The sequence below is a fragment of the Euprymna scolopes genome, chromosome 10 (genome assembly GCF_053919585.1).
Source record: "Euprymna scolopes isolate OS-2025 chromosome 10, ASM5391958v1, whole genome shotgun sequence".
Lineage (NCBI taxonomy): Eukaryota > Metazoa > Mollusca > Cephalopoda > Sepiida > Sepiolidae > Euprymna > Euprymna scolopes.
Genome location: NC_136491.1, coordinates 1549 through 73637, shown reverse-complemented (window position 1 = coordinate 73637; position 72089 = coordinate 1549). Strand labels below are relative to the sequence as shown.

Below are 72089 nucleotides of genomic sequence, written 5' to 3'. Positions count from 1 at the left end.
AGCCTTACGCTCAACAGCGTCAACATTCACAGCCTCGTTAGAAACTTTCTTTAACCTAGCCCTAACTACTTGACCTTCATACCGCTCGCTAGCCAAGCGGTTGAGATCTTGTTTAGCTAGTGCTAACTCTAGGGGGTCCCCCCCTCCACCGCCCGGGTCAGCTTATCCTCTAAACGCTTCTTTGCCTTAGCCTTATCTATCGCGAGGCGTTGGCTATACTGGACAGAGAAGCGCCTAATTTTGGCCTTGAGACTAACCCACCACTTACTCCCTGTAACCGCCCTTACTAAAGCCCGCTGAATTAGCTCAGTGACCTTCAACCGGTAGTCCTCCAGCTCCAACAAGGTGCTGTTGAACTTCCAGTATCCGGCCAGTTTAGGCCTAGCACTTAAGCTCAAACGGGCCATAACAAGTTTATGGTCCGAGTGTCCTAGCAAGTGGAACGTGGGGCAAGATAGGAAGTCTACATCGCCTCTTCTAACTAACATCCGATCCAAGTAAGTGCTTGGATGGGAAGGCACTACAGGATGCCACATCCACATCTCCCGCCCCGGATGATCCAGACGAAATCTGTCGACGAGATCGCACGAGGCCATCAGGTCAGACAGACTGCTGTCACACCACGCCGACCCGCTAGTCCCCCCGACCTTATCTATTTTGGGATCAAGGATTGCATTCCAATCCCCCATTAAAACTAACCGTTCCGGATCCACTAAGAAGCCCTCCAACCGTCGAAAAAAGGTTGCCCTCTCTACAGCAGCATTGGGAGCATAAACAGCAACAATCCGAAAAACACTACAATTAACAGCAACATCAACAACAAGCGCCCGCCCGTCCTCGCCTGCGTGAACAACATTCACCGACGCTGACAGGGTGCGACTCACTAGCAAGGAGATTCCACGACTATAGGTATTGCCATATGCTGAGTAGACATCGTAATCGTTTACCAGCACCTGACAATCCCCGTCACAAACAAAGTGGGTCTCCTGGATAGCGGCAATATCTACCTTGAGGGACACCAAGTCTCTCACAATGCGCGAGGCCTTGCTTCGACACCTAATGCCCCTCACATTCAATGTAGCCAAGTTCAAAGACATGATCACTTCCCTCAAGCACTGTCACAGACGGGTCTGAAATCCTGGGCAGTGAGGACATGGCAGGCCTGGCCAAGGCTGCCGGTAAGTAAATCCGATGAAGGTGATCCATCCTTGGCCACGCCCCCCACGTCCAGGGGGAAGGTTAGTTTGAGTGCCCTGTATAGCGATGGGTGTACATACATGGGGATTCTACCCTCACATTTAAAGAAAATGTTGGTCAGTGAAGGATGGTCCCTATCCACCAGCTGCTGGCCTGGGATCGCATTCTTCGCTGCCTTAATCATTGCCCACATTCCTCCAGTCCTAGCGTCCTTGTCGACCCTAACGAAAGTGGTCAACAAGGGAGCGTCCTTGAATTTAGTGGGGTCTGTTACTAGGTCTCCACCGACTTTTTCAAAGTTTTTAAGTTTATTGTACCGGACCTTCTGTTGTCCTTTAAGGTCCGGAGCCGGTTGGAGAGGGTCTGTTTCACAAATCCTGCTTCCTGGCAGGAAGGGGAGCTTTTTGGTCCGTTCAGTGCGGACTTTGGGAGTGGGGGAGGGGACCTCTTTTGGTTGATGGGGAGGCTGAGCGCTTGGGGAGGGGGTAGCCTGCTCGTTTTCTTCTTTTTGGCTCCTGTCACGGGATGAGGGGCGGGAAGAGTTTCTTGGGGCCTTTATAGGAGAGGGGGAAGGTTGTTCGGGTTGCTGGGGTGTTGGGATCACAGGGGGCTCATCCTGTGTTGTTGTTGCGAGGGAGTCCTTCTCAGTCTCAGTGGGGGTAGGAGGGTTTGTGCGTGTCTTGCGGCTTTTCCTCCTCCTGGCCCTCCTGATCTCTGTTGCGCTCAGGGCCATAGAGACTGTTGTTGTCTCTTCCTCTGCCTCTGACGCGGCCTCCTCCTCAGATTCTGGTAGTTTCCTCTTGTTTGAGGAGGAGGGTGTCTGTGTGTCCATTTTCTCCGTCTCGCTCTTCGGTTGTTCTTGGTCTTGGGTGACTGTCTGCAAGGATGGCTGTTTGTTGATCTTGCCTTTCTTTACGACCGTCACCCAGCCTGTCGGTGCCTCTGGAGGATTTGCGGCCGGCGCGGTAGCAGCGGCTTGATTTGTTGTCACGCTTGTTCCTGCCGCTTTTGTGGGCTTCTTCCCTCCATTCCTCTTTGGACAGTCCTTCGCCATATGCCCTTGTTGTGTGCACAGCCAGCAATGAGGCCTCCTCCCTTCCACTATAAGGGAGAGTGTCCACTCTCCGAACTTGAGTGTGGCTGGGATGGCGTAGAATCCAGCCTTGTCCAGGACCATCTGTACTTTGTAGTCCCCGGTCATGATGTTTCTTAATCCGCGGACCGGGGTGACTTCCTCTACGTCTCCATACTGGCTTAGGATAGCCCCCAGTTGTTTGGCCTTCATATAGCAGGGGACGTTTAGAGCAGAAACATTTGCTCTCCTCTTGTTCATATAGATGGGTTGGAGCTTTATGTTCCTGCTCTGATGGCAGGTCCTGAACAGCCTGACTGCGTCTTCGGAGGTGGGGAGCAGAACATCCCACTGTGCGTAACTCCTTCTACAGATGTAGTTGGCGGGAATGTTCTGCTCCAGCAACACGTTCATCATGGTGTCCTTGTTGACGCCCGTCAGACCCCTTGTCTTGGTGTCTGAAGTTATCAGCGAGAGCACTCTTTTCTACAGAACTTCCACTTGACCCGGGAAGGGTTGGATGTTGTTCCCCTGGGTATACTCCTTGTAAGTGGAGTCGAAGAGTGCTCTGTAGTCTTCGGGCGTCAACTTCCCTTGCTGCTCTTTGGGGCCCCATGCCGGTCCTCCATCCTGGTGGGTGTCAGCTGAACTCGGGTTGGGGGGCGTAGCTGGTGTTGTGGGGCTCTCCATTGTCATGGGCATTTTTGGTTTCGGAACGGGGCCGTTACCAGGCAAAGTAGGCCATTGTGTCTTTGGCGTTGTTTCGTCCTGGCTTGGTTTGCTCTCCGGGCCGCTCCCCTTTCTTATTTTCTTCCTTTGCTGGGTGGCTGTCCCCTTGGGGGATGAAGGTGTCTCCCCTTCTGGTGCCGTGTTCCCAGCTGGAGCCTTGGTGGGTACTGTCAAGGGTGTCTCTCCTTCCAACTTGCTTTTGTTACCACTGGCCGGAGAGTCACCCCTTTTCCGTATTTGGTCCTCTTGGGGAGTGTTGGGGGGCCAATCACTGTCTTCCCTGCCGAATAGTGAGCAGATGGAGGCTATTACGTCTTCATCCAGCGCCTCGGTTTGGTCCGCGGTGCTGTTTTCCTCCTTTTCTGTTGGGGAGTCGCCCTTTGGGGGAGCGGGGGATGGGTTCCCCGGTCTTCCTCCCTTGGTTCTGCCGTCCTGGGGTGCAGCTGGTTGGCTGGGTTCTGCACTTTCCCCAGCTAGTGACTTAACGGCAGCTTTTTCCGCTGGGTTGCCCTCGTGGGGAGCGGTTGCAGGTGCTTTTCGGGGGGTCGCCGCGGGCTGCGGCCCTACCCTCCCGCTTTCTTCCAAGGTCGCCGCGCGCCGGGGCCCTACCTTGTTTCCTGGCGCCGTCTCGCCGAGAGATGCATCAGCTCCCTCACATAGGGAGTCGTTAGCAGTTGAGATGCTGCGCATTTGGGGTGACGTACCCCTCCTGCCTGGCATCGTGGCGGTTGCACTGGCCGCTGGCGCGGACCAAAGTGTAGTGGGGGAAAAGAAAACCCAGGGGAATGGAGGGGGGGGAGGAGGAGGAGCGGACTTTGAAGAAATTAGAGTTTTTGACTTCCCCTCACGGGGATGTCGGGTTAGCAGCTCAGATCCCCCCGTGAGGGGGGGAAAGCAGAGAAGAAAGACGCAGTGGGTGCTAGCGGGTCAGAGTGCCGCGTCGCAATTAAGAGAGAGAGGGGATAGGCATCCCTGCCCACAGAGGGGAGCAGAAACGAAGCACCCGCCCTACCCCACGTCACCCTACCCACTAACTTACCCCAATGGAAGCGAGAAAGAGAACCCTGTCTGCTCGATCCACTGGGAGAGCAGCGAAGATAGACAAAGTTTGGGCCTGGCAGGTCAGAGTGCTGCTCAGGCAATTAAGTGTGGAGAAATTAGACAATCCCCTGTCTCTAGAGGGAAGAGACCGGAACGAAGAAAAAACGCATGCAAAAAACAACAAAAGCAGGTCTCAACTACCAGCTAGTGGTGCTGGTCCCGAGATTCCAGTCTCCCAAAAAAGGGGATCGGTTTCCGGGTCCAAGCTCCCACAAATGTGGAGTCGGTCCTTTAGGTCCTGACTCCCCAAAGGAGGGTGTCGGTCCTTACTAACGAAGGTTAGTATGAAAACACCTTAACCTAGCCCGAAAGCCCGGTGGCGGAAAGTTTAGTAACTGAGAGAACAGATGGTATTTATTTGCTCCCCCACTGAGCAAATTAGGCACAAGGCCGTTTTTAATGTGAGGTAAAAATCAGCTCCCCTAAAAGTAGGCAAAAAGGGGGCACTCTGGTTACCAAAAATAATAATTGTCCCAGTATAGAGGGTTTCCCCTCCATTGACTGGTACAAATTATCTTAAGTGCAGCATCTGCCGGAACAGATGGTGTTTATTTGCTCTCCCACCGAGCAAATTAGGCACAAGGCCGATTTTTAATGTGAGGAGTGAAGGGAGGGGGAAGGGAAAAAGGGGACCAGCTCCCGAGAGGTGGGAAATGGGAGCTGGTTAATGGTCAGGCATGTGGGGTTGCACCCCCACATCTGGTCTTTGCTAGTCATAGCTAGTCATAGCTTGCAGTATCTGCCGGAACAGATGGTATTTATTTGCTCCCCCACTGAGCAAATTAGGCACAAGGCCGTTTTTAATGTGAGGTAAAAACCAGCTCCCCTAAAAGTAGGCAAAAAGGGGGCACTCTGGTTACCAAAAATAATAATTGTCCCAGTATAGAGGGTTTCCCCTCCATTGACTGGTACAAATTATCTTAAGTGCAGCATCTGCCGGAACAGATGGTATTTATTTGCTCCCCCACTGAGCAAATTAGGCACAAGGCCGTTTTTAATGTGAGGTAAAAACCAGCTCCCCTAAAAGTAGGCAAAAAGGGGGCACTCTGGTTACCAAAAATAATAATTGTCCCAGTATAGAGGGTTTCCCCTCCATTGACTGGTACAAATTGTCTTAAGTGCAGCATCTGCCGGAACAGATGGTATTTATTTGCTCCCCCACTGAGCAAATTAGGCACAAGGCCGTTTTTAATGTGAGGTAAAAACCAGCTCCCCTTAAAGTAGGCAAAAAGGGGGCACTCTGGTTACCAAAAATAATAATTGTCCCAGTATAGAGGGTTTCCCCTCCATTGACTGGTACAAATTATCTTAAGTGTAGTATCTGCCGGAACAGATGGTATTTATTTGCTCCCCCACTGAGCAAATTAGGCAAAAGGCCGATTTTTAATGTGAGGAATGAAGGGAAATGGGGACCAACTCCCCGGGGAGTAGGGGAGTTGGATAATGACAATTGGTATGAAGGGTTGCCCCTACATTGACCAAGGTCTTATATGTGAGGTTGCCCACACATATGGTCTTTGCTTGCAGTATCTGCCGGAACAGATGGTATTTATTTGCTCCCCCACCGAGCAAATTAGGCACAAGGCCAATTTTTAATGTGAGGAGTGAAGGGAGGGGGAAGGGAAAAAGGGGACCAGCTCCCGAGAGGTGGGAAATGGGAGCTGGTTAATAGTCAGGCATGTGGGGTTGCCCCCACATCTGGTCTTTGCTAGTCATAGCTAGTCCTAGCTAGTCATAGCTTGCAGTATCTGCCGGAACAGATACTACACTTTGATCTTGTTTATATATTTTATTGAGAAAGAAAAAATTGAACATAAAAAACGTACAAAAAATTCAATTCAACAAAATTAGGCACAAGGCCCTACAAGAAATTGGGAGGGGGAGGGTACAGGGTCTTTTTGACTACGTAACAGATGAGACTTTGAAGTCTTACTCTTGACTGGCAACATTTACCAAAATACCTCAATCACTCTGTGGATCCTAATCTAACTAATAACCCCAGCGTTCAATGTAAAATTTAACTATGTACAATTTGTATATTCATTTCTGTATGTTGTGTGTGCATTTTTTTTTTTTTTTTTTTTTTTGTGTGTGTGTGTGTGTGTGTGTGTGTGTGTAAGAAAATAAAGTTCGATTTCATTAGAAAGAGTTCTTGAATTAATTGGCATAAAATGTTCGTGGAGTGGGAAAAAACTAATGAAAATGTTCATTTCAAAAAAAAAAAAAAAAAAAAAAAAAAAAAAGGAAAAAACTACTAATGTGTTGTTAGTAAGACCCCCCTGTACTATTCTATGTGGCTAGATCCCCCACTGTTTTCCGGGGAACCGAAAACAAGCAGAGCATCCCTAATGGGGTTTGGGGAAGTCGCCTTAATGGAGGTGGGAGAAAATAAAGCAACGGATGGAGGGGGTAGGAAGGTGACCTCTGAGTAGGGAGATGACCGGGGGCATCAGAAAATAAAGATGAGGAGCAGGGGGTTTGGGCAGACTCGGAGGTTCTCTAATACCAAAAAATAAAATCAGGAACAGGATCTCATTTGTACCACCAGTCAAGAGTTACTTTACTGAACTTATAATGCTAACCTAGGCGGGATGGGTTCCGTAGGACCCAGCACCGCCCATGCCATGCCTAAGGAGGGAACACGTATTGAAACTTGGCTCCTCGACGGATGCACAAACTAGTGCTGTGCACCCACCTCTTGTCAAATTCCACTCTAGGCAACCTCTTCCAATCGCATCTGATCTTTACTTTAAGCAAATGTTTAAAGTAAACGATCAGATCCCGATCAGGAACAGATGTCCCTTCGTGGACCAACTTGAGGCGCGCGATCCAAATGGTCATGCGCGCTACTGCTAGGATCGCCAGGAAAACCAAACTTTCCTCCCTGGGGAACGGCGGCTCCATGTTGTACACAAAAGTTCCTACGTCGAGATCGAGCAGACACTCGGCATCGATGCGAGCTGTTACCCCCTCGACGTACCTTAATAGGGGCTGTATCCGGCTGCAACTAAAAAACGCGTGCTCGATTGTTTCGGGCTCGCGTTCGTCACAGCACGGACAGAAGCGGCTGGTATGTTCTTTATACCGGAAAAGTACGTCGAAGAGGGGCAGCGCATTTCGGACCAGTCGCCAAGTCAGGGAGAATTCCGAGTTATTCAGAATCTCCCGTCCCGGCGCCCAACGCCATTGAGAACGGACAACCTCCATCGACCATCCCATCCGCCTACAAAGTGGATCCTTCGCGGTCCCCTCCACTAAATCCCGATACAGTTTCTTCCTTGGCTGATCGAGGACATTGGTCCCCGGCAAAGCTCTAAGAGTGGTTCGGCATTCGGAGAAGAACTTGGACTCCCCCTTTGGTCTACGACGACCTTCTACTGAAGGGTTGGGTTTGAGGTTGGGAAACGAGTTCTCAACCACAGGGACCCAAGGAGCGTCTCCTTCAAGCGAACGAACCAGGAAAGCCAATCTCTCGGCGTTTCTATGACACAAGAGACTGGGCTGACCCAGGCCTCCCTCGCTCGGATTTTGAACACAGACCTCTCTGCAGACATAATGCTTACCCTCGTTCCACAAAAGTGAATCGAGGCGCCCTTGTAAGCGGGTTAGTCGTTCTGCAGGGAGAGGAAGTACAGACAAACGGTAAAGGATGAGCGGAAAGACGTATGTAGCACACGCCTCCGCCCGACCCTTCAAGGACAATTTCCTTCCAATCCAAGTCTTTACTGACGATTTGACCTTAGACTGTACTTCCGACCAATTCTTTTCCAGCTGAAGTCCCGGTCCAAACCAGACACCGAGAATGCGGACCAGTCCATCGGTCCAGCTGAAAATACCTGGAAGCGAGTTTACCCCGGTCCAGGCCCCCAACCGCAGGCCAACAGACTTGCTACGGTTGAAGATGGCCCCTGTTACTTCTTCGTATCGAGCGAGCGCCTCGACCACCGCTTGAACGTCCGTGAGGCAAGACACGAACACGGTGACGTCATCGGCGAACGCGGAAACCCTGGCTCGTGTGCCTCCAGGGAGAGCTATTCCGCGCAGGACTGGTGTAGCCGCCTCGTCCCTTAACTTGCGAAGGAGGGGTTCCAACGCCAGGACATACAACAGAGGCGACAGCGGACAACCCTGTCGCACCGACCGAGAGACAGCAAATGACTCCGACAGCTTACCGTTGATCTGCACCGCTACCGTCGGCCTGTCATACAGAACAAAGATCCACTTGCGGAAGTCCGGATTAAATCCGGCGGCCTCTAGCACAGATCCTAGGAACCGATGGTCGACCCTATCGAATGCCTTGGACTGATCCAAACTGATCAGCGCGGCTTCGGCGTCGTCTTCTGTCCCCTCTATGATCGAGCGTATCAAGTGCAAATTGTCTTGAATCGATCTCCCCTTCACAGCATAAGTCTGGTCCGGTTCGATCAAGTCAGTGATGACAACCTGCAAGCGATTCGCAAGAATCTTTGCCAAAATCTTTAACTCTGTGTTTAGCAGAGTCAAGGGCCTAAAATCATCAAAGTTTTCCCTCCCATTATACCGTTGACCTTTCCTCAGCAATGTGATCACACCCTTGGTCACCTGTCCAGGGATGGAACCCTGGGCAAACCAATGGTTGAACATATCCTTCAGAATAGGGACCAACATGGGCGACAGCCTCAAGTAAAACTCGTAGGGTAAACCATCAAACCCCGGGGATTTGTTATAGCCGACCTGCTTCAACGCAGTAATGACCTCATGTTCAGTAATAAGACCATCACAGCTAGCCGCCCAAGCCGCCGTGAGGCGGGGCGAGTCAGCCAAATAGCTGCCAAACTCATCAACCCTGAGTCCGGGTAGTTGGGTGAAGCGCACCGATAGATGCTCCCGAAACCCCTCGCAGATCTCCCGAGTCGATACTAAGGGGTGTCCTTCCAGGTTATGTACTTTACGAATGTACCCATCCGAACCGCGCCTTAAAGCAGCCTTACGCTCAACAGCGTCAACATTCACAGCCTCGTTAGAAACTTTCTTTAACCTAGCCCTAACTACTTGACCTTCATACCGCTCGCTAGCCAAGCGGTTGAGATCTTGTTTAGCTAGTGCTAACTCTAGGGGGTCCCCCCCTCCACCGCCCGGGTCAGCTTATCCTCTAAACGCTTCTTTGCCTTAGCCTTATCTATCGCGAGGCGTTGGCTATACTGGACACAGAAGCGCCTAATTTTGGCCTTGAGACTAACCCACCACTTACTCCCTGTAACCGCCCCCACTAAAGCCCGCTGAATTAGCTCAGTGACCTTCAACCGGTAGTCCTCCAGTTCCAACAAGGTGCTGTTGAACTTCCAGTATCCGGCCAGTTTAGGCCTAGCACTTAAGCTCAAACGGGCCATAACAAGTTTATGGTCCGAGTGTCCTAGCAAGTGGAACGTGGGGCAAGATAGGAAGTCTACATCGCCTCTTCTAACTAACATCCGATCCAAGTAAGTGCTTGGATGGGAAGGCACTACAGGATGCCACGTCCACATCTCCCGCCCCGGATGATCCAGACGAAATCTGTCGACGAGATCGCACGAGGCCATCAGGTCAGACAGACTGCTGTCACACCACGCCGACCCGCTAGTCCCCCCGACCTTATCTATTTTGGGATCAAGGATTGCATTCCAATCCCCCATTAAAACTAACCGTTCCGGATCCACTAAGAAGCCCTCCAACCGTCGAAAAAAGGTTGCCCTCTCTACAGCAGCATTGGGAGCATAAACAGCAACAATCCGAAAAACACTACAATTAACAGCAACATCAACAACAAGCGCCCGCCCGTCCTCGCCTGCGTGAACAACATTCACCGACGCTGACAGGGTGCGACTCACTAGCAAGGAGATTCCACGACTATAGGTATTGCCATATGCTGAGTAGACATCGTAATCGTTTACCAGCACCTGACAATCCCCGTCACAAACAAAGTGGGTCTCCTGGATAGCGGCAATATCTACCTTGAGGGACACCAAGTCTCTCACAACGCGCGAGGCCTTGCTTCGACACCTGATGCCCCTCACATTCAATGTAGCCAAGTTCAAAGACATGATCACTTACCTCAAGCACTGTCACAGACGGGTCTGAAATCCTGGGCAGTGAGGACATGGCAGGCCTGGCCAAGGCTGCCGGTAAGTAAATCCGATGAAGGTGATCCATCCTTGGCCACGCCCCCCACGTCCAGGGGGAAGGTTAGTTTGAGTGCCCTGTATAGCGATGGGTGTACATACATGGGGATTCTACCCTCACATTTAAAGAAAATGTTGGTCAGTGAAGGATGGTCCCTATCCACCAGCTGCTGGCCTGGGATCGCATTCTTCGCTGCCTTAATCATTGCCCACATTCCTCCAGTCCTAGCGTCCTTGTCGACCCTAACGAAAGTGGTCAACAAGGGAGCGTCCTTGAATTTAGTGGGGTCTGTTACTAGGTCTCCACCGACTTTTTCAAAGTTTTTAAGTTTATTGTACCGGACCTTCTGTTGTCCTTTAAGGTCCGGAGCCGGTTGGAGAGGGTCTGTTTCACAAATCCTGCTTCCTGGCAGGAAGGGGAGCTTTTTGGTCCGTTCAGTGCGGACTTTGGGAGTGGGGGAGGGGACCTCTTTTGGTTGATGGGGAGGCTGAGCGCTTGGGGAGGGGGTAGCCTGCTCGTTTTCTTCTTTTTGGCTCCTGTCACGGGATGAGGGGCGGGAAGAGTTTCTTGGGGCCTTTATAGGAGAGGGGGAAGGTTGTTCGGGTTGCTGGGGTGTTGGGATCACAGGGGGCTCATCCTGTGTTGTTGTTGCGAGGGAGTCCTTCTCAGTCTCAGTGGGGGTAGGAGGGTTTGCGCGTGTCTTGCGGCTTTTCCTCCTCCTGGCCCTCCTGATCTCTGTTGCGCTCAGGGCCATAGAGACTGTTGTTGTCTCTTCCTCTGCCTCTGACGCGGCCTCCTCCTCAGATTCTGGTAGTTTCCTCTTGTTTGAGGAGGAGGGTGTCTGTGTGTCCATTTTCTCCGTCTCGCTCTTCGGTTGTTCTTGGTCTTGGGTGACTGTCTGCAAGGATGGCTGTTTGTTGATCTTGCCTTTCTTTACGACCGTCACCCAGCCTGTCGGTGCCTCCGGAGGATTTGCGGCCGGCGCGGGAGCAGCGGCTTGATTTGTTGTCACGCTTGTTCCCGCCGCTTTTGTGGGCTTCTTCCCTCCATTCCTCTTCGGACAGTCCTTCGCCATATGCCCTTGTTGTGTGCACAGCCAGCAATGGGGCCTCCTCCCTTCCACTATAAGGGAGAGTGTCCACTCTCCGAACTTGAGTGTGGCTGGGATGGCGTAGAATCCAGCCTTGTCCAGGACCATCTGTACTTTGTAGTCCCCGGTCATGATGTTTCTTAATCCGCGGACCGGGGTGACTTCCTCTACGTCCCCATACTGGCTTAGGATAGCCCCCAGTTGTTTGGCCTTCATATAGCAGGGGACGTTTAGAGCAGAAACATTTGCTCTCCTCTTGTTCATATAGATGGGTTGGAGCTTTATGTTCCTGCTCTGATGGCAGGTCCTGGACAGCCTGACTGCGTCTTCGGAGGTGGGGAGCAGAACATCCCACTGTGCGTAACTCCTTCTACAGATGTAGTTGGCGGGAATGTTCTGTTCCAGCAACACGTTCATCATGGTGTCCTTGTTGACGCCCGTCAGACCCCTTGTCTTGGTGTCTGAAGTTATCAGCGAGAGCACTCTTTTCTCCAGAACTTCCACTTGACCCGGGAGGGGTTGGATGTTGTTCCCCTGGGTATACTCCTTGTAAGTGGAGTCGAAGAGTGCTCTGTAGTCTTCGGGCGTCAACTTCCCTTGCTGCTCTTTGGGGCCCCATGCCGGTCCTCCATCCTGGTGGGTGTCAGCTGGACTCGGGTTGGGGGGCGTAGCTGGTGTTGTGGGGCTCTCCCCTGTTATGGGCCTTTTTGGTTTCGGAACTGGCCCGTTACCAGGCAAAGTAGGCCATTGTGTTTTAGGCGTTGTTTCGTCCTGGCTTGGTTTGCTTTCCGGGCCGCTCCCCTTTCTTATTTTCTTCCTTTGCTGGGTGGCTGTCCCCTTGGGGGATGGAGGTGTCTCCCCTTCTGGTGCCGTGTTCCCAGCTGGAGCCTTGGTGGGTACTGTCAAGGGTGTCTCTCCTTCCAGCTTGCTTTTGTTACCACTGGCCGGAGAGTCACCCTTTTTCCGTATTTGGTCCTCTTGGGGAGTGTTGGGGGGCCAATCACTGTCTTCCCCGCCGAATAGTGAGCAGATGGAGGCTATTACATCTTCATCCAGCGCCTCGGTTTGGTCCGCGGTGCTGTTTTCCTCCTTTTCTGTTGGGGAGTCGCCCTTTGGGGGAGCGGGGGATGGGTTCCCCGGTCTTCCTCCCTTGGTTCTGCCGTCCTGGGGTGCAGCTGGTTGGCTGGGTTCTGCACTTTCCCCAGCTATTGACTTAGCGGCAGCTTTTTCCGCTGGGTTGCCCTCGTGGGGAGCGGTTGCAGGTGCTTTTCGGGGGGTCGCCGCGGGCTGCGGCCCTACCCTCCCGCTTTCTTCCAAGGTCGCCGCGCGCCGGGGCCCTACCTTGTTTCCTGGCGCCGTCTCGCCGGGAGATGCATCAGCTCCCTCACATAGGGAGTCGTTAGCAGTTGAGATGCTGCGCATTTGGGGTGACGTACCCCTCCTGCCTGGCATCGTGGCGGTTGCACTGGCCGCTGGCGCGGACCAAAGTGTAGTGGGGGAAAAGAAAACCCAGGGGAATGGAGGGGGAGGAGGGGGAGGAGCGGACTTTGAAGAAATTAGAGTTTTTGACTTCCCCTCACGGGGATGTCGGGTTAGCAGCTCAGATCCCCCCGCGAGGGGGGAGAGCAGAGAAGAAAGACGCAGTGGGTGCTAGCGGGTCAGAGTGCCGCGTCGCAATTAAGAGAGAGAGGGGATAGGCATCCCTGCCCACAGAGGGGAGCAGAAACGAAGCACCCGCCCTACCCCACGTCACCCTACCCACTAACTTACCCCAACGGAAGCGAGAAAGAGAACCCTGTCTGCTCGATCCACTGGGAGAGCAGCGAAGATAGACAAAGTTTGGGCCTGGCAGATCAGAGTGCTGCTCAGGCAATTAAGTGTTGAGAAATTAGACCATCCCAGTCTCGAGAAGTGAGACCGAAACGAAGAAAAAACAACATGCAAAAACAACAAATGAAAAAAGAAGGTCTCAACTACCAGCGATAGTGGTGTTGGTCCCGAGATTCCAGTCTCCCAAAAGAGGGGATCGGTTTCCGGGTCCAAGCTCCCACAAATGTGGAGTCGGTCCTCTAGGTCCTGACTCCCCAAAGGAGGGGGTCGGTCCTTGCTAACAAAAGTTAGTAAGAAAAAACACCTTAACCTAGCCCGAAAGCCCGGTGGTGGGTCAAGTTTAGTAACTGAGAGAACAGATACTACACTTTGATCTTGTTTATATATTTTATTGAGAAAGAAAAAATTGAACATAAAAAACGTACAAAAAATTCAATTCAACAAAATTAGGCACAAGGCCCTACAAGAAATTGGGAGGGGGAGGGTACAGGGTCTTTTTGACTACGTAACAGATGAGACTTTGAAGTCTTACTCTTGACTGGCAACATTTACCAAAATACCTCAATCACTCTGTGGATCCTAATCTAACTAGTTACCCCAGCGTTCAATGTAAAATTTAACTATGTACAATTTGTATATTCATTTCTGTATGTTGTGTGTGCATTTTTTTTTTTTTTTTTTTTTTTTTTTTTTTTTTTTTTGTGTGTGTGTGTGTGTAAGAAAATAAAGTTCGATTTCATTAGAAAGAGTTCTTGAATTAATTGGCATAAAATGTTCGTGGAGTGGGAAAAAACTAATGAAAATGTTCATTTCAAAAAAAAAAAAAAAAAAAAAAAAAAAAAAAAAGGAAAAAACTACTAATGTGTTGTTAGTAAGACCCCCCTGTACTATTCTATGTGGCTAGATCCCCCACTGTTTTCCGGGGAACCGAAAACAAGCAGAGCATCCCTAATGGGGTTTGGGGAAGTCGCCTTAATGGAGGTGGGAGAAAATAAAGCAACGGATGGAGGGGGTAGGAAGGTGACCTCTGAGTAGGGGGATGACCGGGGGCATCAGAGAATAAAGATGAGGAGCAGGGGGGTTGGGCAGACTCAGAGGTTCTCTAATACCAAAAAATAAAATCAGGAACAGGATCTCATTTGTACCACCAGTCAAGAGTTACTTTACTGAACTTATAATGCTAACCTAGGCGGGATGGGTACCGTAGGACCCAGCACCGCCCATGCCATGCCTAAGGAGGGAACACGTATTGAAACTTGGCTCCTCGACGGATGCACAAACTAGTGCTGTGCACCCACCTCTTGTCAAATTCCACTCTAGGCAACCTCTTCCAATCGCATCTGATCTTTACTTTAAGCAAATGTTTAAAGTAAACGATCAGATCCCGATCAGGAACAGATGTCCCTTCGTGGACCAACTTGAGGCGCGCGATCCAAATGGTCATGCGCGCTACTGCTAGGATCGCCAGGAAAACCAAACTTTCCTCCCTGGGGAACGGCGGCTCCATGTTGTACACAAAAGTTCCTACGTCGAGATCGAGCAGACACTCGGCATCGATGCGAGCTGTTACCCCCTCGACGTACCTTAATAGGGGCTGTATCCGGCTGCAACTAAAAAACGCGTGCTCGATTGTTTCGGGCTCGCGTTCGTCACAGCACGGACAGAAGCGACTGGTATGTTCTTTATACCGGAAAAGTACGTCGAAGAGGGGCAGCGCATTTCGGACCAGTCGCCAAGTCAGGGAGAATTCCGAGTTATTCAGAACCTCCCGTCCCGGGGCCCAACACCATTGAGAACAGACAACCTCCATCGACCATCCCATCCGCCTACAAAGTGGATCCTTCGCGGTCCCCTCCACTAAATCCCGATACAGTTTCTTCCTTGGCTGATCGAGGACATTGGTCCCCGGCAAAGCTCTAAGAGCGGTTCGGCATTCGGAGAAGAACTTGGACTCCCCCTTCGGTCTACGACGACCTTCTACCGAAGGGTTGGGTTTGAGATTGGGAAACGAGTTCTCAACCACAGGGACCCAAGGAGCGTCTCCTTCAAGCGAATGACCCAGGAAAGCCAATCTCTCAGCGTTTCTATGACACAAGAGACTGGGCTGACCCAGGCCTCCCTCGCTCGGACTTTGAACACAGACCTCTCTGCAGACATAATGCTTACCCTCATTCCACAAAAGTGAATCGAGGCGCCCTTGTAAGCGGGTTAGTCGTTCTGCAGGGAGAGGAAGTACAGACAAACGGTAAAGGATGAGCGGAAAGACGTATGTAGCACACGCCTCCGCCCGACCCTTCAAGGACAATTTCCTTCCAATCCAAGTCTTTACTGACGATTTGACCTTAGACTGTACTTCCGACCAATTCTTTTCCAGCTGAAGTCCCGGTCCAAACCAGACACCGAGAATGCGGACCGGTCCATCGGTCCAGCTGAAAATACCTGGAAGCGAGTTTACCCCGGTCCAGGCCCCCAACCGCAGGCCAACAGACTTGCTACGGTTGAAGATGGCCCCTGTTACTTCTTCGTATCGAGCGAGCGCCTCGACCACCGCTTGAACGTCCGTGAGGCAAGACACGAACACGGTGACGTCATCGGCGAACGCGGAAACCCTGGCTCGTGTGCCTCCAGGGAGAGCTATTCCGCGCAGGACTGGTGTAGCCGCCTCGTCCCTTAACTTGCGAAGGAGGGGTTCCAATGCCAGGACATACAACAGAGGCGACAGCGGACAACCCTGTCGCACCGACCGAGAGACAGCGAATGACTCCGACAGCTTACCGTTGATCTGCACCGCTACCGTCGGCCTGTCATACAGAACAAAGATCCACTTGCGGAAGCCCGGATTAAATCCGGCGGCCTCTAGCACAGATCCTAGGAACCGATGGTCGACCCTATCGAATGCCTTGGACTGATCCAAACTGATCAGCGTGGCTTCGGCGTCGTCTTCTGTCCCCTCTATGATCGAGCGTATCAAGTGCAAATTGTCTTGAATCGATCTCCCCTTCATAGCATAAGTCTGGTCCGGTTCGATCAAGTCAGTGATGACAACCTGCAAGCGATTCGCAAGAATCTTTGCCAAAATCTTTAACTCTGTGTTTAGCAGAGTCAAGGGCCTAAAATCATCAAAGTTTTCCCTCCCACCATGCCGTTGACCTTTCCTCAGCAATGTGATCACACCCTTGGTCACCTGTCCAGGGATGGAACCCTGGGCAAACCAATGGTTGAACATATCCTTCAGAATAGGGACCAACATGGGCGACAGCCTCAAGTAAAACTCGTAGGGTAAACCATCAAGCCCCGGGGATTTGTTATAGCCGACCTGCTTCAACGCAGTAATGACCTCATGTTCAGTAATAAGACCATCACAGCTAGCCGCCCGAGCCGCCGTGAGGCGGGGCGAGTCAGCCAAATAGCTGCCAAACTCATCAACCCTGAGTCCGGGTAGTTGGGTGAAGCGCACCGATAGATGCTCCCGAAACCCCTCGCAGATCTCCCGAGTCGATACTAAGGGGTGTCCTTCCAGGTTATGTACTTTACGAATGTACCCATCCGTACCGCGCCTTAAAGCAGCCTTACGCTCAACAGCGTCAACATTCACAGCCTCGTTAGAAACTTTGTTTAACCTAGCCCTAACTACTTGACCTTCATACCGCTCGCTAGCCAAGCGGTTGAGATCTTGTTTAGCTAGTGCTAACTCTAGGGGGTCTCCCCCCTCCACCGCCCGGGTCAGCTTATCCTCTAAACGCTTCTTTGCCTTAGCCTTATCTATCGCGAGGCGTTGGCTATACTGGACACAGAAGCGCCTAATTTTGGCCTTGAGACTAACCCACCACTTACTCCCTGTAACCGCCCCCACTAAAGCCCGCTGAATTAGCTCAGTGACCTTCAACCGGTAGTCCTCCAGCTCCAACAAGGTGCTGTTGAACTTCCAGTATCCGGCCAGTTTAGGCCTAGCGCTTAAGCTCAAACGGGCCATAACAAGTTTATGGTCCGAGTGTCCTAGCAAGTGGAACGTGGGGCAAGATAGGAAGTCTACATCGCCTCTTCTAACTAACATCCGATCCAAGTAAGTGCTTGGATGGGAAGGCACTACAGGATGCCACGTCCACATCTCCCGCCCCGGATGATCCAGACGAAATCTGTCGACGAGATCGCACGAGGCCATCAGGTCAGACAGACTGCTGTCACACCACGCCGACCCGCTAGTCCCCCCGACCTTATCTATTTTGGGATCAAGGATTGCATTCCAATCCCCCATTAAAACTAACCGTTCCGGATCCACTAAGAAGCCCTCCAACCGTCGAAAAAAGGTTGCCCTCTCTACAGCAGCATTGGGAGCATAAACAGCAACAATCCGAAAAACACTACAATTAACAGCAACATCAACAACAAGCGCCCGCCCGTCCTCGCCTGCGTGAACAACATTCACCGACGCTGACAGGGTGCGACTCACTAGCAAGGAGATTCCACGACTATAGGTATTGCCATATGCTGAGTAGACATCGTAATCGTTTACCAGCACCTGACAATCCCCGTCACAAACAAAGTGGGTCTCCTGGATAGCGGCAATATCTACCTTGAGGGACACCAAGTCTCTCACAACGCGCGAGGCCTTGCTTCGACACCTGATGCCCCTCACATTCAATGTAGCCAAGTTCAAAGACATGATCACTTACCTCAAGCACTGTCACAGACGGGTCTGAAATCCTGGGCAGTGAGGACATGGCAGGCCTGGCCAAGGCTGCCGGTAAGTAAATCCGATGAAGGTGATCCATCCTTGGCCACGCCCCCCACGTCCAGGGGGAAGGTTAGTTTGAGTGCCCTGTATAGCGATGGGTGTACATACATGGGGATTCTACCCTCACATTTAAAGAAAATGTTGGTCAGTGAAGGATGGTCCCTATCCACCAGCTGCTGGCCTGGGATCGCATTCTTCGCTGCCTTAATCATTGCCCACATTCCTCCAGTCCTAGCGTCCTTGTCGACCCTAACGAAAGTGGTCAACAAGGGAGCGTCCTTGAATTTAGTGGGGTCTGTTACTAGGTCTCCACCGACTTTTTCAAAGTTTTTAAGTTTATTGTACCGGACCTTCTGTTGTCCTTTAAGGTCCGGAGCCGGTTGGAGAGGGTCTGTTTCACAAATCCTGCTTCCTGGCAGGAAGGGGAGCTTTTTGGTCCGTTCAGTGCGGACTTTGGGAGTGGGGGAGGGGACCTCTTTTGGTTGATGGGGAGGCTGAGCGCTTGGGGAGGGGGTAGCCTGCTCGTTTTCTTCTTTTTGGCTCCTGTCACGGGATGAGGGGCGGGAAGAGTTTCTTGGGGCCTTTATAGGAGAGGGGGAAGGTTGTTCGGGTTGCTGGGGTGTTGGGCTCATCCTGTGTTGTTGTTGCGAGGGAGTCCTTCTCAGTCTCAGTGGGGGTAGGAGGGTTTGCGCGTGTCTTGCGGCTTTTCCTCCTCCTGGCCCTCCTGATCTCTGTTGCGCTCAGGGCCATAGAGACTGTTGTTGTCTCTTCCTCTGCCTCTGACGCGGCCTCCTCCTCAGATTCTGGTAGTTTCCTCTTGTTTGAGGAGGAGGGTGTCTGTGTGTCCATTTTCTCCGTCTCGCTCTTCGGTTGTTCTTGGTCTTGGGTGACTGTCTGCAAGGATGGCTGTTTGTTGATCTTGCCTTTCTTTACGACCGTCACCCAGCCTGTCGGTGCCTCTGGAGGATTTGCGGCCGGCGCGGGAGCAGCGGCTTGATTTGTTGTCACGCTTGTTCCCGCCGCTTTTGTGGGCTTCTTCCCTCCATTCCGCTTCGGACAGTCCTTCGCCATATGCCCTTGTTGTGTGCACAGCCAGCAATGAGGCCTCCTCCCTTCCACTATAAGGGAGAGTGTCCACTCTCCGAACTTGAGTGTGGCTGGGATGGCGTAGAATCCAGCCTTGTCCAGGACCATCTGTACTTTGTAGTCCCCGGTCATGATGTTTCTTAATCCGCGGACCGGGGTGACTTCCTCTACGTCCCCATACTGGCTTAGGATAGCCCCCAGTTGTTTGGCCTCCATATAGCAGGGGACGTTTAGAGCAGAAACATTTGCTCTCCTCTTGTTCATATAGATGGGTTGGAGCTTTATGTTCCTGCTCTGATGGCAGGTCCTGGACAGCCTGACTGCGTCTTTGGAGGTGGGGAGCAGAACATCCCACTGTGCGTAACTCCTTCTACAGATGTAGTTGGCGGGAATGTTCTGCTCCAGCAACACGTTCATCATGGTGTCCTTGTTGACCCCCGTCAGACCCCTTGTCTTGGTGTCTGAAGTTATCAGCGAGAGCACTCTTTTCTCCAGAACTTCCACTTGACCCGGGAGGGGTTGGATGTTGTTCCCCTGGGTATACTCCTTGTAAGTGGAGTCGAAGAGTGCTCTGTAGTCTTCGGGCGTCAACTTCCCTTGCTGCTCTTTGGGGCCCCATGCCGGTCCTCCATCCTGGTGGGTGTCAGCTGGACTCGGGTTGGGGGGGCGTAGCTGGTGTTGTGGGGCTCTCTCTTGTTATGGGCATTTTTGGTTTCGGAGCTGGGCCGTTACCAGGCAAAGTAGGCCATTGTGTCTTTGGCGTTGTTTCGTCCTGGCTTGGTTTGCTTTCCGGGCCGCTCCCCTTTCTTATTTTCTTCCTTTGCTGGGTGGCTGTCCCCTTGGGGGATGGAGGTGTCTCCCCTTCTGGTGCCGTGTTCCCAGCTGGAGCCTTGGTGGGTACTGTCAAGGGTGTCTCTCCTTCCAGCTTGCTTTTGTTACCACTGGCCGGAGAGTCACCCCTTTTCCGTATTTGGTCCTCTTGGGGAGTGTTGGGGGGCCAATCACTGTCTTCCCCCCCGAATAGTGAGCAGATGGAGGCTATTACATCTTCGTCCAGCGCCTCGGTTTGGTCCGCGGTGCTGTTTTCCTCCTTTTCTGTTGGGGAGTCGCCCTTTGGGGGAGCGGGGGATGGGTTCCCCGGTCTTCCTCCCTTGGTTCTGCCATCCTGGGGTGCAGCTGGTTGGCTGGGTTCTGCACTTTCCCCAGCTTGTGACTTAACGGCAGCTTTTTCCGCTGGGTTGCCCTCGTGGGGAGCGGTTGCAGGTGCTTTTCGGGGGGTCGCCGCGGGCTGCGGCCCTACCCTCCCGCTTTCTTCCAAGGTCGCCGCGCGCCGGGGCCCTACCTTGTTTCCTGGCGCCGTCTCGCCGGGAGATGCATCAGCTCCCTCACATAGGGAGTCGTTCGCAGTTGAGATGTTGCGCATTTGGGGTGACGTACCCCTCCTGCCTGGCATCGTGGCGGTTTCACTGGCCGCTGGCGCGGACCAAAGTGTAGTGGGGGAAAAGAAAACCCAGGGGAATGGAGGGGGAGGAGGGGGAGGAGCGGACTTTGAAGAAATTAGAGTTTTTGACTTCCCCTCACGGGGATGTCGGGTTAGCAGCTCAGATCCCCCCGCGAGGGGGGAGAGCAGAAAAGAAAGACGCAGTGGGTGCTAGCGGGTCAGAGTGCCGCGTCGCAATTAAGAGAGAGAGGGGATAGGCATCCCTGCCCACAGAGGGGAGCAGAAACGAAGTACCCGCCCTACCCCACGTCACCCTACCCACTAACTTACCCCAACGGAAGCGAGAAAGAGAACCCTGTCTGCTCGATCCACTGGGAGAGCAGCGAAGATAGACAAAGTTTGGGCCTGGCAGGTCAGAGTGCTGCTCAGGCAATTAAGTGTGGAGAAATTAGACCATCCCCTGTCTCTAGAGGGAAGAGACCGGAACGAAGAAAAAACGCATGCAAAAAACAACAAAAGCAGGTCTCAACTACCAGCTAGTGGTGCTGGTCCCGAGATTCCAGTCTCCCAAAAAAGGGGATCGGTTTCCGGGTCCAAGCTCCCACAAATGTGGAGTCGGTCCTTTAGGTCCTGACTCCCCAAAGGAGGGGGTCGGTCCTTGCTAACCAAGGTTAGTATGAAAACACCTTAACCTAGCCCGAAAGCCCGGTGGCGGAAAGTTTAGTAACTGAGAGAACAGATACTACACTTTGATCTTGTTTATATATTTTATTGAGAAAGAAAAAATTGAACATAAAAAACGTACAAAAAATTCAATTCAACAAAATTAGGCACAAGGCCCTACAAGAAATTGGGAGGGGGAGGGTACAGGGTCTTTTTGACTACGTAACAGATGAGACTTTGAAGTCTTACTCTTGACTGGCAACATTTACCAAAATACCTCAATCACTCTGTGGATCCTAATCTAACTAATAACCCCAGCGTTCAATGTAAAATTTAACTATGTACAATTTGTATATTCATTTCTGTATGTTGTGTGTGCATTTTTTTTTTTTTTTTTTTTTTTTTTTTGTGTGTGTGTATGTGTAAGAAAATAAAGTTCGATTTCATTAGAAAGAGTTCTTGAATTAATTGGCATAAAATGTTCGTGGAGTGGGAAAAAACTAATGAAAATGTTCATTTCAAAAAAAAAGGAAAAAACTACTAATGTGTTGTTAGTAAGACCCCCCTGTACTATTCTATGTGGCTAGATCCCCCACTGTTTTCCGGGGAACCGAAAACAAGCAGAGCATCCCTAATGGGGTTTGGGGAAGTCGCCTTAATGGAGGTGGGAGAAAATAAAGCAACGGATGGAGGGGGTAGGAAGGTGACCTCTGAGTAGGGGGATGACCGGGGGCATCAGAGAATAAAGATGAGGAGCAGGGGGGTTGGGCAGACTCAGAGGTTCTCTAATACCAAAAAATAAAATCAGGAACAGGATCTCATTTGTACCACCAGTCAAGAGTTACTTTACTGAACTTATAATGCTAACCTAGGCGGGATGGGTACCGTAGGACCCAGCACCGCCCATGCCATGCCTAAGGAGGGAACACGTATTGAAACTTGGCTCCTCGACGGATGCACAAACTAGTGCTGTGCACCCACCTCTTGTCAAATTCCACTCTAGGCAACCTCTTCCAATCGCATCTGATCTTTACTTTAAGCAAATGTTTAAAGTAAACGATCAGATCCCGATCAGGAACAGATGTCCCTTCGTGGACCAACTTGAGGCGCGCGATCCAAATGGTCATGCGCGCTACTGCTAGGATCGCCAGGAAAACCAAACTTTCCTCCCTGGGGAACGGCGGCTCCATGTTGTACACAAAAGTTCCTACGTCGAGATCGAGCAGACACTCGGCATCGATGCGAGCTGTTACCCCCTCGACGTACCTTAATAGGGGCTGTATCCGGCTGCAACTAAAAAACGCGTGCTCGATTGTTTCGGGCTCGCGTTCGTCACAGCACGGACAGAAGCGACTGGTATGTTCTTTATACCGGAAAAGTACGTCGAAGAGGGGCAGCGCATTTCGGACCAGTCGCCAAGTACGGGAGAATTCCGAGTTATTCAGAACCTCCCGTCCCGGGGCCCAACACCATTGAGAACAGACAACCTCCATCGACCATCCCATCCGCCTACAAAGTGGATCCTTCGCGGTCCCCTCCACTAAATCCCGATACAGTTTCTTCCTTGGCTGATCGAGGACATTGGTCCCCGGCAAAGTTCTAAGAGCGGTTCGGCATTCGGAGAAGAACTTGGACTCCCCCTTCGGTCTACGACGACCTTCTACCGGAGGGTTGGGTTTGAGATTGGGAAACGAGTTCTCAACCACAGGGACCCAAGGAGCGTCTCCTTCAAGCGAACGACCCAGGAAAGCCAATCTCTCGGCGTTTCTATGACACAAGAGACTGGGCTGACCCAGGCCTCCCTCGCTCGGATTTTGAACACAGACCTCTCTGCAGACATAATGCTTACCCTCGTTCCACAAAAGTGAATCGAGGCGCCCTTGTAAGCGGGTTAGTCGTTCTGCAGGGAGAGGAAGTACAGACAAACGGTAAAGGATGAGCGGAAAGACGTATGTAGCACACGCCTCCGCCCGACCCTTCAAGGACAATTTCCTTCCAATCCAAGTCTTTACTGACGATTTGACCTTAGACTGTACTTCCAACCAATACTTTTCCAGCTGAAGTCCCGGTCCAAACCAGACACCGAGAATGCGGACCGGTCCATCGGTCCAGCTGAAAATACCTGGAAGCGAGTTTACCCCGGTCCAGGCCCCCAACCGCAGGCCAACAGACTCGCTACGGTTGAAGATGGCCCCTGTTACTTCTTCGTATCGAGCGAGCGCCTCGACCACCGCTTGAACGTCCGTGAGGCAAGACACGAACACGGTGACGTCATCGGCGAACGCGGAAACCCAGGCTCGTGTGCCTCCAGGGAGAGCTATTCCGCGCAGGACTGGTGTAGCCGCCTCGTCCCTTAACTTGCAAAGGAGGGGTTCCAACGCCAGGACATACAACAGAGGCGACAGCGGACAACCCTGTCGCACCGACCGAGAGACAGCGAATGACTCCGACAGCTTACCGTTGATCTGCACTGCTACCGTCGGCCTGTCATACAGAACAAAGATCCACTTGCGGAAGTCCGGATTAAATCCGGCGGCCTCTAGCACAGATCCTAGGAACCGATGGTCGACCCTATCGAATGCCTTGGACTGATCCAAACTGATCAGCGCGGCTTCGGCGTCGTCTTCTTTCCCCTCTATGATCGAGCGTATCAAGTGCAAATTGTCTTGAATCGATCTCCCCTTCACAGCATAAGTCTGGTCCGGTTCGATCAAGTCAGTGATGACAACCTGCAAGCGATTCGCAAGAATCTTTGCCAAAATCTTTAACTCTGTGTTTAGCAGAGTCAAGGGCCTAAAATCATCAAAGTTTTCCCTCCCACCATGCCGTTGACCTTTCCTCAGCAATTTGATCACACCCTTGGTCACCTGTCCAGGGATGGAACCCTGGGCAAACCAATGGTTGAACATATCCTTCAGAATAGGGACCAACATGGGCGACAGCCTCAAGTAAAACTCGTAGGGTAAACCATCAAGCCCCGGGGATTTGTTATAGCCGACCTGCTTCAACGCAGTAATGACCTCATGTTCAGTAATAAGACCATCACAGCTAGCCGCCCGAGCCGCCGTGAGGCGGGGCGAGTCAGCCAAATAGCTGCCAAACTCATCAACCCTGAGTCCGGGTAGTTGGGTGAAGCGCACCGATAGAATCTTGACCAAAAGGCCAAGAATGTACTACTTTTGATGTAATTAGCAATAATGTACTACTTTTGATGTAATTAGCAATAATGTTTCATATCATTTTCTTGAAAAAAATATTTCTTTAAATTTAAACAATTTTTTCAAGACATTGAAAATAAACTGCATTCTTCTAAAGGTTATCTAGCGAATTTTCGCAAAGTTTCACTTTTATTTTGTTTATTTTACGCAGATAAAATAAATTTAAATCTTCTTTTAATGTTATCATGATCTATAGAGGTTAGTTTTACTAATAGTTTAAAAGGAATGAATATTTATCAACGGTATCAGCAATGAAAAATTAATATAATAAAATATTAAAAGAATCAGTTTTGGAATCGGAAATTAGGCACAAATTTTTCCAATTCTGATACCGATTCTGATACTCCGAAAACTACCGATTTTTCCGATTCCCGATTCCGATTAAGCGGTACAACACTAATATATATATATATATATATATATATATATATATATAAAATAAAAAGGATTAAGGACTATCCACTTAGCTAGTGTTACCTTTTCAGATTAAATATGTTTTTAACTCATTTCAAAGTGTTTTTTAACATGTTTTATTAACTGTTTGCTCGTATATATATATATATATATATATATATATATATGTAACGGGATCCCAGGCAGTGCCAGGTATCCTGTTCAGCTAGATGAAGATGGGAGAGGATGAGGTATGGCCAGGGGGGGGGGGTCATGCTGACACTTGGTCGAGGAAAAACAGATGTTTATGAGATTTCTGTCCATCAGAGAAGAAATAGTATCTTTTTCAATGAAAAGAAAGTATAAAATCTGATAATAGGATACGTGGAACAAGGGATTGTTTTTCTAGTTGGATTTGGTAAAAATGAATTTTAACTACTAATTGAGTGAGACAGATACAATGACTTGGGTTCAAAAGGTCTGCTTTGGTGTCTGGGAGATGTTGTCATTTGGGTTCACCTGTTGTATTTAACTACCAGGCCACCAAGCCAGTGATAAGTTAGTTGGACAGATAAATAAATAAATTGAACCCAGGGAGAGATATGGTCATGAAAGAGGAAGAAGAGGGTCACAAGAAAATAGAAAATGAAAAGAATGAAATAAGGGGATAGAGAAAGGAGTTCACGAGAGAAGAAAAATAATAAGATAATGGGATAGAGAAAAAAAGAGGTTCAGAAAAAAGAAAAGAAAAGTAATCTTCAATATGACAGAGGGGAGAAGAGGCCAGTTTTATAAAAACGATTGGCTTTTTAGAATTAGAGTCCTTTTACTGGCTGGCATCAAGGTGTCCACATCGCTCTCACCCCGCCTGGGGGGAGAGGGAGGCCAAGCCCTCATAAGAGCTAAGTTGAAAAGCTCTTGTTCTTAGCTGGGAAATTAATTAGAAGAACTTAAGTTATACAACCTGCATCATGAAGCTCGGATCAAAGAACTCGAGTTTAAACATGTGTAGAACGATTTATGAATAATTATTTTGTTGGTTTTTACGAAGATGAACCAGAGTTTTTCTTTCTTTCTCAATTGCTGGCCTGAATGAAGATACAGTTTATTTCAGGTATGCCCTGAAGCCAGATGATGAAAGAGATAGACTGGATCCAGCATGAAGCCAGAGTGATGGCCGAAATCGACAATGTTGCCACACGGACTTAGGGTCATGCACATTTCGCGTGCCCTGAGCAGCAGAAAGATATTTTCCCGTGACCAGTGAAAGTCTGATCACCCTTGAGGGGTCCACCACTAGACAAGTAAGAATGTTGCCCTGCTGGGTTGCATCTATGGTCCTGCGAGCCGGGAGCGATGAACACGGCCAGAAGTACATCACAATTATTCTTCCATGAACCAGGTTAGTGACGGATGCGGCCTGGCCCTCGGACAAGAGAGGGCGTTAGGGTTATATATAGTGATTTCTTTAGCCTTTTAATATGCTCGAGAGAACTAACAATTGTATGTACTTTTTAAGAATATTTTAATTATTTTAAACTATGTTTAGAATAATTTTATTCATGTACATATGCAGCTGTGAACACTGTAATAAAAATAAATAAAAACAATTAGCATTAATGCAATAGACAATGAGCAAAACATGTATTATATTGTACAAAAGTAACATACAAACAAATAAAATAAAACAAAGAAAGAGGACGAGATAGACATAACAGCAACACAGGACACATGCGATAGAATTGTGACTGCTGTACTGACCAATATATGTATAAAGATTTTGGATTCTTATTTCTTTGCCACTAAGAAAAAACTGCTACTACATTGAAATGATCGAACGATGGACGGATGAAGAAACGAAGCGATCTGTACTCTCAGGTGTCTAATCTCAAAAGGGATCTGAATCCCTTCTGTTATATCACTTCACCCAAGGCATTGACTGAATTACGACTCGAAATTATGTTCATCTATTGTATTTTTCTTTCTAAGCTATATACAAAACAAATGAATAAGTCATAGTGATTTGATGTGGTTAGAAGATTTAGCTGAAAACGAGATATGAATTTTTGTACCATGTGGAGAAAATGGGCATTCGGGATTATGGATATCCTTTTATTATTGCATTTTAACCTTTAACAAAGCACAGTCTACTTTGACGTCGGGGACAACTATTTGGGATCTAATTTGCAGTGATACTATTATAACACTTTTTTTATTTATTTTACTTCAGTAAGTATCAAGAGATCAAGGGGTTCCCTCCTGGAGCTAACACTTGATTCTGTTATGATTTAAATTTATATCCGAGGGCTCTTTTAAGAATAGATGCTGTTCCCTTTATGGCTGCTATTTGTATTTCGTTACAGCTTGGTCTTCCAGGGTTTGTTTCTAAGTATTCATGAAGATTCTTTTTTATTAACCCAGTTGCTCCTATCACAACCGGTATAATGTTTATTTCTTTCAGAGACCATGTCGTTTTTAGATCATTGTTTAGGTACTTATATTTTGTTATTTTTTCCCGTTCAGCTCTGTTAAGGCCAAAATCATTTGGGACTGTAACATCGATAATGAGCGCAGTTCTTTCAGGCTTGTTCCATATTACAATATCTGGCTTGATGGCCTTGTCTTTTATGTATCTCCCCGCCTGTATGTCTTTGTCATAGAACACGGTCACTTTTCCATTTGATGTTATTGGTGGTGGTTCATGTTCCCAGATGTTCGTCGCTCTGTCAAGCTGCATCTCTCCACAGATTTTCCAATGAAGGTACTTACATACTTTGTTGTGGCGGGCAGTGTAGAGGCCATCTGCCAATAAGATTGGGCATGCAGACATTAGGTGGCTTGGGCTCTCAATTGCTGAGTGGCAAAACCGGCATTGGCCATTTGCTTGTAGGCCAGCCATTTTTTTTAATCCATTTGTGAGTAAGCCTTGGTCTTGACTGGCTACAATGAGTCTTTCCTCATCAAATGGAAGTCTCCCGCTCTTGAGCCATTGGAGTGAAGCATCCCTGTCTATATATTCCTGTTTAAGCTCTTCCAGAAACTTTCCTGCTCTTTTATGTTGTTCCCAACCTTGCTTTCTTGTGTCTATTTCGATTTCGGTGTATTTCTTTCTCTTTTTTTCTTGCAATCTGTGTTGCTGGATTATCATATACCTCAGCAGTATTTTCCAGTATGACACCCCCAAAGTTTTCGGCAAGCTTTGTGACTGAGGTTTGTTGAGGTAGACGTTCATGGTGGTCCCTCACTATTTCTATTGTCATATCTGTTGAGCTTTTAATATACTGCCCCATGCTTACTATGGTGGCTCGATATGCATGGTTTATTTCAGTGAGACCGAGGCCACCCTCTCTTCGTGGAAGGTATATCCTGTCCATACATTGATTTCGGTATATTATTTTATGCAAGGTTAGGAGTTTCCTGGTCTTTGTATCTAGCCTATTGATACTGTATTGGGGCCAGTCAATAATACCAAACCCATATGTGATGACAGGGATTGCAAGTTGATTTATGGCAGTTATTTTGTTTTTGGGGCTTAATTCGGATTTGAGGATCTTTTTAAGGCGTGATGTCTATTCTTGTTCCACCTTATGTCTCATTTTTTCATGCTCCACAGTTACATTTTCCTCTATACCGAGGTACTTATGTGTGGCATCCTCTCCTAGGTCTTCAATCAAGCCATCATTGAACCGAATATTTTCGGATGTCGTCTTTTTTCCTTTTTTTATTGTGCATTTGGCACATTTGTCAAATCCAAACTCCATGCAGACATCATCTGTAAAAGTCTTTACATTTTCAATCAAAGAGACAAGCTGTTTTTCTGTCTCTGCATAGAGTTTGAGATCGTCCATAAAAAGTAGATGATTTACTCTTTTACTTTTTTCTTTTTTCCTTCCCCAGCATCACATTTTTTGAGGAGCTTGCTGAGTGGGTCAATAGTAAGGCAGAAAAGCAATGGTGACAGGCTATCACCTTGAAATATACCTCGCTGGACACTGAGATTTGAAGTTTGTATTGTCCCTTCCATGTGGTGTAGAGCCATTGATGTTTGCCACATGGTCATTTGTTTTTTAAGGAATGTCCTTATGCTCTCATCAACATTATATATTTCCAAACATCGCAGTATCCAGGAGTGAGGCGCACTATTAAATGCCTTCTTATAGTCTATCCAAGCCATTGATAAGTTTCTTTGACGCTTTTTGCAGTCCTCCAGGATGGTTTTGTTGAGGAGCAGTTGGTCCTTTGTACCAAGTTTATTCCTGGTGCATCCCTTTTGTTCGTTTTCAAGGTACTCACCCTCGGTCAGGTGTTGATAGATTGCATCTGCAATCATTCCTGTAAGCCACTTGTATGTGGTTGAGAGGCAGCAGATAGGCCTGTATTTATTGGGCAAGTGAGTCTCTTGGCTCTTGGGAACCAGAGTCGTTTTACCGAGAGTTAACCATTCTGGTGGATCTTCCTCACCGCTGACAACACGAGTAAATGCCTGTGCATAATGTTCATGAAGTGCTGTGAGTTTTTTAAGCCAGAAATTTGGGATCTTGTCAATTCCTGGGCTTTTAAAGTTGCCAAAATGGGTGATTTTTTTCCTTAGAGCATCTTTCGTGATTTTTAGTGGTGGCATATTTTGTTTGCCCTTGACAGCCTCTTTAATTGTATATATCCACTCCCTCTCTTGGTGTTGTTTGGGATCCTCATACAGTGGCTTCCAGAATGACACCACTTCTTCCTGTGACGGTGGCGAATTTACCTTGATTTCCTCTTTAATTAAATTTCTGTACACCATCCTTGGGTTCTTGTCAAACAACCCATTCAATGACTTGGACTCTATTTTCTGTTGTTTGTTTTTAATTTGTGCAGCTAAAGCTTTTATTTCAGCTTGGTTTTCTGCTATTTTAGCTCTTAGCTGCACTTGGTTATGAAGAGAATAGTCAGTTTTAAGTTTATTCATCTTCTTTTTTAATTTTTTCCCTGGGCTGTCACATAACAGAAAGGCAGATATCCGGGATGTTTCCTTTCGGAGTTTTAATATTTTCTGTTGAAGCCTACTTTTCCAGACTGGTTCTTTTGTTTTGGCCTCAAATTTTCCCTCTTTTTTCTTTTTATGCTGAGGTAAAAGTTTCCTCTGCATAAACCATGCTGCCCCAAAAGTTGCATGGTTTATTTCAGTTAATGACGCATTAGTTGGGACAATTTTTGTGAGAGCATCATTCACTTTCGTAACAAGGATCTTGAAGGCTTTGGTACAATTTATTTTCACCAGTCTGGGTCGATCTCCAACAGCCAGGCATCGTGCCATTTCTATTTTATTCGCCAGTTCTTCCTCCAGCTCCATCTGGTCGGCATCCAGTGTCATGTTTACAGGTGGGGCATTGCGGTGTTGTTTTTGCCCATGTTTTAGTTGAGATATTTTCGGGGGTGAGTCTTGAGGAGAGTTACTGTCGTTTATTGGGCATTGCCCTTGATAATGCGTCTCCTCTGTCAATGTTAGGTCTGAGATCATGTCGGGTAGTTGAGATGAAATGGGTTCTGGTGTAATATCACTGGGAAGAGGGATGGGGTTGCTTATTGGGCAGATGTCATCCTCAATCATCAAGTGAATGTCTCTAATCATGCTGGAAATCTGCTCCGTAGAGAAAGCATTGTTCTTCATGAAGTTAAACTTCTGGCATGTGAGTTTTTCTCTTGCGATGCCTTTTTTATTTGGACAATGATGCTTAAAGATTTTTTGCCATTCTTGGCATCTTTCTTTGAGTTTTGAATGCTTAATTTTTGCATATTCCATCGCCCATATAAGCATCCATTGAGTTTGCGTAAACTCAGTTGTGTCCCTTTGGCTAAAGTCCTCCTCTGCCTCAGCAAGAGCCTTTAGCTCTATTACATCTCTTATATCTTTGCTAAGATATTTGCTAATCTGTGACACGATCGACAGTAAGTTTTTAGTTGTTGTCTCTAATACCTTTTCCTTTGGTAAGAGAGACGATTTTATTTGGGCCTCGAATATAGAATTTTTTTTTCTTCCCCATTTTTCATATCTTGAGTATGCAAAACAGTGAAGAATTATTTATTTTATTAACACCCTTTTTTTTTTTCATTTTTCTTAAACTTTTTCTTCTAGGGGATGGGACATCCAACCAGATGTCTGACATTTACCCCTATTTTAGTGAGTCCAACCAAGAGATCTTTTCAGGATTCTAGCCGTCCCTTTCAGTGCAATCGTTTGTATTTCACTTGCCCTTGGTTCACCGGGTATGCTTGCTATGTACTTGTGACCGGCCATGTGTTATGTAAAATGTCTTGGGAACAGCACCAGAATGTACAAAGTTCGCCTAGTGATTAGTTACTTATTTTATGGTTAAGGAAGGCGGGGGGAGTTTCTTGAAACCAAAGAGTGAGGGCATACCCGGAATTTTGGTGTGGCTCTCCTTCTGCTCTGGTTTCTTCATTCTTTGAGGATGACGTCTCCAGGTCAATTTTGGTCTTTTGGCTGGAATCGTCTTCATGCTGGTACCGTTTCGACGTTCAAGGCAGATCAACAACGCAACACAAGTATATATAGAAATCTTAACTATTTATTTTTTTACAAAAATTATCATACAATATGTTACAATATTTACAACAATTAACTTAGAAGTGAAAACCCTTTTCTTTCAAATATTAAGGTTCTAAAACTTTTAAAACTAACTAACGTTAACTAAAATGCTGGGCGGAGGTGGCTTCCTTTTTATAGAGAGGCACAAATACGGGTCTTCAACTCGTCATTGCCGGCTGGAAAGAGAAAGAGTTATGTCAACAATGCATTGTGGTCCCTTTTTATGTATCACCCTGTGCATGACCAAATCACCTCCCGGCTAGGGGATGAGGAATATGACGGCCAGTAGTACTAGCAAATAGTGCCACACTATGTAAGCAGTTGAGCAGCAAGATGTCTGAAATAGGTCTAGATGTGAGGCTTACTCATCAGACGATCTAGAAGACAGATCGGGAATGTTACTGTCTATATCAATGAATGGGATATAGAAAAGTTATGTGTGATTCTACCAGCTGTATCTGTGTGACGTGTGATGTTATATGATGGAATTCTCAGAGATTCACTATATTTTATTGAGTGATTCCGATTTCTGCTGATGATAGTAAAGCATGGTTACATCTGATTGGCCAGTTCTTATCACCAATGTGAATAAATATAAACTTCTTATATTTTCATATTTTCAGATATTTTCATAGTCATACCAAAAATATTGCAACACTTCTTTTTGGCATAATGGTAACATCTATACAGTTTTATTTCTATGAAAAAAAAAATTAATTTCATGTCATTTATTTATACCTTAAAAACCGTGAATGTAAACACAAAATATTTGTGTTTCAGTTTTGTTTAATGTATATATTGTGATTTCTTTAGCCTCTTGATGTGCTTGAGAGAACAAATATTTGAATTATGTTTAGAATAATTTTATTATTCTAAACTATGTTTAGAATAATTTTATTCATGTACATATGCAGCAGTGAAACTGCAATTAAAATAAATAAAAGCAATTGACATAAAGGCAATAGGCAATTTACAAAAAGGGAATAATATTTTACGAAAATAATATTCAAACAAAATGAATAATACAAAGATGAAAAATATGAGACTGACATAATAGTGACACCAAAAATTTGTGATTTTTTCAAGACTATCACTTTGAATGAAAATTGTGCGAAAAAATAAAACAATATTGAATATCTTTTTATTAAAAACAAAATTACACACTACCTAAATCATGATCAATAAAATACATGTATAAAGAGTTTGGATTCTTACCTCATTAACACTGCTACTATATTGAACTGATTAAACGATGGACGGACTATGAAATGAAATGACTAAAATCAAAGAAAATAACTAGATGAAACAAATAAAAAATTCATTATAATGCTCAATCTTTTATAAGGGGAATAACAAGAAAAAACTAATGAAAAATTCATAAATATGTTAAATGTTTCCACTATAAAACAATGTAAAAATAGACCAAAACCAAGAGAAAAAAATGAAATTAATAAAATATTAATAATAATTCTGAATGTTTTCTCTATTAAACAAGGTAAACTAAACTAAAATGAAAGAAAATAACTAGATGAAATAAATAAAAAAATTCATAATAATACTCAATATGTCCTCCATTAAACAAAGTAAAAATAGACTAAAATCAAGGGAAATAATTAGATGAAATTAAAAAAATTCATAATAATGCTCCATGTTTTCTCTATTAAACAAGGTAAAAATAGACTGAAATCCAGGTTAATACCTTGATGAAACTAATAAGAAATTAATAATAATGCTCAATGTTTTCTCTATTAAACAAAATATGAATACACTATAATCAAGTAAAATGACTAGATTAAACTAATAAAAAAAAGTATAATAATGCCTAATGTTTTCTCTATTAAACTATAAAATGAAATAAGCAAATGTAATGAATAAGAACTTTATAATAATGCTCAATGTTTTCGCTGTTAAACAATGCAAAATAGACGAAAATCAAGGGAAACAACTAGAAAAAATAATAAAAAATTCATAACAATGCTCAATTTTTTCTTTATTAAACAAGGCAAAATAGACTTAAATCAAGGAAAATAACTTGTCGAAACAAATAATAAATTCATAATAATGCTAAATGTTTTCTCTATTAAACCAGATAAAAATAGACTAACTTTAAGAGAAATTACTTGATGAAAATAATAATAAATTCATAAGCTCAATATTTTCTCTATTAAACAAGGTAAAAATAGACTAAAATAACAAGAAATAACAAGATGAAACTAGTTAAAAAATTCATAGTGATTCTCAATGTTTTCTCTATTAAACAAGGTAAGAACAGACTAAAATCAAGAGAAATAACTGGATGTAACTAATGAAAAAAATTTAATAGTGATGGTCAATGTTTCCCCTATTAAAATTTTTTGAATTAAAGGAAATAACTACAAAAAACTACTAAAATATTCAAAATAATGCTGAATGTTTTCTTCATAAACAAGTTAAATATAGACAAATTCAAAGAAAAAATAAAAAACTCATAATAATGCTCACTGTTTGCTCTATTAAAGAAGGTGAAAATAGAATATAATCAAGAGAAAAAACAAGATGAAAAACATAATAATGTTTTCTCTATAAAATCAAATAGTAATAGACAAAAATCAAAGGTAATAACTGGATGCAACTAATAAAAAAATTAATAATAATGCCAATTTTTTCTTTATGAAACGAGATAAAAATGAACTAAAATCAAAGGAAATAACTAGATGAAACTAATAAAAAATTCATAATAATGCTTAATGTTTTTATTATCAAACAAGATAAAGCATACTAACATCAAGGGAAATAACCAGATGAAACTAATAGAAAATCCATAATAATGCTCAATGTTTTCTCTAGACATGATAAATATAAACTAAAATCAAGGAAAATATAAAGATCAATCTTATAAAAAATCATAATATGCTATTTTTTGTCTATTAAACACAGAAACTATTAAACATAGAAAAGAAACGAGAGAAATAACAGGATGAAACTAAAAAGATCATAATAATGCTTTATATTTTCTCTATAAAACAAGATAGATAAAAATCAAGGGAAATATCTACAAAAAACTAATAAACACAAATTAAAAATGCTCAATGTTTTCTATATTAAATATATAAAAAATAGGCTAAAATAATAAAAAAAAAACTAGAAACAAACTAATAAAAAATTCATAATAATGCTCAATGTTTTTTCTAAGGCAAAATTAACAAAAATAAAGATAAATAACTTAGTGAAACAAATAAAGAATTCATAATATTGCTCAATGTATTTTCTGTTATACAAGATAAAAAGAGTAAAATAAAGGGAAATATATACATATACACTTAATGGCAAAATCATAATAATGCTCAATGTTTTCTCAATAAAACAAGGTAAAAATAGTCCAGAATTAAGAAAAAATAACTAGATGAAACTAAATTAAATATCATAATAATGTTCAATGTTTTCTCTTTTTAACAAGGTATAATTGAATTAAATCAAAGGAAATACCTAGATGAAACTAATAAAAAATCCATCATTTGGCTTGATATTTTTCCTATTAAACAATGTAAAAATAGACAAGGTTCAACAGAAATAACTAGATTAAACTAATAAAAAGTTCATGAAATTGCTCAAGGTTTTCTCTATTAAACAAGGCAAAAATAGATTAAACTCAAGGGAAATAACTAGAAAAAAACTAATAAGAAATTCATTATAATTCTCAATGGTTTCTCTAAACAATGGAAATAACTAGATAAAACAAATAAAAACTTAATAATGATGCTCAATATTTTTCTCAATTAAACGAAATAAGAAATTGATTAAAATCAAGGGAGATAACTTGATCCAACAATTAAAATCTTCATAATAATGCACAATGTTTTCTCTATTTATCAAGGTAAAAATAGACGATAATCAAGGGACATAACTAGATAAAACAAATAAAAACTTAATAATGTTCAAAGTTTTCTCTATTAAACGAAATAAAAATAGACTAAAATGAATGGAAATAACTAGATGAAATTAATAAAAAATTCATGATAATGCACAATGTTTATTCTATTTAACAAGGTAAAAATAGACTATAATCAAGGAACATAACTAGATAAAACAAATAAAACCTTAATAATAATGCTCAATGTTTTCTCTGTTAAACGAAATAAAAATAGACTAAAATCAATACATATAACTAGATGAAACTAAAAAAAATCATAGAAATGCTCAATATTTTCTCTATTAAACAATATAAAATAGACTAAAACCAAGGGAAATAACTAGATGAATTAAGTGTAAATATCATAATAATTGTCAATGTTTTCTTTATTAAACAAACTAAAAATAGGCAAGGTAAAAAAAACTAAGAGCAAAAGTGTTGGAAAAACTTAAACTAGAACTAGCTCCCATACTTACAAAGCTGTTTAAACGTTGTTTTAAGGAAAATTGCTTCCCAACACTCTCGAAAACCTCATCAGTATGCCCTGTATTTAAGAATTCAGGTGATCGGTCATCTCCTTCTCAGTACAGACCAATTAGTCTCCTGTGCGTCATGAGTAAGTTGCTTGAATCTGTGTTAAATAAAGAAGTAGTTAACCACTTCAGCAGAAATAACCTACCTAGTGACATGCAATATGGTATCCGTTCTGCTAGATCTACAGCAGATGTGCTAACGGTTATATATCATAGGATTAGTGAATCTCTCAACAAAGGCTTGCTTTCTAGGGTAATTGCTCTTGATTTATCAAAGGTTTTTGATAGGTTATGGCCTACTTCACAAGATTTCAAGTTACGTTTTAGCTGGAAATCTCTTCTCAATTATTAAATCATTTCTCCCTGATAGGTTCATAAGAGTAGTGGTTGATGGGCAGAAATCAGAAGCTCTCAGTATTAATGCTGGAGTCCAATTCTCTTCTTGATCTACATCAATGATCTCCCAAAACACATCCTTAGATCATTCATTGACATTTATGCTAATGACACTACCATTTATGGCAACACATCAAAGGCAATAAATAATGAACTTCTCTCTGATCCTCTCTCCTCTGATCTTGAGCATGTAGTACAATGGGGAAAGAGGTGGCTGGTTACTTTTAATGCATCTAAAACCAAGCTTCTATCTTTACATCATCAACGCTCTGATCCCCATCTTGCATCAATTGAAATGAATGGGGAGGCTCCATGTTTCGACAAGTTTCTGGGCTTGACCATTACTCCTGATTTGAAATGAACACATTGTTGCCAAGGTCGCTGGAAAAATGGTGGGATCCTTCTACTGTGCCAGTGGATATATCACTGCTGATGCAATTCTCTATCTATATAAGAGCCAAGTACGTCCAATGATGGAGTACTGTTGCCATATCTGGGCAGTAGCTGCTAGAAGCAGCTTATCCTGCCTGGGCAGAATTCAAAATAGACGTTGTAGCTTTTCTATTCACTGCAACCTCTTTCTCACAGAAGAGACGTTGTGAGCCTGTCTTTACTTTATTATTATTTCTATGACAAGTGTTCGTCTGAGCTTCAATCTATACCCCCCCCTCTCGCCAAACTTTCACAAAAAGCACCCATCTAGTTGAAACCACTATCGATAATTTTCCCCACTCTTTATCTGTGCCTAAATCAAAACATAGATTCCATGAACCAAACTTCTATCTTATAACTGTGGAACTCTCTTCCATTTATCTGTTTTCCAGCTGGCTACAATTTGGTTGTCTTAAAGTCCAACATAAACAAATTCTTGATGAACCGTCCTCTTAAATAATCCAATTTACCAAATTTCTAATGATAACGATTACTAAGAAATTATTCCATTGACTACTGTACACTCAATAACCCTTATCCTCGAGTGGCCTCCGGGCTTTGATAAGTGGTGACCCCCTTTATAAAAAAATAAATAAAAATTAACAAGGTAAAATAGACTAAAATCAAAAGAAATAACTAGATAAAGCTAATAAAAATGTATAATAATGCTCAATATTTTCTCTATAAAACAAGATAAAAATAGACATGGTTCAATGAACATAACTAGATGTAACTAATAAAAAATTTATAATAATGCTCAGTGTTTTCTCTATTAAACAAGATATGAATAGCTATGACCAAGGGAAATGACTAAACAAAAACTTATGAAAATATCATAATAATGCTTTCTCTATTAAACCCTAACCTTAAAGACTTAGACTAAAATGAGAGGGGGATAACTAGAAACAACTACTAAACAGATCATAACACGGCCTACTAATAAACCATGTATCTTGCATTTTTACATTGGTTTCTAACAGGCCGATGCCACCTATTTCTATTATTGTCCATTTATGTCTATATCATCTAAAAATATTAAAATTGTAACAATACATAAGTTTTTTTCCAAAAAGTTAATAATAAAATAAAAAATTTTCAGCAAATAAATAAGTTTAATAAACAATCATGTAATAATACAAAAACATAAGTAAAGGAACTTAGAGCAGTATCTTTGTTATACACTTTGTGTAAATCAGACAAAGCAATATACCCATCCTTAGAGGAAACAGAAATACTTGAGATGTCAAATGTAAAAGCAGGAAATACAAATTTCATTTTGTTCAGTAAACTATTACAAATAGTTTTTAGCAAATGAACAAAATCAAAAAATAGAAATATTTGTGGAGGGGTGGGGAGCATTAGGAAGAGTTATATAATACATTTTGTCCTCCTCAATTTTATGAAGTAAAATAATGAAGGCATTTACATTGGTTGAATGATTGTCAGCAACAATAGTCCTTATACAAAATTCAGAATTTATCAGTTGTAAAATACATTTTAGAATTTCCTGAAAAGCCACTCACCATTTACTGTTACTTCCGGACAAGCTTTAACAACTGAGGGTACTGTTTCTTTGAAGCCAGTAATCATGAATACCATTAGTACTTTATAAAGTTCATCATTTGGGTTTGCACCTATATAATCGCCACCATGAAATGTTCCTTTTTGAAGGTAAATTTCATACACTAATAAAACACACTTTTTAAAAGATGACTGGTTTCCAATAGTGATTTTAATGCTATAATGAATCCCACAACCCCTGTCTGAATTTTTTCTAATAAAGAAAAAGATGGTAATGGAAATTTCTCTAGAAGTAATTTATAGGCTTGCCTTGATGTGTAGTGCAGTAGTAAGGCATAACTTATTAAGTCTTCAGAAAATGGAGGACTGCTTTTTGGTCTATAATATTGTCTTTTTTTGTAACTCATTTAAAATGGAGTACAAGTTTTCTTCCACTACATTGTTGATATTGTAGAGAATAGGAACGACCATTAAGACGGGACACACAAGAGTGACACCGTCGTCGGATTAGTAGTATATATAGAGCACGCACGCACGCACCGGGGGAAGAACGACGACTACGACGATAGTCGACTCGGAAACTTTACATGGCGCTATGAACAGGATTTATTTTTCAACGTAATTTCTTTTGCACGATTTTTGGAGTATAATGGCGTCAGGACAACACGAGGACGGCCAATACATGCAGTTGATTCAACAACTAATAAATCTGCAAAGAGAAAACAATGAGCTTCGCGGAGGGAGTGCCTCGAGTCGGTCTAACACCAAGAAACCAGACCGGCCACGTATCGAACATGGATTCACCGACGCGGACTGGGCGCTTTTCATCGACTCGTGGGCCCGATACAAACAAATGTGCGGCCTTACCGACCCCGTGGAAATCCGCAATGAACTAAGGACAGCCTGCTCAAATGAGGTAAATAAACTTTTATTTGACTTAGTTGGGCCTGAAACCCTCAATTCTGTCACAGAGGAACAACTCTTAAGGCATATACAGTTCATTGCGGTGAAAGGTCTACATCCGGAGGTGCATAGACATAAATTTCATAACATCAGACAACAGACGGGGGAGGGACCCGCACAGTTCTTGGCAAAGCTTCGGTCTCAGGCACGGTTTTGCAATTTCACGGTTCTGTGCCCCAACGAGAACTGCCGGCAAGCTGTAAACTATTCGGATGACATCACAGTTGACATGCCTCGAAAGACCCGATGTATAGACGACACACTCCTATGGGACAGGTCCTTAGAATTGGCTTTCTGGCATACTGTGGACTATATTACCCATTGTGGTAAAAGTGGGATAGTCTTTAACCCTGACAAATTTCAATTTGCTGACGATGAAGTTGAATTTGCCGGCTTTGTGATAACCTCGGACGGCGTGAAGCCAACTAAAAAAATGACGGAGGCTATTCTCAATTTCCCGACCCCAACGAGCATTACTGGTATCAGGTCCTGGTTTGGTTTAGTTAACCAGGTGTCGTATACATTTGCACAGGCCGATATAATGGCCCCTTTTCGAGAGTTGCTGCGGACAAAGAACCGTAAATTTTACTGGGATGACACATTGAATAAACTTTTCGAAGAGTCGAAGAGGAATATCGTTCAGAAAATCGAAGAAGGGGTGAAAACCTTCGATATGAACAGAGCGACCTGCCTTTCAACCGACTTCAGTAAGGTTGGCATTGGGTATTTTCTGTTCCAGAAGCATTGCCAATGCCCAACGGAATTAGGTCCCAACTGTGGTAAGGACCACTGGAAGATGATTTTGGCCGGGTCTCGCTTCACGAAAGATGCAGAATCTCGTTATTCCCCTATAGAGGGGGAGGCTCTAGCGCTGATTTATGGCTTGGAGTCTTGTAGGATGTTCATCCTGGGATCCCCAGACCTATTGGTCACTGTGGACCACCAGCCCCTAGTGAAAATTTTCTCGGATCAGATCCTTGAGAATATAAAAAATCCCCGCCTGTTCTCATTCAAGGAGCGGTCGTTGATGTACAGGTTCCAGATTAGGCATGTTCCTGGGAAACTATACGCAGCACCAGACTGCACATCCCGATACCCGGCGCCGTCAAGACACAGCAGACTAAAGGGCACTGACACATCCCAGCAAATCGAGGGGAGTATACAAGCATCCATCATAGCTGCATACGCACATGACCCCAAGTTCCGAGCGATCACCTGGGATAGGATAGTCGCAGCTGCAGCCACCGATGAGGAGTGCCGAACGTTGGCGTCATACATTCAAGACGGGTTCCCAAGGTCACGCCACGAACTACCACCAGAAATCCGGCAATTCTGGCCGATGGCAGACCAACTATATTGTCTGGAAGGGGTACCCATAAAAGGGGACAAAATTTTGATACCAAAACGGCTTAGAGCCGAGGTGTTAGAGGCATTACACTCCGCCCATCAAGGGGCGAATGGTATGTTGGCTAACGCCAGACAACGGTTATTTTGGCCTGGTTTAGACGCCAGCATCCGACAAACAAGGGCGCAATGTCGGAATTGCAATTCGATCGCCCTATCCCAGCCTAGGGAACCACTAATGCCACCCATAAACCCGGAATTCCCATTTCAAAAGACAGTCACTGACTTACTAGATATGCACGGGAAAAGTTACATGGTATACGCGGACCGATATACCGGTTGGATTGAGGTCGCACCACTACCATCAGGAAGGGCTGCAGCGGTGTGTAACGCCCTGAGGGTTTGGTTTTGCACGTATGGTGCGCCGGAGGAAATATCATCCGATGGAGGGCCACCATTCGATTCACTAGAATACAAATCGTTCCTAGAAGACTGGGGCGTAAAAAGGCGCATATCATCTGCACATTACCCCCAGAGTAATGGCCGAGCTGAACTGGCCGTAAAAACGGCCAAAAGAATGCTGATGGACTGCGTTGATGGCTACGGACACCTACATCATGATCGGGCAGCATGGGCGATGATGACTCATAGGAATACGCCCAGTCAGGACCTTGGATTGTCGCTGGCGGAAATGCTATATGGTCGAACAGTAAGGGACCATCTCCCCGCACTTCGCAAAAAATACTGCATCCACAAGCATTGAACAGAGACCAGAAATTTGAGAGAGAGGGCGATGGCGAAAAGGCACGTACTTAACAAAGAACAGTACGACATACACAGCCGCCCCCTCCAACAGCTCCGAGTCGGCGAGTCTGTGCAGGTGCAGAATCAGGAGGGACCAAATCCACGACGATGGGTGAAAACTGGGAGAGTCGTCGAGATAATGGGTAACAGGCAGTACAGGATACGGTTGGATGGTAGCGACAGGATCACATTACGCAATCGCCGTTTCCTCAGGAAAATCAAACCGGTCATGGATACGCCGGAGTATCCACCCACTCAACAACCCCATCAACCACCTCCCCAAACACCAAGAAGGGAGGACAGCAAACCACCGTGCAACATGCATGAGATGATGGAGGTGGAAGAAGCTGATTGTGACACATCAGAAACAGATATGGAGGTGGACCAAGATCCGATCAACCACAAGCCAATGCAGACGAGTCCGGTCCCACGACGCAGCATGAGGGTAACACGAGCACCAAGGCCACTTCCCCCCAAATGCAAGGACCAACTCACTACTACACGGAATTCTCCAGTCACATGACCATAAAACGATGGTAGTGTGGTCACATGGTGGGGGGAGGGCATGTAGAGAATAGGAACGACCATTAAGATGGGACACACAAAAGAGTGACACCGTCGTCGGATTAGTAGTATATATAGAGCACGCACGCACGCACGCACCGGGGGAAGAACGACGACTACGACGATAGTCGACTCGGAAACTTTACAGATATAGATTGGAAAATTTTCTAACATGCAAATTTTGTAAGTTTAGCATTATTTCCATGTCTAAACCACTGCGGTAATGGTATAGGGTTTCCATTGTACTGGAGCAGGATATAAGGTTTTGGTCAACACGAATACATTCTTTTACAGATGGAATATGTGTTTCAAGGTTGAAGACTTATTCATCTATTTTAAATTCGAAACCAGACAGATAACATTTTGCAGTCAACTAGGTAAAATCTGATATGGTTTAATATCTTGTATTTCATCTATTTCAATACATGTAGGGGAAAAGAAATTTAAGAGAAATTAAATTCCTCTGCCCCAAACAAAATAATAAAAAAAGAAATAAAACACAATGACACCTCCTTCTCATTTAAAATGCGCCGCATTTATTTTTCAACAAGATAACAAGATGAACAAGAAAAATCTGATCAGTAAGAGTTCTTGAAAAATCATTGAGGTTAGAATATTCAAATTGGGTGAAAATCCTTTTTGGAATTACTAAAATTAAAAGGTCATGTAAGGTGAAAGTCCTTCGTTAAAATAATAAGATTGGAAGGTGAAAGTCTTTTGTGAAAATAATGTCCTTATTTCAAGATTTTTGTCTTAACTGGCAAAGTTCGCCTTATTCAAAAGTCCCATAAGGAAAGTAATCCGTGTTAGTAATTCTTATAGAAAATGTATAGAATGGGTGTGTGTGTGTGTGTGTGTGTGTGTGCATGCGTGTTTTTTTTGGATGCCCGTGTGCCATGTGTAATTATGGTTTCGACAGATTTTAAAACGACGATGAGAAGAAAACAAGAGACATGTTCTCATGTCAAGTTGGAGCGAAAAGAGAGAGAGAAAAAATGTTTGTTGCATTTAAATACTTTTTGAATCGGATTCTAGTACGAGATTGTTGCTGCTGATATTTGGTTTGGGAAAGTGTTAAAAAACAATCTTCTAAAATTTCTTATTGGTTGATATTATCACGTGGTATTATCTTCATCTACGTCCGCCAGAAATATATCCATTTTGCTTTTGTTGTGAGAAAAACATATGGGTTTTATTTGAAATTATGTTGTTGCAAGAAGAACTTATTTTTGTACAAATGTGCATGAAAATTAAAATCAATGAATGTTTGTTTATTTGCGCACGAGCATGTGTATGTGTGTGTGTGAGTGAGTGACAGCACAAATACTCCCCCAGATTGAACAAAAAATATAAATCTGTTTTTTTCTATTATTTTTGCAATATGTAATGTATTCCTTAAAACGTTTCGGCCAGTGTACTTTCCTGCCGGCTTTTCATTTTGGCAGTCGGTGTTCTGTACAAAAGTAGGTTCTGTAAGAGGTTTTTTCAGTGGGGGAATTATCTGAAAATATTCTACATATGTCGGTTTAAGACAGTCCAACACGATAGTATCTCATTTTCCATTTTTTGAAACAGTGAAATATTTATCCTGCCTGTCCAGAACTTAGATGAGACATTTTGTCCAGAACTGGGTATGGACCCGAATGATTTGGACAAAATGGCTTTTTCACTGAGTTATTCCTGACAAATACGTGTTTGGTGGTGTAAAGATCTTTTGGAATATAGAATTGTTTGCCTGTCCTCCTGGTGGGTGTGAAATTTAGATGAGACATTTTGTCTTTCAACTCTGTTATTAACATGGTTGTAGGTGAGATCTCCATGTGTTGATCAAAATATTGACCCGATAGTCAAAGTGGAACTGAAAACTACCTCCGCTAGCGTGCTTTGTAAGTCTTCTTTTACAGAGTTCCATATCATTAATAGTATCAAAGGTATATTGTCTGCCCAGTCTGTGCTGTTCAGACTCATTGACAAGGAGGTTTTTAACTACCTGAGAAAGCATTCGATCAACCCATTCGCTGAGAGGTGATATGCCGTAGTCTTGATGTGGTTTGTTCCCAGTAATTGATTAAATTCTGCAAAAAGTGTCGATTGGAACCTCTGTCTGTCGTAATGACTGTGGGTACTCCAAAAATGGTTATCCACTCCTTAACTTTTGTTTAGCTTAGCCAACAAAGATGATATCAGGGTCATCACATCATCAGTCAGATGGTGTATGACTGCCCCTACGGCTACGTCTGACGCGTCCATTGTAAGTGTGAGTTTGGTATTTTCCTTGTCATTTATGTAAGTCAGCTTTGTGAACTTTGCTAGGGTTTTCTTTGCTTAAGTAAAAGCTGTTAAGGCTGGTTCATCTAATGTTAACTGTTGGTTCTTGGTCTTGTTCTGCAACAGCGATGTTAGTGGTGCGAGAATTTCAGAGCAGTTGGTAAAGAATCGCCTGTAGTAGTTGATCATTCCTATAAATCGATGGACTTGTGGGCTGTGGAAAATTAGCGATGGTGCTCACTTTTTCAGGTAGTGGTGATATCCCACCCTTGTCAATCGTGTGTCAGAGAAAGTTAACTTCTGATTGGCCGAAGATGCATTTTTCAACATTTATTTTTAGACCGTAATGAGATAATCTCTGAAAACCTCGTCTATTAAGCGTTGAAAAGTTTGACTAGTGTATTCGAAGTCTGAAGAGCATGCGGGTGAATTCGTAAAGTCCAAATGTTATGGTCAAGGCTGTTTTGTGGATACCTTCCTCTGCTACAGGGACTTGGTAGTATGCCTTCACTAGATCCAACTTCGAAAACGTTGTCGCATTCTGTAATCCGATCGCAAAATCGTGGATGTGAGGAATAGGGTATCTGTCTGGTGCAGTTTGTGCATTTAGTCTTCTGAAATCGCCATATGGGCGTCAGGATGTACTGTCCAACTTTTGCACCATGTGTAAGGGAGAAGACCATGCACTTTTTGATAATTCCCTGTTGTAGCATGTACTGGATTTCTTCCTTCACTATTCGGTATTTATCCGGTTTTAAACGTCTGGGGGTGTTGTGAACTAGTTGTCCGGTCGTTTTAATGTAGTGTTTAGCACTATACTTGACCGTGTCCATGTCCCTGAATGGCTGAGACAGCTGCGGATATTTTTGGAGTAATCGACGGATAGCTGGGTCCTCAGGTACGGCTGAACTGATACCTGTTGATTGGTATCGAGTGGTGACTCCTCTGACCACCAACTTCATTTGGTGTTAGTGTTTCCACAGACAAGTTGAATTTCGCCAGGAAATCCACTCCTATTATGGGCGTTGTTATGTTGGCTATGGTAAAAATACACATGAAAGTTTGCCTCAAGCCAATATCCCCGAATGTGGATATCTTGGTACCATTGGCTGCTTGCAAGTGATAAGATTGAGTTGTAATCTTCTGACTGGTCAGTGGTGGGATTACGCTTACTTCAGCACCAGTGTCTATTAGAAAATTATATCCGTGGGTGTTGTCACAGATATAGAATAGACAACCTTTTACAGAGGGTCCAGCGACAGTTGTCATCTTCACTAGCTGGCATTCTCATTTCCCTGTTTCGTTCTGTTACTGGGGGAACAAGGGTGGGTACAGCATCACATGTTACTGCCGAATTTATTATGGTAGAAACAGTGTCCATTCGCTCTGTCACATTCCACGCTTCTACTTCTGCTGGTACTCCTTTGCCTATAGGGCGACCTGTTGTGATGTGAGCGCTCGCGATCTACTTTCAGTAAATCCTGTATTTGTTTGGACAGCTTCTCGATTGTTGATTTTAGCTCAGCTAGCTCCTCATTTCTCTGTTGCATAGGCTGTTGTTGTAGCAAGTTTACTCGGCATGCCCGGAGGTTCCCATGAATTTGGTCTGCTATTTCCACCAGTTTGTCAGGCTCTGTTCCTTCTGCCGTTGGTGCGAAGATTTGTATTGTTGATGCTGGTAGTTTATCCAGCCACAAACTCCTCATTATGTTCAACATCTTATTATCTCCCAACAGGGTGCGCACGTGATGTAACAACTGTGATGGAGTGCGGTCTCCAAGTTCGACCTGCGTAAAGAAGTTGTGTAGCATCGTCTCGTTGGATAAGCCAGTTCGTTTTAGGATTGCTTCCTTCAGCCAGTCGTATGGTTTTCTTCTGGTATAGTTATGAGTAAATCTATTACCTCCTCCACCAGGTAAGTGTATTGTGTCCTTTGCGACGTTATCCACTTTGCATCAAATAAAGCTTGAATCTGGATGAACCAGGATTTGATGTTGGCAGGGTTAAATACCGGAATGTTTAACGATAGGGTGACTGGAGGTATTTCTGAAAATGACGAATCCATGCTTTTGTTTCGCTTTGATTTAATCCCGAAAATGGTTTGGAAACCTTTAAATTGCTGGTCTTTGTTCTTTGCATAGGCAAGTAGTCAATGTAGACGGTTGTCTGCGGTCCCGGTTTAAATAGGAGAATAATGTGATGTGGAAGTCTTTAAACTGTGATGAAGTGTGAGGTACACTCACTTGTGTGCTGCTTTGTGTTTGTAGGTTTTAGAAGGATATAATTTCATAGCCTGGGACGAAAAAAGGGAGAGATAGGTAAATTGTCCTCAGTCAGGGCAGACATGTTTTCTCTCTTATAGCTGTGCGCGATAACCACCAATTTGTATGTTTCAGAAGTATATGCATGTTTTATCTCATGAATGGGTGTCACCAATTTGTAGGGGAAAAGAAATTTAAGAGAAATTAAATTCCTCAGCCCCAAACAAAATAACAATAAAAAAGAAATAAAACACAATGACACCTCCTTTTTGTTTAAAATGTGCTGCATTTATTTTTTAACAAAATAACAAGGTGAACAAGCAAAGTTCGATCGGTAAGAGTTCTTGTGAAATCATTGAGGTTAGAATATTCAAATTAGGTGAAAATCCTTTGTGGAATTACTAATATTAAAATGTCATGTTAGATGAAAGTTCTTCGTTAAAATAAGATTTTGCTTTTGTTGTTGTGAGAAAAGTGCGTGGGCATATTTGAAATTATGTCGTTGCTAGAAGAACTTATTTTTGTACAAATGCGCAGGAAATTAAAATCAATGAACGTTCGTTTATTTGCACATGAGCGTGTGTGTGATTGAGTGACAGCACATACATTGTTGCTTTTGGAGTTTTCTAAAATCAGTTTGTGTCGATATAATTGATGTTTTTATTATTTTTTCTGAATTTATTGTTGGTACTGGTTGTAAATTCCAATTCAACGTTTCTTTTTCTTTCAAAATATATTTATCCTCCACATGTTTGATGCAAATAACTGAATTTTTTGAAGAGAACGAATGACTTTAATTAACAAATGTTATCCATTTTTCGATAAGATTGAATTTTCCAAAAGAAAAAGAAAATGTGGAGACTTTTTCACAATTCATAATATATCCACTAGAACAGTCAAATGTTATACATTTGTTAACCATTTTTTAAAACAAAAATATCACAAAAAGCAATTCCAATAAATGCATTTGATGTGTAAACAAATAAGGAATAATTCTAAGAAACCAAACATTGCTTACAAAATAGGAACTCATCAAGAGAGGTCACTCTTAATCACTAATTTTTTATGGTATTATTATTATTATTATTATTATTATTATTATCATTATTATTAAGTGTGACATGAATTTTAGTGTTGAAAACAGGTTTAGAAATTAAAATAGGTTTGATAAATTCTCTTAAAATTTATAAATTATTTATTTATGTTAAAAATCATAATTCTTGAAGTTATGCTCCTTTTAAATCTTTTAATTACCCAAGGGGTCAATTTGTTAAGTGTAATTTACTTTTAATTTATTAATCAACCTTTAATTTAAATCGGCTGGTTAGAAACCGGTGAAAAAATGTGAGACACGGTCATGTTTATTAGTATGCCGTGATCATAATAATGCTCAATGTTTTTTTCTAAGAAACAAGCTAAGAATAGATTAAATAAAGGGAAATAACTAGAAGAAACTAATTCAGAATAATGCTCAACGTTTTCTTTATAAAACCAAGTAAAAATAAACTAAAATAATGTGAAATAACTAGATAGAAACTTTCAAAAATTCATAACAATGCTCAATGTTTTCTCGAAAAACAAGGAAAAATAGACTAAAATAAAAGGAAATAAGTAGATAAAATTTAAAAAAATCATCATAATGCTCAGTGTTTTCTCTATTAAACCAGGAAAAAAAAAATCAAGTGAAACTACTCGAAAAAGGCTAATAAAAATATTCATAATAATGCTCAACGTTTTCTCTATTAAACAAGATAAAAACAAACTAAAATCAAGGGAAAGAACTTGATGAAATAATTTATAAATTCATAATAATACTCAATGTTTTCTCGATTAAACAAGGTAATAATAGACTAAAATCAAGGGAAATAACTTGAAACTAACAAAATATTCATAAGATAAATGTTTTCTCTATCAAAGCAGAAAAAAATTGATTAAAATTAAGGAAAATAACTCGAAAATAGCTAATAAAAAATTCATAATAATGCTCAATGTTTTCTCTATTAAACAAGGTAAAAACAGACAAAAATCAAGGGAATGAACTTGATGAAGCTATCAAAAATTAATAATGAGCTCAATGTTTTCTCTATTAAACAAGGTAAAAATAGACTAAAATCAAGAGAAATAACTTGATGAAATTAATAAAAGATTCTCCTTCTCTATAACTCATTTCCTATCACAGATGGTTACGTTTCCAACCCGTTTCCCTGACCAGCAAGAACAACATGCATCACTTTTAGATCTGTTTCTGACCACAGTTCCTGATGATTGTGTTACAAACGTCTACAGCCCACTTGGGAATGCTGATTATGTAGTGATAATAGTTGAAATCACCCTAAACTCAAGCGCCATTGCTCAAAACAACGAGATATTATAAAAAAGCTGACTGGGAAGCCATCAGGAATCTCATCAGAGATGCCCCATGGCGAAATATCTTTTCACTTCCTGCTGAACAGTGCGCAAATGAGACCACTGAATGGTTACAAAACAGCAATTGAAGCACATGTTCCTACGTGGAAATTTTATAGCAATGGTTTATTTCCACATGTGCAACTGCCATCGCGCAAAGGCAGCATGTGTACCACAGATTTAACCAACATAAATCCAGTTCAAACAGAAGTATATAGACCAGAAGTAACTGTAAGAAAGAAATAGCGACAGCTAAGAGAGAATTTACTGAAACCACCAAAAACGTATCGAACCACAGAAATTAGGAATCCGTGATTTCTGGAAAATCTACAACAGTGTAGTAAATAATGGGCAATCAACAATTCCCCCACTATCCAACAATCATGAGGTTGTTTTCTCAGCAACTGAGAAGCCTGATATGCTTGCCAGTCGGTTTGCCTCCAACTCCACACTGGACCTTGCTCACCACCCTTTTCTGGACTTTCCTTTGCGTACAGACGCCACACTAGACAATCTGAAAATCACCCTTTCTCAGGTGCATGCTATCATAAAAAATCTTGACACTTCAAAACCATGTGGACCTGATCTCATCCCGGCTGTGCTATTAAAAAAGTGCTCTGCCGAAGTAGCTCCAATCCTCTCCAAACTTTACAACAAATGCCTTAATAAATCTTGCTTTCCTGCCTGCTGGAAAACTGCTTCTGTGGTACCAGTTTTCAAGAATTCTGGCAAAAGAACTGACCCAGTAAATTACCGCCCTATTAGCTTCCTCCCACTTTTTGCCAAAATATTTGAGTCCATAATTAACCAAGCTCTAGTCCATCACCTTACAGATGCTAAACTTCTGACCGATCAACAATATGGATTTAGGCAAGCCCGTTCCACAGCAGACATCCTAACTGTAATCGCTGAGCGTATATACCATTCACTTGACAAAGCAGGGGAGGGTATGAAGGTCTTCTCAGAAAAATCAGATCATACGGTATCACTGGTAGAATACTTAAGATAATTAAATCCTTCTTAGATAAGAGAAAAATCCAGGTTGTCCTTGATGGTCGTACATCTAAACAATATGATATAAATGTGGGAGTGCCTCAGGGGTCTATCCTTGGACCTCTATTATTCCTAATATTCATAAATGACCTCCCTAACATGATTGTCTGTCGGTAGATGTGTATATATATTGATGACACCACGCTCTATAACAGACACAACAGGAAAACAAATGAACACATATCTAAAGAAATGGCAGAAACACTAGAGGATGACCTCCAATCTCTAGTGGAATTGGGACAAAAATGGATGGTCACATTCAATGCTGCCAAGACTAAACTTGTTTCCTTCAATAACCACAAGAAACCTTCTCTACCACAAATAGCAATGGCCAAAGACTCTTTATCTGAAAGCACATCTTTTAAACTTCTCGACCTAACGTTCACAGGAAAAATGAGTTGGAACAATTACATTGAAAGCATTGTCAGGACCGTTGCGAAAAAGGTAGGCTCTCTCTACCGTACTAGAAAGCTACTAATGCCTGAAAGTATCCTGTAAATCTATAAGGCCACCATTTGCCCGTGTATGGAGTATTGTCATATTTGGGCTGGTGCATCTGCTATTAGTCTCTCACTCCTAGACAAGGTTAAAAAAAGAGTCACTAACCTGATAGGTCCTGAATTGTCATCCAAGCTTCAGCCTCTGTCCCATCGACGAAATGTAGCATCCCTCTGCCTGTTCGACAAGTACTTTAACGGTGAATGTTCCGACAAACTGCAAGCACTTGTACCCCCTCTATGTAAATACCTCCCAACAAACCCGACAAGCAGTAAAATCCCACCCCTTCACAGTAGAGATCCCTAGATGTAAGAGAGCCTTCTACTCTAGTAGTTTCTTCCCCAGAACTGCTAGACTTTGGAATTCCCTTCCAGGTTCCTGCTTCCCCAACTGTACTGACATGCAAAAGTTCAAGTGTAACATGAACCGACGTCTTGCTGCCCAACTCCCTACATAGTACCCCTGTAGCTTGTGTCCCTAATAGTAGCTCCCTACATCAAAGTGGCAATGTGCCTTGTTTGGGGTGAAAATGTAATATATAAAAAAAATGTTTTTTTTTATTAAACAAGATATGAATAAACTATAATCAAGTGTAATATATAAAAAAGATTTATAAAAATATAATTATGCTCAATGTTTTCTCTATTAAAATTTTATAGATATAGGCTAAAATCAAGCAAAATAACCAGATTAAACTAATAAAAATTTTATAATAATGCCTAACGTTTTCTCTATTAATAAAGGTAAAATAGAATTAAAAAAAAGAAATATGTAGCTGAAATAAATAAACACTTCATAATCATGCTCAATGTTTTCTCTGCTTCACAATGTAAAAATAAACAAACACAAAGGGAAAAACAAGAAAAACTAATAAAAATGTCAAAACAATGCTAATTTTTTTCCTTTTTAAACAAGATAAAATAGACTGAAATCAAGGAAAAAAACTTGACGAAACTAATAAAAATTCATAATAATGCTCAATGTTTTCTCTATTAGAATCTAGTAAAAATAAACTAAAATCAAAGCAAACAAATTAATAAAACTAATAAAATATTCATAATAAGCTCAATGATTTCTCGATAAAAGAAGGAAAAAAAAGATAAAAATTCAGGAAAATAACTCGAAAAAAGCTAAAAAATTCATAATGCAATATTTTCTCTATGAAATAAGGTTAGGCTAAGATCGAGGGAAATAACTCGGAAAAAGCTAACAAAAATCATGATAATGCTTTGTATTTTTTCTATTAAACAAGGTGAAAATAAACTAAAATCAGGGTTTATAACTTGATGAAATTAACAATGAATTCCTAATAATGCATACTGGTTTCTCTATTAAACAAGGTAATAATAGTCTAAAATCAAGGGAAATTCCACAAAGAAAAGTTAACGAAAAATCTATAATAATGCTCAATGTTTTCTGCATTATGCAAGGTAAAATAAGACTAAAATCTAGGGAAATAACTCGAAAAAAACTAATAAAAAATTCATAACAATGTTCAATGTTTTCTCTATTAAGCAAGGTAAAAATAGACAAAAATCAAGCTAAATAACTTGATTAAATTAACAATAAATTCATAATAATGCTCAATGTTTTCTCTATAAAATAAGATAAAAATAGACTATGAAACTAAAATAAAAATTCATAATAATGCTCTATGTGTTCTCTATTAAATAAGGTAAAATAGACTAAAACCAAAGTGCTCGATGTATTTTCTATTAAACAAGTTAAAAAAAGATTCAACATCAAACGAAATTACTATAAAAATCTAATAGAAAAATTTATAATAAGGCTCAATGTTTTATCTCTTAAACAAGGTAAAGAATAGACTAAAATCAATGGAAATAACTTGAGAAAACTAAAAAACAATCTCATAATAATGACTAATGTTTTCTCTATCAAGCAAAGTAAAAATAAACTAAATCAAAGGAAATAACTAGATGAAACTGACGAAAAATTACACATAATCCTCACTGTCTTCTCTATTAAACAAAGTAAAAATAGACTAAAATAAAGGGCAATAACTTGATAAAACTATTAATAAATTCAAAATAATGCTCAATTTTTTCTCTATAAAATGATATAAAAAAGACTAAAATCAAATGAAACAAACAAATTTTCTCAAATTAAAAGTAGACAATATTCAAGGGAAATGACTAGATGAAACTAAAAAAAAATTATAATGCTCAATGTTTTCTTTAATGAACAAGTCAAATATAGACTAAAATCAAGGGAAATAACTCGATGAAACTAATACAAAACTCAAAAAATGCTCAATATTTCCTCTATTAAACAAATTTGAAAGTATACTAAAATCAGTGATATAACTAGGAAAAACTAATTAAATGTTTGTAATAATGCTGAATGTTTTCTTTATTAAAAAAGGTAAAAAAAAAGACAAAAATGGAAAAATAACTTGGTGAAACTAAAAAAATACATAATAATGCTCAATGGTTTTACTATTAAACAAGGTAAAAACAGAATAAAATCAAGGGAAATAACTAGTTAAAAAATCTAAAAAAAATGCTAAATCTTTTTGTATAAAAATTAACTAAAATTAGAGTAATAACTAACCGCAACTAATAAAAAAATTATAATAATGTTCAGTCTTTTCACTATTAAACTAGTTAAAGGTAGTCTAAAATCGAGGTAAATAACTAGATGAACCTAATAATAAATTTATAATAATGCTCAATATTTTCTATTAAACAAAGGACAAAAAAAATAGACTAAAATCAAGGGACATAACTTGATTAAAGTAAAAAAAATCTAATAATGATGCTCGTCGTCTTTTCTATTAAAAAAAGGTAAAAATAAACTAAATAAAAACATACTTGGACAACACTAATAAAAATATTCTTAATAATGCTCAAATTTCTCGATATTAAACAAGGTAAAAATAAAATGATATCAAGAGAAATAACTTGCTGAAACTAATAAAACAATTAAAATACTGCTGAATGTTTTCCTAATAAAAAGAATATGACTTGATGAAACTAAAAAAAATGACATTAATGTGCAATGTCTTTCTATTAAACAAGTAAAAATAGATTAAATAAAGAGAAATAACTGGAAAAAATCTAATAAAAAATTCATAATGATACGCAATATTTTTACTACTAGCGAAGGGTACCCAGCATTGCCTGGATGTTTGGAGGTGTGTATGTAGGACGGGGGACCCTGTTTTAATATTATAAAAAAAACACAATGTTATAAAAACTTATAAAAACCAAAACAAAGCAAAACCGTGAACAAATGTAAAGAAAAAAGGAAAAGAAAGGTGTAAAAGAGGAAAAAAAGTTTACGTAGGAAGACAGGCTCGAATCCGAAGCATTGAGGCTAAGGCGGAAAAAAAAAATGCCTGACATGTTAGCTCTACACCAAAGAGACACACAATTGAGAACAGATAAAATTAACCCTTTAAAAACAGCTGCAGATGGTTGAAATTAACGTCAATGTTTTCTAGATCAAACATGACGTCATTGTCGTAGTAGCAGGAGGAGACCGAGTTTACGGTGAAGGAATACCCACACACAAGCACATTTTAACTTTTATATTTATAAATGCCTCCCGCCCGTGTTTAATAATTAGTAACTAAATATATGACGCGTAAAATTGAAAGGAATAAAAACAAAATGAACATGAAAGAATACCAAAGGAAAAAAAGGAAAAACACCCAAAAAGCTACCGCGTAAAATGCAAATATATTTATTTAAATCTAAGTTTTTTGTTTATTTTTAAATGGAAAAACAAAATTAAAAAAAATAAAACTTACTGTGTATAATGAAAATATGTTTATTAGATTTTATTTATTCATTTTTCTTTGTTGCAATGAAAAAGAAAAACAAATGAATAAATAAAACCAGAAAACTCACCGTTTTTTATTTTTTTTAGTGTTGGCTGCTGTTAACCAATTTTAATGTCATCTGATTCCAATATCGATAGCGTAGTAGTAATTGTGCTAATGAAACTCTCAGAAATGCAATGTATAGAAATAAATAATGAATAAGTAACTAATTCAAAAATAGGAAGTCAGCGATAAATAAAATATTAAAGCGACTAATTGGTGCAAGATTTGAAGAATGCTGGTGGCTGACTGCTAAAGTTTCTTGTAAAAACTGGAATCCAATGTTAGTTCGTTTCGTTTAATTAATCCTTCGAATCACAACCCCCCCCCCACCCACCTACAAAAAGAGAAAAAATATAAAGGGAGGAAAAAAAGAAGAAGAAATTTATAAAATGGCACAAGTAACCCACAGAATAACTGGAATGTAAAGTCGTATTTCACCCAACGGAAAAATACCAATCCATATTTTTTAAACAACTAAGAACTCAAACCGATGTTCCTCTATATTCCCCTGTGAACGTATCTGCAGCAGTGTTAAGTGGTCATGGGCGGAGTATGAATCAAATAGAAAGAAAAGATTTTACAACTTCCATTGATTCTAACCGATTGTGGCAGTTAACTCTCACCGGAAAAAATATAGTAATGTACGAATATCAAGGAACTGTAAGGGTAATAAGCCTATAGCACACCTCAGATCCTGTGCTGAAGTGTGGGGACATTACATTTGAATGTAATGTCGTGATCTTTTAGAAAGATAGAATAGAAGATAGAAGAAAGATAGAAGATAGAAGAAAGATAGAAGATAGATAGAAGATTAAACAAGGTAAAAATTGACAGATTCTAGATGAAACTAATAAAAAAATTCGAAATAATGCGCTTTGTTTTCTTTATTAAATCATTAAAAAAAGACTAAATCAAGGGATATCAGTTGAGGAAACTAAAATAATAATAATAATAATAATAATAATAATAATAATAATAATAATAATGTTTTCTATTAAATAATTAAAAAAGACTAAATCAAGAGATATAACTGAAAAAAAAACTAATAAGAAATTCATAATAATGCTCAATGTTTTCTCTATTAAACAAGGTATAAACAAACTAAAATTAAGAGAAATAACTGGAAACAAACTAATTAAAAATTCATAATAATGCTCAATCTTTTTATATTAAACCAGGTAATAATTAACTAAAATCAAATGAATAACTAGATGCAACTAATAAAAAAATTCAGAATATAGTGCAATATTTTCTTTGCAATAATAGATGTCACATACAAATTATTATGTCTAAACTATTATCTACCATCTTATGTAACTTTATAACATCGTTTTAGACACTTTTAATAATAAAATCCTACATTGCATCGGAGGAATGCTGCCATCTTTAGACAAACTAGTTCATATTTATCCTTCTAAATTAACAGTCCCTCTCCAGTCAACACTGGGAAATATTATACACAGTGTACATATACCATCCTGTCTATCTTCGTAACTGGTTCATAAACTCATACACAAACCATTACCTTTCTTTTCCCTGTTACAAAAATAATAATTTCTCCTTTTACAGTTCTGGCAAATTCGGGAAATATAGAAAAAGAAGATGCCTGGTATCTTTCTGTTCCGGAGGTCCCTTGTCTTCCTGCTGCTGGGCAATAAAACGATTGAGATATACCTGACTTTTGATTTTTGTGAACCACAGGACATACAACTTTTTATTTCATAAAAAAAAGTTTATTTTGGATGTCTCAGTGCCTTTCTAGGGGTCTGCTATGTGTCTACATGTTTGTGTCGTCTAGTCTTGCTTCATGGTATTCGGAGCATGTCTGCACACCTTGGTGACTAAAATTCAGATTCTAATCTTTTTGACCTGTCACTTCTACTACATCATCCTGAAAAGCACACGTCTCACTAACGTGTGACATCAAGGTCGATCTAGTTATATTTTGTTTATAGTTTATTAAGCTAATTTCTGTAAATATTTCAGTGAAAATTTATTTCTCTAAACAATAAATAATTCTTAATATAAACTATTTTAGCCAGATCACTGTTGTTGTCCACTTATCACTAGATAGATAGATAGATAGATAGATAAACAATAGCTAATTAACACTTTTAACTCTGCTAATATCTAACACTATAAAACAAGGTAAAAATAGACTAGAATCAAGGGAACAAATACAATAAAAATTTCATAATTCTCAATGTTTTCTCTATTAAACTAGATAAAAATAGACTAAAATCAAGGGAAATTAGATGAAACTAATAAAAAATTTCATAATAATACTTCATGTTTTCTCTATTTCATAAAATAAAGATAGATAAGATTCAAAAGAAATAACTAGATGAAACTAATAAAAAATACATAATAAAGCTCAATGTTTTCTCTATTAAACAAGTCAAATATAAACTAAAATCAAGGGAAGTACCTTGATAAAACTAATATAAAACTCAAAATAATGCTCAATATTCTTTCTATTAAACAAGGTTAAAGTAAATTAAAAGTAAAATAACTAGAAAAAACAAATAAAAACTTCATAAAAATGCTCAGTATTAAACAAGACTAAAATCAAGGAAAATAACTTGGTTAAACTGAAAAATACATAATAATGCTCCATGATTTTACTATTAAACAGGGTAAAAATAGACTAAAATCAAGTGAAATAACTAAAGAAAAAACTTGTAAAAAATACATGATAATGGTCAATGTTTTCTCTATTAAACAAGGTAAAAAATAGACTGCAGTCAAGGACATGATTTTAATAACAAAAAAATGGAAGTTTTTTTCTTTTTTTTTTCTTACAAAGGAGTCAAGGGAAGCCACTCGAGGATAAGGGTTAATGAGTATAGATAAGTAGTGGAAATTTTGTAAATTGGATTACTTTGGGGAACGGTTCATCAAGAACTTGTTTATGTTGGACTTGAAGACAATCAAATTGTATCAGCTGGAAAGCAGGCAAACAGAACAGAGTACCACATGCGTGCAGTTTTAAGAAAGAAGGTTTGTTTATGGAATCTATGTTTAGGTTCAGGCACAGATAAAGAATGTGGGAAATTATTGATAGTGGCTAGACGAGTGTTTTCCGTAAAAGTTTGAAAAGGGGGAACCATAGATTGAAGCTCAGACGTGCACTTGCCATGAAAATAACAATAAAGCAGAGACAGGCTCGCAACATCTCTTATGTGAGAAAGAGGTTGAAGGGAAGAGAAAAAGGCATCCCCCACTAAGCTACAAAGTCTATTTTGAACTCTGTCAAGGCAGGATAGCTGCTTCTGCTGCAATTCTCCACCTATATAAAAGCAAGGTACCTTGCTCTTATATAGGTAGAGAATTGCATCAGGAGTGAGATATCTACTGGAGCAGTAGAAGGATCCTACCATTTTTCCAGCGGCCTTGATGTACGTGTTCCATTTCAGATCAGGAGTAAAGGTCAAGCCCAGAAGCTTATCAAACCATGCAACCTCCCTAAGACGAGAACCATTCATTTCAATTGATGCCAGATGAGGATCAGAGCGGTGATGATGTAAGATAGAAGCTTGGTTTTAGATGCATTAAAAGTAATCAGCCACTGCTTTCCCCATTGTACCACGTGCTCAAGATAAGAGGAGAGAGAGTCAGAGAGAACTTGGTCATTTACGGCCTTTGATGTGTTGCCATAGATTGTGGTGTTGTCAGCATAAATGTCAACGAATGATCTTAGGATGTTATTTGGAAGATCATTGATGTAGATCAGAAAGAGAGTTGGGCCCAGGATGGACCCCTGAGGGACTCCAGCATTAATACTGTGAACTTCTGATTTCTGCCTATCAACTACTACTCTTATGAATCTATCTGACAGAAATGATTTAATAATTGAGAAAACATTTCCACCTATACCATAGCTGGATATCTTATAAAGTAGACTTTTATGTCATACCCTATTAGAGGCCTTTGATATATCAAGAGCAATTGCCCTAGAAAGGAAACCTCTGTCAAGAGATTCACTAATCCTATGAGATATAACCATCAGCAAATCTGCATTAGATCTAACAGAACGGGAACCATATTGCATCCCACTAAGAAGATTATTTTTGCTGAGGTGGTGGACTACTTCTCTATTTAACACAGATTCCAGCAACTTACTCATGATGCACAATTGTCCCTAAGACAAGGCTAAACAGCTTTGTAAGTATAGGAGCTAGTTCTGGTTGAAACTTTTTCAGCACTATAGTTGGAATGCTTTCAGGGCCAGTTGCTTTACTGGAATCAAGATTTTTGATTAGCTTGGCAACATCATGCACAGATTTTTGTAGGTCGCATAGTGTGTTTTCTGATACAGGCGGAAATAAGGTTGTGGGATTAATGTCAAAACCTTGATATAAATTTCATTTTCACAATACTGTTTTAAATTTATATATGTATATATGAAAATGTAAATATGGTGAGTACTAATATAAAAAAATGTAAATATGGTGAGTACTAATATATGTATATATGAAAATGTAAATATGGTGAGTACTAATATAAAAAAATGTAAATATGGTGAGTACTAATATATGTATATATGAAAATGTAAATATGGTGAGTACTAATATAAAAAAATGTAAATATGGTGAGTACTAATATATGTATATATGAAAATGTAAATATGGTGAGTACTAATATATGTATATATGAAAATGTAAATATGGTGAGTACTAATATAAAAAAATGTAAATATGGTGAGTACTAATATAAAAAAATGTAAATATGGTGAGTACTAATATAAAAAAATGTCAATATGGTGAGTACTAATATAAAAAAATGTAAATATGGTGAGTACTAATATAAAAAAATGTAAATATGGTGAGTACTAATATAAAAAATGTAAATATGGTGAGTACTAATATAAAAAAATGTAAATATGGTGAGTACTAATATAAAAAAATGTAAATATGGTGAGTACTAATATAAAAAATTGTAAATATGGTGAGTACTGATATAAAAAAATGTAAATATGGTGAGTACTAATATATGTATATATGAAAATGTAAACATGGTGAGTACTAATATAAAAAAATGTAAATATGGTGAGTACTAATATAAAAAAATGTAAATATGGTGAGTACTAATATATGTATATATGAAAATGTAAATATGGTTAGTACTAATATAAAAAAATGTAAATATGGTGAGTACTAATATAAAAAAATGTAAATATGGTGAGTACTAATATAAAAAAATGTAAATATGGTGAGTACTAATATAAAAAAATGTAAATATGGTGAGTACTAATATAAAAAAATGTAAATATGGTGAGTACTAATATATGTATATATGAAAATGTAAATATGGTGAGTACTAATATATGTATATATGAAAATGTAAATATGGTGAGTACTAATATATGTATATATGAAAATGTAAATATGGTGAGTACTAATATATGTATATATGAAAATGTAAATATGGTGAGTACTAATATAAAAAAATGTAAATATGGTGAGTACTAATATAAAAAAATGTAAATATGGTGAGTACTAATATAAAAAAATGTAAATATGGTGAGTACTAATATAAAAAAATGTAAATATGGTGAGTACTAATATAAAAAAATTGTAAATATGGTGAGTACTGATATAAAAAAATGTAAATATGGTGAGTACTAATATATGTATATATGAAAATGTAAATATGGTGAGTACTAATATAAAAAAATGTAAATATGGTGAGTACTAATATAAAAAAATGTAAATATGGTGAGTACTAATATATGTATATATGAAAATGTAAATATGGTTAGTACTAATATAAAAAAATGTAAATATGGTGAGTACTAATATAAAAAAATGTAAATATGGTGAGTACTAATATAAAAAAATGTAAATATGGTGAGTACTAATATATGTATATATGAAAATGTAAATATGGTGAGTACTAATATATGTATATATGAAAATGTAAATATGGTGAGTACTAATATATGTATATATGAAAATGTAAATATGGTGAGTACTAATATATGTATATATGAAAATGTAAATATGGTGAGTACTAATATAAAAAAATGTAAATATGGTGAGTACTAATATAAAAAAATGTAAATATGGTGAGTACTAATATAAAAAAATGTAAATATGGTGAGTACTAATATAAAAAAATGTAAATATGGTGAGTACTAATATAAAAAAATGTAAATATGGTGAGTACTAATATAAAAAATGTAAATATGGTGAGTACTAATATAAAAAAATGTAAATATGGTGAGTACTAATATAAAAAAATGTAAATATGGTGAGTACTAATATAAAAAAATTGTAAATATGGTGAGTACTGATATCAAAAAATGTAAATATGGTGAGTACTAATATATGTATATATGAAAATGTAAATATGGTGAGTACTAATATAAAAAAATGTAAATATGGTGAGTACTAATATAAAAAAATGTAAATATGGTGAGTACTAATATATGTATATATGAAAATGTAAATATGGTTAGTACTAATATAAAAAAATGTAAATATGGTGAGTACTAATATAAAAAAATGTAAATATGGTGAGTACTAATATAAAAAAATGTAAATATGGTGAGTACTAATATAAAAAAATGTAAATATGGTGAGTACTAATATATGTATATATGAAAATGTAAATATGGTTAGTACTAATATAAAAAAATGTAAATATGGTGAGTACTAATATAAAAAAATGTAAATATGGTGAGTACTAATATAAAAAAATGTAAATATGGTGAGTACTAATATAAAAAAATGTAAATATGGTGAGTACTAATATAAAAAAATGTAAATATGGTGAGTACTAATATATGTATATATGAAAATGTAAATATGGTGAGTTCTAATATAAAAAATGTAAATATGGTGAGTACTAATATAAAAAAATGTAAATATGGTGAGTACTAATATAAACAAATGTAAATATGGTGAGTACTAATATATGTATATATGAAAATGTAAATATGGTGAGTACTAATATATGTATATATGAAAATGTAAATATGGTGAGTACTAATATATGTATATATGAAAATGTAAATATGGTGAGTACTAATATAAAAAAATGTAAATATGGTGAGTACTAATATAAACAAATGTAAATATGGTGAGTACTAATATATGTATATATGAAAATGTAAATATGGTGAGTACTAATATATGTATATATGAAAATGTAAATATGGTGAGTACTAATATATGTATATATGAAAATGTAAATATGGTGAGTACTAATATAAAAAATGTAAATATGGTGAGTACTAATATAAAAAAATGTAAATATGGTGAGTACTAATATAAAAAAATGTAAATATGGTGAGTACTAATATAAAAAAATGTAAATATGGTGAGTACTAATATAAAAAAATGTAAATATGGTGAGTACTAATATAAAAAAATGTAAATATGGTGAGTACTAATATAAAAAAATGTAAATATGGTGAGTACTAATATATGTATATATGAAAATGTAAATAGTAAATATGGTGAGTACTAATATAAAAAAATGTAAATATGGTGAGTACTAATATATGTATATATGAAAATGTAAATATGGTGAGTACTAATATAAAAAAATGTAAATATGGTGAGTACTAATATATGTATATATGAAAATGTAAATATGGTTAGTACTAATATAAAAAAATGTAAATATGGTGAGTACTAATATATGTATATATGAAAATGTAAATATGGTTAGTACTAATATAAAAAAATGTAAATATGGTGAGTACTAATATAAAAAAATGTAAATATGGTGAGTACTAATATAAAAAAATGTAAATATGGTGAGTACTAATATAAAAAAAATGTAAATATGGTGAGTACTAATATAAAAAAATGTAAATATGGTGAGTACTAATATATGTATATATGAAAATGTAAATATGGTTAGTACTAATATAAAAAAATGTAAATATGGTGAGTACTAATATAAAAAAATGTAAATATGGTGAGTACTAATATAAAAAAATGTAAATATGGTGAGTACTAATATAAAAAAATGTAAATATGGTGAGTACTAATATAAAAAAATGTAAATATGGTGAGTACTAATATAAAAAAATGTAAATATGGTGAGTACTAATATATGAAAATGTAAATATGGTGAGTACTAATATAAAAAAATGTAAATATGGTGAGTACTAATATAAAAAAAATGTAAATATGGTGAGTACTAATATAAAAAAATGTAAATATGGTGAGTACTAATATATGTATATATGAAAATGTAAATATGGTTAGTACTAATATAAAAAAATGTAAATATGGTGAGTACTAATATAAAAAAATGTAAATATGGTGAGTACTAATATAAAAAAATGTAAATATGGTGAGTACTAATATAAAAAAAATGTAAATATGGTGAGTACTAATATAAAAAAATGTAAATATGGTGAGTACTAATATATGTATATATTAAAATGTAAATATGGTTAGTACTAATATAAAAAAATGTAAATATGGTGAGTACTAATATAAAAAAATGTAAATATGGTGAGTACTAATATAAAAAAATGTAAATATGGTGAGTACTAATATAAAAAAATGTCAATATGGTGAGTACTAATATAAAAAAATGTAAATATGGTGAGTACTAATATAAAAAAATGTAAATATGGTGAGTACTAATATAAAAAAATGTAAATATGGTGAGTACTAATATATGAAAATGTAAATATGGTGAGTACTAATATAAAAAATGTAAATATGGTGAGTACTAATATAAAAAAATGTAAATATGGTGAGTACTAATATAAAAAAATGTAAATATGGTGAGTACTAATATATGAAAATGTAAATATGGTGAGTACTAATATAAAAAAATGTAAATATGGTGAGTACTAATATAAAAAAATGTAAATATGGTGAGTACTAATATAAAAAAATGTAAATATGGTGAGTACTAATATATGAAAATGTAAATATGGTGAGTACTAATATAAAAAATGTAAATATGGTGAGTACTAATATAAAAAAATGTAAATATGGTGAGTACTAATATAAAAAAATGTAAATATGGTGAGTACTAATATAAAAAATGTAAATATGGTTAGTACTAATATAAAAAAATGTAAATATGGTGAGTACTAATATAAAAAAATGTAAATATGGTGAGTACTAATATAAAAAAATGTAAATATGGTGAGTACTAATATAAAAAAAATGTAAATATGGTGAGTACTAATATAAAAAAATGTAAATATGGTGAGTACTAATATATGTATATATGAAAATGTAAATATGGTTAGTACTAATATAAAAAAATGTAAATATGGTGAGTACTAATATAAAACAATGTAAATATGGTGAGTACTAATATAAAAAAAATGTAAATATGGTGAGTACTAATATAAAAAAATGTAAATATGGTGAGTACTAATATATGTATATATGAAAATGTAAATATGGTTAGTACTAATATAAAAAAATGTAAATATGGTGAGTACTAATATAAAAAAATGTAAATATGGTGAGTACTAATATAAAAAAATGTAAATATGGTGAGTACTAATATAAAAAAATGTAAATATGGTGAGTACTAATATAAAAAATGTAAATATGGTGAGTACTAATATAAAAAAATGTAAATATGGTGAGTACTAATATAAAAAAATGTAAATATGGTGAGTACTAATATATGTATATATGAAAATGTAAATATGGTGAGTACTAATATATGTATATATGAAAATGTAAATATGGTGAGTACTAATATATGTATATATGAAAATGTAAATATGGTGAGTACTAATATAAAAAAATGTAAATATGGTGAGTACTAATATAAACAAATGTAAATATGGTGAGTACTAATATAAAAAAATGTAAATATGGTGAGTACTAATATATGTATATATGAAAATGTAAATATGGTGAGTACTAATATAAAAAAATGTAAATATGGTGAGTACTAATATAAAAAAATGTAAATATGGTGAGTACTAATATAAAAAAATGTAAATATGGTGAGTACTAATATATGTATATATGAAAATGTAAATATGGTTAGTACTAATATAAAAAAATGTAAATATGGTGAGTACTAATATATGTATATATGAAAATGTAAATATGGTGAGTACTAATATAAAAAAATGTAAATATGGTGAGTACTAATATATGTATATATGAAAATGTAAATATGGTTAGTACTAATATAAAAAAATGTAAATATGGTGTACTAATATAAAAAAATGTAAATATGGTGAGTACTAATATAAAAAAATGTAAATATGGTGAGTACTAATATAAAAAAAATGTAAATATGGTGAGTACTAATATAAAAAAATGTAAATATGGTGAGTACTAATATATGTATATATGAAAATGTAAATATGGTTAGTACTAATATAAAAAAATGTAAATATGGTGAGTACTAATATATGTATATATGAAAATGTAAATATGGTTAGTACTAATATAAAAAAATGTAAATATGGTGAGTACTAATATATGTATATATGAAAATGTAAATATGGTGAGTACTAATATAAAAAAATGTAAATATGGTGAGTACTAATATAAAAAAATGTAAATATGGTGAGTACTAATATATGAAAATGTAAATATGGTGAGTACTAATATAAAAAAATGTAAATATGGTGAGTACTAATATAAAAAAAATGTAAATATGGTGAGTACTAATATAAAAAAATGTAAATATGGTGAGTACTAATATATGTATATATGAAAATGTAAATATGGTTAGTACTAATATAAAAAAATGTAAATATGGTGAGTACTAATATATGTATATATGAAAATGTAAATATGGTTAGTACTAATATAAAAAAATGTAAATATGGTGTACTAATATAAAAAAATGTAAATATGGTGAGTACTAATATAAAAAAATGTAAATATGGTGAGTACTAATATAAAAAAAATGTAAATATGGTGAGTACTAATATAAAAAAATGTAAATATGGTGAGTACTAATATATGTATATATGAAAATGTAAATATGGTTAGTACTAATATAAAAAAATGTAAATATGGTGAGTACTAATATATGTATATATGAAAATGTAAATATGGTTAGTACTAATATAAAAAAATGTAAATATGGTGAGTACTAATATATGTATATATGAAAATGTAAATATGGTGAGTACTAATATAAAAAAATGTAAATATGGTGAGTACTAATATAAAAAAATGTAAATATGGTGAGTACTAATATATGAAAATGTAAATATGGTGAGTACTAATATAAAAAAATGTAAATATGGTGAGTACTAATATAAAAAAAATGTAAATATGGTGAGTACTAATATAAAAAAATGTAAATATGGTGAGTACTAATATATGTATATATGAAAATGTAAATATGGTTAGTACTAATATAAAAAAATGTAAATATGGTGAGTACTAATATAAAAAAATGTAAATATGGTGAGTACTAATATAAAAAAATGTAAATATGGTGAGTACTAATATAAAAAAAATGTAAATATGGTGAGTACTAATATAAAAAAATGTAAATATGGTGAGTGCTAATATATGTATATATGAAAATGTAAATATGGTTAGTACTAATATAAAAAAATGTAAATATGGTGAGTACTAATATAAAAAAATGTAAATATGGTGAGTACTAATATAAAAAAATGTAAATATGGTGAGTACTAATATAAAAAAATGTCAATATGGTGAGTACTAATATAAAAAAATGTAAATATGGTGAGTACTAATATAAAAAAATGTAAATATGGTGAGTACTAATATAAAAAAATGTAAATATGGTGAGTACTAATATATGAAAATGTAAATATGGTGAGTACTAATATAAAAAATGTAAATATGGTGAGTACTAATATAAAAAAATGTAAATATGGTGAGTACTAATATATGAAAATGTAAATATGGTGAGTACTAATATAAAAAATGTAAATATGGTGAGTACTAATATAAAAAAATGTAAATATGGTGAGTACTAATATAAAAAAATGTAAATATGGTGAGTACTAATATAAAAAATGTAAATATGGTTAGTACTAATATAAAAAAATGTAAATATGGTGAGTACTAATATAAAAAAATGTAAATATGGTGAGTACTAATATAAAAAAATGTAAATATGGTGAGTACTAATATAAAAAAAATGTAAATATGGTGAGTACTAATATAAAAAAATGTAAATATGGTGAGTACTAATATATGTATATATGAAAATGTAAATATGGTTAGTACTAATATAAAAAAATGTAAATATGGTGAGTACTAATATAAAACAATGTAAATATGGTGAGTACTAATATAAAAAAAATGTAAATATGGTGAGTACTAATATAAAAAAATGTAAATATGGTGAGTACTAATATATGTATATATGAAAATGTAAATATGGTTAGTACTAATATAAAAAAATGTAAATATGGTGAGTACTAATATAAAAAAATGTAAATATGGTGAGTACTAATATAAAAAAATGTAAATATGGTGAGTACTAATATAAAAAAATGTAAATATGGTGAGTACTAATATAAAAAATGTAAATATGGTGAGTACTAATATAAAAAAATGTAAATATGGTGAGTACTAATATAAAAAAATGTAAATATGGTGAGTACTAATATATGTATATATGAAAATGTAAATATGGTGAGTACTAATATATGTATATATGAAAATGTAAATATGGTGAGTACTAATATATGTATATATGAAAATGTAAATATGGTGAGTACTAATATAAAAAAATGTAAATATGGTGAGTACTAATATAAACAAATGTAAATATGGTGAGTACTAATATAAAAAAATGTAAATATGGTGAGTACTAATATATGTATATATGAAAATGTAAATATGGTGAGTACTAATATAAAAAAATGTAAATATGGTGAGTACTAATATAAAAAAATGTAAATATGGTGAGTACTAATATAAAAAAATGTAAATATGGTGAGTACTAATATATGTATATATGAAAATGTAAATATGGTTAGTACTAATATAAAAAAATGTAAATATGGTGAGTACTAATATATGTATATATGAAAATGTAAATATGGTGAGTACTAATATAAAAAAATGTAAATATGGTGAGTACTAATATATGTATATATGAAAATGTAAATATGGTTAGTACTAATATAAAAAAATGTAAATATGGTGAGTACTAATATATGTATATATGAAAATGTAAATATGGTTAGTACTAATATAAAAAAATGTAAATATGGTGTACTAATATAAAAAAATGTAAATATGGTGAGTACTAATATAAAAAAATGTAAATATGGTGAGTACTAATATAAAAAAAATGTAAATATGGTGAGTACTAATATAAAAAAATGTAAATATGGTGAGTACTAATATATGTATATATGAAAATGTAAATATGGTTAGTACTAATATAAAAAAATGTAAATATGGTGAGTACTAATATATGTATATATGAAAATGTAAATATGGTTAGTACTAATATAAAAAAATGTAAATATGGTGAGTACTAATATAAAAAAATGTAAATATGGTGAGTACTAATATAAAAAAATGTAAATATGGTGAGTACTAATATAAAAAAATGTAAATATGGTGAGTACTAATATAAAAAAATGTAAATATGGTGAGTACTAATATATGAAAATGTAAATATGGTGAGTACTAATATAAAAAAATGTAAATATGGTGAGTACTAATATAAAAAAATGTAAATATGGTGAGTACTAATATAAAAAAATGTAAATATGGTGAGTACTAATATATGAAAATGTAAATATGGTGAGTACTAATATAAAAAATGTAAATATGGTGAGTACTAATATAAAAAAATGTAAATATGGTGAGTACTAATATAAAACAATGTAAATATGGTGAGTACTAATATAAAAAAAATGTAAATATGGTGAGTACTAATATAAAAAAATGTAAATATGGTGAGTACTAATATATGTATATATGAAAATGTAAATATGGTTAGTACTAATATAAAAAAATGTAAATATGGTGAGTACTAATATAAAAAAATGTAAATATGGTGAGTACTAATATAAAAAAATGTAAATATGGTGAGTACTAATATAAAAAAATGTAAATATGGTGAGTACTAATATAAAAAAATGTAAATATGGTGAGTACTAATATAAAAAAATGTAAATATGGTGAGTACTAATATATGAAAATGTAAATATGGTGAGTACTAATATAAAAAAATGTAAATATGGTGAGTACTAATATAAAAAAATGTAAATATGGTGAGTACTAATATAAAAAAATGTAAATATGGTGAGTACTAATATAAAAAAATGTAAATATGGTGAGTACTAATATAAAAAAATGTAAATATGGTGAGTACTAATATATGTATATATGAAAATGTAAATATGGTGAGTACTAATATATGTATATATGAAAATGTAAATATGGTGAGTACTAATATATGTATATATGAAAATGTAAATATGGTGAGTACTAATATAAAAAATGTAAATATGGTGAGTACTAATATAAAAAAATGTAAATATGGTGAGTACTAATATAAAAAAATGTAAATATGGTGAGTACTAATATAAAAAAATGTAAATATGGTGAGTACTAATATAAAAAAATGTAAATATGGTGAGTACTAATATATGTATATATGAAAATGTAAATATGGTGAGTACTAATATAAAAAAATGTAAATATGGTGAGTACTAATATAAAAAAATGTAAATATGGTGAGTACTAATATATGTATATATGAAAATGTAAATATGGTGAGTACTAATATAAAAAAATGTAAATATGGTGAGTACTAATATATGTATATATAAAAATGTAAATATGGTGAGTACTAATATAAAAAATGTAAATATGTTGAGTACTAATATAAAAAAATGTAAATATGGTGAGTACTAATATAAAAAAATGTAAATATGGTGAGTACTAATATAAAAAAATGTAAATATGGTGAGTACTAATATAAAAAAATGTAAATATGGTGAGTACTAATATATGTATATATGAAAATGTAAATATGGTTAGTACTAATATAAAAAAATGTAAATATGGTGAGTACTAATATAAAAAAATGTAAATATGGTGAGTACTAATATAAAAAAATGTAAATATGGTGAGTACTAATATAAAAAAATGTAAATATGGTGAGTACTAATATAAAAAAATGTAAATATGGTGAGTACTAATATAAAAAAATGTAAATATGGTGAGTATTAATATAAAAAAATGTAAATATGGTGAGTACTAATATAAAAAAATGTAAATATGGTGAGTACTAAAATGTAAATATGGTGAGTACTAATATAAAAAAATGTAAATATGGTGAGTACTAATATAAAAAAATGTAAATATGGTGAGTACTAATATAAAAAAATGTAAATATGGTGAGTACTAATATAAAAAAATGTAAATATGGTGAGTACTAATATAAAAAAATGTAAATATGGTGAGTACTAATATAAAAAAATGTAAATATGGTGAGTACTAATATAAAAAAATGTAAATATGGTGAGTACTAATATAAAAAAATGTAAATATGGTGAGTACTAATATAAAAAAATGTAAATATGGTGAGTACTAATATATGTATATATGAAAATGTAAATATGGTGAGTACCAATATAAAAAATGTAAATATGGTGAGTACTAATATAAAAAAATGTAAATATGGTGAGTACTAATATAAAAAAATGTAAATATGGTGAGTACTAATATATGTATATATGAAAATGTAAATATGGTTAGTACTAATATAAAAAATGTAAATATGGTGAGTACTAATATAAAAAAATGTAAATATGGTGAGTACTAATATAAAAAAATGTAAATATGGTGAGTACTAATATAAAAAAATGTAAATATGGTGAGTACTAATATAAAAAAATGTAAATATGGTGAGTACTAATATATGTATATATGAAAATGTAAATATGGTGAGTACTAATATAAAAAAATGTAAATATGGTGAGTACTAATATAAAAAAATGTAAATATGGTGAGTACTAATATATGTATGGAGATATGAAAATGTAAATATGGTGAGTACTAATATAAAAAAATGTAAATATGGTGAGTACTAATATAAAAAAATGTAAATATGGTGAGTACTAATATAAAAAATGTAAATATGGTGAGTACTAATATAAAAAAATGTAAATATGGTGAGTACTAATATAAAAAAATGTAAATATGGTGAGTACTAATATAAAAAAATGTAAATATGGTGAGTACTAATATAAAACAATGTAAATATGGTGAGTACTAATATATGTATATATGAAAATGTAAATATGGTGAGTACTAATATAAAAAAATGTAAATATTGTGAGTACTAATATAAAAAAATGTAAATATGGTGAGTACTAATATATGTATATATGAAAATGTAAATATGGTGAGTACTAATATAAAAAAATGTAAATATGGTGAGTACTAATATATGTATATATGAAAATGTAAATATGGTGAGTACTAATATAAAAAAATGTAAATATGGTGAGTACTAATATAAAGAAATGTAAATATGGTGAGTACTAATATATGTATATATGAAAATGTAAATATGGTTAGTACTAATATAAAAAAAATGTAAATATGGTGAGTACTAATATAAAAAAATGTAAATATGGTGAGTACTAATATAAAAAAATGTAAATATGGTGAGTACTAATATATGTATATATGAAAATGTAAATATGGTGAGTACTAATATAAAAAAATGTAAATATGGTGAGTACTAATATAAAAAAATGTAAATATGGTGAGTACTAATATATGTATATATGAAAATGTAAATATGGTGAGTACTAATATAAAAAATGTAAATATGGTGAGTACTAATATAAAAAAATGTAAATATGGTGAGTACTAAAAATGTAAATATGGTGAGTACTAATATAAAAAAATGTAAATATGGTGAGTACTAATATAAAAAAATGTAAATATGGTGAGTACTAATATAAAAAAATGTAAATATGGTGAGTACTAATATATGTATATATGAAAATGTAAATATGGTGAGTACTAATATAAAAAAATGTAAATATGGTGAGTACTAATATAAAAAAATGTAAATATGGTGAGTACTAATATATGTATATATGAAAATGTAAATATGGTGAGTACTAATATAAAAAAATGTAAATATGGTGAGTACTAATATATGTATATATGAAAATGTAAATATGGTGAGTACTAATATAAAAAAATGTAAATATGGTGAGTACTAATATAAAAAAATGTAAATATGGTGAGTACTAATATATGTATATATGAAAATGTAAATATGGTTAGTACTAATATAAAAAAATGTAAATATGGTGAGTACTAATATAAAAAAATGTAAATATGGTGAGTACTAATATAAAAAAATGTAAATATGGTGAGTACTAATATATGTATATATGAAAATGTAAATATGGTTAGTACTAATATAAAAAAATGTAAATATGGTGAGTACTAATATAAAAAAATGTAAATATGGTGAGTACTAATATAAAAAAATGTAAATATGGTGAGTACTAATATATGTATATATGAAAATGTAAATATGGTGAGTACTAATATAAAAAAATGTAAATATGGTGAGTACTAATATAAAAAAATGTAAATATGGTGAGTACTAATATATGTATATATGAAAATGTAAATATGGTGAGTACTAATATAAAAAATGTAAATATGGTGAGTACTAATATAAAAAAATGTAAATATGGTGAGTACTAAAATGTAAATATGGTGAGTACTAATATAAAAAAATGTAAATATGGTGAGTACTAATATAAAAAAATGTAAATATGGTGAGTACTAATATATGTATATATGAAAATGTAAATATGGTGAGTACTAATATAAAAAAATGTAAATATGGTGAGTACTAATATATGTATATATGAAAATGTAAATATGGTGAGTACTAATATAAAAAAATGTAAATATGGTGAGTACTAATATAAAAAAATGTAAATATGGTGAGTACTAATATATGTATATATGAAAATGTAAATATGGTTAGTACTAATATAAAAAAATGTAAATATGGTGAGTACTAATATAAAAAATGTAAATATGGTGAGTACTAATATATGTATATATGAAAA

General features: G+C 37.6%; 2 protein-coding genes across 2 annotated transcripts; both read right to left on the bottom strand.

Annotated features, from left to right (window-relative positions):
* Positions 1 to 44890: 44890 nt before the first annotated feature.
* LOC145286357 (uncharacterized) lies at positions 44891 to 45265 on the bottom strand. Its single transcript, XM_080135294.1, has one exon. It carries the CDS (start codon positions 45263 to 45265, stop codon positions 44891 to 44893), a length of 375 nt encoding a protein of 124 aa, XP_079991420.1.
* Positions 45266 to 45333: 68 nt separating this feature from the next.
* On the bottom strand, positions 45334 to 45807 carry LOC145286356 (uncharacterized). Its single transcript, XM_080135293.1, has one exon. The coding sequence runs from the start codon at positions 45805 to 45807 to the stop codon at positions 45334 to 45336; it is 474 nt and encodes a 157-aa protein (XP_079991419.1).
* Between the last annotated feature and the right edge of the window lie 26282 nt (positions 45808 to 72089).

What these genes read in the sequence shown, in the direction of transcription:
- LOC145286356 (XM_080135293.1), bottom strand. Translation starts at nt 45,807, where the DNA reads ATGCTACACAACTTCTTTACGCAGGTCGAACTTGGAGACCGCACTCCA.
- LOC145286357 (XM_080135294.1), bottom strand. Translation starts at nt 45,265, where the DNA reads ATGACAACTGTCGCTGGACCCTCTGTAAAAGGTTGTCTATTCTATATC.